The sequence below is a fragment of the Vicia villosa genome, linkage group LG1, assembly GCF_029867415.1.
Source record: "Vicia villosa cultivar HV-30 ecotype Madison, WI linkage group LG1, Vvil1.0, whole genome shotgun sequence".
Lineage (NCBI taxonomy): Eukaryota > Viridiplantae > Streptophyta > Magnoliopsida > Fabales > Fabaceae > Vicia > Vicia villosa.
This window is the reverse complement of record NC_081180.1, coordinates 117,611,257-117,682,034: the sequence shown is the minus strand read 5'-3', so window position 1 is coordinate 117,682,034 and position 70,778 is coordinate 117,611,257. Positions and strand designations below refer to the sequence as shown.

The 70,778-nt window shown below is 34.7% G+C and overlaps 1 protein-coding gene and 4 non-coding genes across 5 annotated transcripts; all 5 read left to right on the top strand.

The window, feature by feature from the left end:
* Positions 1-21,389: 21,389 nt before the first annotated feature.
* On the top strand, positions 21,390-21,483 carry LOC131645479 (small nucleolar RNA Z43). Its single transcript, XR_009297098.1, has one exon. It is a non-coding gene; the product is annotated as a small nucleolar RNA Z43 (small nucleolar RNA).
* Positions 21,484-24,841: 3,358 nt separating this feature from the next.
* On the top strand, positions 24,842-24,935 carry LOC131645478 (small nucleolar RNA Z43). The gene has a single exon (XR_009297097.1). It is a non-coding gene; the product is annotated as a small nucleolar RNA Z43 (small nucleolar RNA).
* Positions 24,936-25,217: 282 nt separating this feature from the next.
* On the top strand, positions 25,218-25,340 carry LOC131645291 (small nucleolar RNA SNORD14). Its single transcript, XR_009296923.1, has one exon. It is a non-coding gene; the product is annotated as a small nucleolar RNA SNORD14 (small nucleolar RNA).
* Positions 25,341-25,398: 58 nt separating this feature from the next.
* On the top strand, positions 25,399-25,521 carry LOC131645290 (small nucleolar RNA SNORD14). Its single transcript, XR_009296922.1, has one exon. It is a non-coding gene; the product is annotated as a small nucleolar RNA SNORD14 (small nucleolar RNA).
* Positions 25,522-38,262: 12,741 nt separating this feature from the next.
* On the top strand, positions 38,263-42,556 carry LOC131643960 (ATP-dependent Clp protease proteolytic subunit 5, chloroplastic-like). Its single transcript, XM_058914335.1, has 9 exons — positions 38,263-38,444; positions 38,646-38,765; positions 38,854-38,968; positions 39,068-39,160; positions 39,401-39,446; positions 39,550-39,622; positions 41,721-41,755; positions 41,882-41,970; positions 42,052-42,556. Exons 1-9 carry the CDS (start codon positions 38,350-38,352, stop codon positions 42,271-42,273), a joined length of 888 nt encoding a protein of 295 aa, XP_058770318.1. The 5' UTR covers positions 38,263-38,349; the 3' UTR covers positions 42,274-42,556.
* The last annotated feature ends 28,222 nt before the right edge of the window (positions 42,557-70,778 follow it).

Genomic DNA, 70,778 nt, shown 5'->3' with positions numbered 1-70,778 from the left:
GCAATGCATGAAGTGAAATGTGTGTGCAATATTTCAAGGATCTTAGAGTTTAGATTTGTTAAAGAAGAAACAAACGTTAGTGAATCAATTTATTTCTCTTTTTTTTTTGCTTCTTTTGTTCTTTGCCTCATTTGGGCTTACAAGACAGAAATAAATGATCCTTTAGGTCTCCCGTGGACGCTTTCTCTTTGCCCCCAGGAATGTGTTGATCTGCTGTTCTTCTTGAAGCTGTCCGGTGAGCTCCAATATCCTTCTCTCATAGTCTTGACAGTATGATTTGAAGGTGTCTCTTTCCTCTTTGAGTTGAACCCAAGATTTTTGCAACTCTTCCAGGTCAGTTGGCATGTCCGGGTGTAGAATAACTTGAGGTTCATATCCTTCGACCTCTGGTTCAATAGTCACAGGTAGAACAGCAGGATATGGCATAAGGAGTTTCTGAGCATGAGTGCGGACCCATCTGAGGTAGGGTTCCATAGGAATAGAATTCCATTGCCCCAGAGTTTTGCTTTCTATTCTATAGACACTGCCCCATGCACGTATGAACCTTCATCGGTGTCTATGAGAATCATTCTCGTAATCAAACACAATGCCATGGATAATCATGTTATGAGGACCGTTGCTCCTTGCATATCTGAATTGGCGTAGAGCTAAAGTGGGATTGTAAGTGATGCCTCCTTTGATGCCAAGGAGTGGCACATTAGGGTACTCTCCACAATGATCAATGATAGTAATGTCTCTTTGAAAGAAGTTGTTCCACCGGATATCTGAATGAGACAAAGACATAATCCTGCGAGACCATTGCATTCTTTGTTCATTTCTCAATACTGATCGGGGAAGATGAAATGTAAACCACCTAGCCAGTAGTGGTATACAGCACATGAAAGTTCCTCGTTTCTTCATGGTACGAGTGTGTAGAGAATGTAGAATGTCTCCCAGCAATGTTGGTACCGGGTTACGGATTAGGAAAAGGTTGATGATGTGTACACTTATGAACTGGTCGGGATTTGGGAATAAAACCAACCCATAGATCAAAAGGGCCATAACCTCCTCAAAAGCTGGATAACTTTTGTTTTCTAGCAGTAGTCGAGCCTTTTCCAACAAGAACTTGGCAAGCAAACCCTTAACTCCACTCTTTGTTTCCCAATTGGACTCGATTTCTGATTTCCGCAGATGTAAAGCAGCAGCAATGACCTCAGGTTTTGGAATCCTTTCTAAACCAGTGAAAGGTAATTGATTTCGAACAGGCAATCCCATTAGTTCAGAGAATTCTTCCAAAGTGGGTACCAACTGGTAATCAGGAAAGGTAAAGCAATGATGTTCAGGGTCAAAGAACTGGAACAGGACCCGTATCATGTCTTCTTCAAATTTTGAGGTAACCAAATGGAGTAGGTGACCATGCCTTTCAGTGAATTGAACATTCCTGGGGAATTCTGACACTAAGTCTTTTAGTTCAGACGGTACCGTTGAGATGTTGATTCGGATGTAATCTTTGGTGGCGGGAGCCATTACCTGCAAAAACAAAGGTAAACTCTTTGATCCTTGAAGTGTTTTGTGCAAAAATGATATGCTTATGATGCAAACATGTGGCACACAAAGACAAATCAAACAATAGCCTTAGGTTTAAAGGCTTGCATGGAGCTGATAGGTGATACCCTCCCCACTGAAGTTGAGTTGGTTAAAACCTGTCCTAGAATAGTATTCGGGTTCTATGATCCTTGGAAGTAACATCTCAATACGGCGCTCGAGCGGCCGATCAAAATATTCCTCGAGGATAACTAACTTCGATCAATTTCAAAGCTAGCCACTTAATAGGCCACAAGTCAAGTTCAACTAAAAAGGTTCTAAGACAAATTAGTGTTTAATGACATTTCGGAAGCCTAATATACTCCTTGATCGTTTTCAAGGGACATCAGTATAAACCAAAGTATCGCACTAACGATGACTACCAGATCAACCGTATCGGTACATGCCGTACAGTTTCCTTGGTCTATTGTCATATACTTAAGGTATCTCGAGATTCGGGTTAGAATCTTTCACACAAGCAAAATACCCAAACAAACCTTTGAAAAATAGAGCAATCAAGTCAATCAATTGAAAACATCGAAGTGATCTATTCTCTTAAGGTAACCCCTTTTGAAAACATTTTGTTTTTGAAAGTATCTCCCCAGCAGAGTCGCCAGTTCTGTGGACCTCCGTTTTTTAATCCCGGGCCATACCTCTGTTTGGGAGAGATACGTGAACTGACTCTTTTTTATCGCTTAATGCTTTCGCATTTTGAAAATTCACAGAGTCGCCACCGACCTTTTATTTTATCCAATTAAGGAAAGGTTTATAAAAGAAACAGAAAAAAGACCTTTAAGAAATTCTGGGTAAGGGGGTAGGTTATACAAAGGGAAGGTGTTAGCACCCTTTGTATCCATGGTTATCCATGGGCTCTTAAGTTTGCTTAGCTCACTTGTTTTTCGATCACTTTTCAATTGCTCTGAAATTGCTCATATGTGGTTTCAAATACTTTTGTAAATTGAATTTTGTAATGATCCGTGTGTGGATGTATACAAAATGTTTGTTTATCTTTCGAAAGATGTTTTGAAAAGAACGTTAACTTTGTAATGATCCGTGTTTGGATGTATACAAAGTATTGTCTTTTTTGGAAAGTTTTGTTTTGAAAAACAACAGTGTATGAGGATTTTGTTTGTTTTGATTTGAGCAAGCAAACTAGGAGGTCTACCTTGAGTTGTAAGGTCTTTATCCTATTTCCTTTAAAAATCTATCCTTTCACCGGATATAAACGCAAGGTTCGATTTTGTACTCAAAATAGTAGAATTTTGTCTTTGATTTTGAAAAGAATGAGATGGGATTTACCTTAAGAGGTGCAAGTGTGATCGTGATTGTATTCAGATATTTTATCTTTGAAGTTAGTGATCTAACGGTTCAATTTTATCTTTGACATACACGCAGTTTATATTTGCTGGAAATTAAAATGCGGAAATGTAAAGTGTGGAAAGTAAATCTACGCTATTACATCGATTGTGCAGGAAATGTAAACTAGCCTATTTACATGAATTTGACATCCTATACATTTATCTAGGAATTTAAATTGCAAGAAAAATAAAAGGCATGTTTTTGGATTTTTTATGATTGATTTTAATTATGATTAATGCATGATTAATTAAATTAAAATGAAGAAAAAAAAATGAAAATAGATTTAAACCTAGAAATTAAGTTTAAAATATGTACAAAATATTTGTTAATTAATTTTAAAACAAAACTAATTTTTTTGGAATTTTTGGAATTGATTTGAAATTGATTTAAGTTAATTAAAACATAATTATGCAAATAATTATACAAATAATTAAAACTTAAAGATAAAATTATTCAAAATATGTACAAAATTAGTTTATAATATATAAACAATATTTAACATAAAGAACAATTTTTTTTATGATTTTTTGATTGGTTAGAATAATTAAAAAGCAAATATATAAATATATACTAATTAATTATGCAAAATATTGAAATTTTGAAGGAAAATAAAATATTTTTATTTCAGAAAATAATATATTATTTTAGAAGTCTAAAAATATTTTTTGTGTATTTTTTGGATTTTTAAAACTATTTTTAATTAATTTTGCAAAGAAATTGAAATAAAAATAGAAAATAAAAGGATACTGATCAGGTGTGGTTAATCTGAGAGTCCATGGTATAGGGCTGCTTGTCTGATGCGTTGGATTGATTTTTAGTGGAGATCAAGGGCTGAGATTTTGAGTCACATGGCACACGTGATTAGAGGTGTAGCATGAGATCATGCTGACTTTGAGAGTCCAGCGTGGGACCCACGTTCAGTTGACTGGCGAATAGAAAGATGAGGACAGGCCACGCGTGCAGTCAAAGGGTCCTCATCACTATTCATCATCTTCTTCAATTTACCTATGGAATTTACTGCGGATTTTCCTACAACTTTACCTGCGGATTTTGCTTCAGATTTTCATGCTTTCAAAAACCTACAAAAATAGTCATTAACAAAAACAAGGGGCACCCAGGTCGACTTAAAATGACCTCCTGAACACGATGGTGGCATTAGTTTTGGCTAAAAACGCCTGCATCATGGGATTCGAAAGTTCACATATTTGGAACCTCAAGAATGGCACATGTGTATTCTCACGTTAAGACTTGCATGTAAGGGTTCAAATCTTCCCTAAACCATCTTAGCAACTTGTTAGAAGCGTTAGTTGGCATTAAAACATGCTTAGTTATGAGATTCGAAAGTTAGAAAAATACATGAATATGTAACTTTTTAAAGCATGAGTTTTATGTACATGTAACCATGAATTATGATCTTAACTTACTATATTAGATCCCAGGAGATGATTGGAATGATTGGTTTGTATTGATATTGATTGGAATATTGAATTTGAAAATTACAAAGTGTATGGAAATTTTGAGAAATTTGATGAGTTTTCTTGCTATACTCTTGCTATATTTCGTGGGTCTGTTTGTTGTTGATGTATTCCACTTCTTTTATAGGCCAAGGGCTGCTTGGAAGTGAAGCTAAGAGCATTGATTGCTTGGTTGAAAGTTTGATTTTTAAATATTAAAAATCCTTGAATATTTGACCAAGTCTTCTTCTCCTTTACTTCTCTTGCCTTGCTCTTCAATTCTCTGCAGAAAAATGAAGATTCCTTGATGAGTCATGCTTAAGATTTAAGCCATCCATTATCCTTCCATTTTTACTTTTAATTTAATCTTAAAATAAGATAAAATCAAGCAAAAAATGGATAAAAAAAGGTATGGGCTTAGTCTTGGTCGTGGGAGGCCCATAATATTATGGAAATAATGTTTGAACCATGAAAACTTGGCGGCCCCATTTGGAAAAAAATACATTTTTGAGCAATGTTGGTTTCATGCATTTTCCAAAATTTAGCCAACTTCAACAAGGTGTAAATCCTTCAATTTTTGTCATATGAAGGAGATCTTGCACTTTTTGGAAACCTCAAAGAGTCCTCTAACCAATGTCTTTGGTCTCATGTCAAAATGATTTTTGAAGCTCCTTGTGTGTCCTTTTGAAAAAAGTGTCTTTTTGTTGACTTTGAAAATGACCTGTAATGTCTTTGATCATATTTTTCAAATGGTGAATCCAATGACCATGGGATCAATGGAATTTTAAAGATAATTGAATTTCCTTCAAAATAAGCTTTGGTTTGAATTTTTTGGATGAAGGATGAGAGAGTTATGATCAGTCAAAGTTGAGTTGACTTTTCAGGCAAAAACCCTAATTTTGAATCTTAGGGTTTTGTTGATTTTTGATCTTTCCTTGATGAATTATGATCATCCAATGATCAAATGATGAATCCTTTGACAAAATATGGACTTTGACAAAAAATTTCATTTTTGACTGTCTGTTGACTTTTTTGGTCAAACGGGTCGTCTGTTGACTGTTTGAGCTGCTGACGGTGCGTCTGAGTGAATTGAAGTTTGAAAATTTGTATGATGGTACTTTGAGATATATGGATGTGTATGAAATCCATTTGAGCTCTCAAAAACTTGTTTCTCCTGTAAAAACAAGAAAACCCTAGTCAGGGACTGTTTGTGTAGGAGACAGTTAAGCGTACCTGATTTTTGTGCAGTGTTGAGTCTCTGCTAATCGCGTGATATTCAGAAGACTTCTAGAACAAAAATCTTGGAATTTTGAATTGTGAAATATTGATTTGATTGATGGTACAAAACACTGAGAATTGTACTGCCAGCAGTTTGGCTGTCGACTGACTGTCCAGGTATTGACGTAGCAGTTAGAGTGAAAAATCAACAGTCAAAGTTAATTTTCTTTTTTTGTTGTTTTTGTTTTTTTTTTATGTAAAAGATGAAAGTTATTTACATGACTTGTTAGAAACATAGACATAATAAATAACTAATGTTTACTGTTACCAGTACAGTCTGAGTTTCCTAATTCTGCGCCTGCAAAAAGATTTAACTCTGTACCAATTGTGTCAGTACTATTTATCTGTAAATAAATAAATAGCATGTGTGAAGTAATAAACAGTATTTGGCGCTTGCGTAAGAATAAATTCAACTGCAAACCAAATTACTGTATAAGAAAAATTCTAAAAACTAAGTGTTTCATATGTCAGGATATTTGTTGAAATAATCCATAATTATATGAGACTCTTAATTTTCAGATTGGAGTTTTCTTGAAAAAAGATGCGGGCAAATTTTGGGGTATAACACCCATCCTTTAAAAGGCCAAGGTTTGACAATGGTATGCAACTCACTGGCTGGAACATGTTGAATACCTGAAAACTTCTGGCATTCTTGGCACCCTCTTGCGTATTCAATACAATCTTTTAACATTGTCGGCCAATATAAACCTTGTCTAAACAACAACCACTTCATTTTATGGCCTGACTGATGAGCTCCACAAACACCACTATGCACTTCCGACACGGCCAAATATGCTTCGGCTTCACTTAAGCACTTCAATAATACACCTTCAGCCGTTTTCTTGTATAATTCATTTCCCAATATCACATAGTTTAAAGCTCTGTATTTGATCTTTTGATCAGTTCCTCCGACTGGATTGTTTAGGTATTGGACTAATGGGTTTCTCCAATCAGAAACTGTCATATTGTCGATGGCAAAAATTTCCAAGGCATACAAATCTTTACTTTTAATTTTGTTTTCTACCCCCCCAAGTTTTGGCGTCGACAATTGTCCTAACTTGTCCAACACTGCATGAGTTTCCTTCTCTTTGATATCGACCATATCTTCTAACTTACTTTTGGAAACTCTATACCCAGAAGCAATCTGTGCCAATTCATTGGCAATATAATTATCAGATCTCGGTACATACAAAATCTCAACATATTCAAATTTCTCTAACAAGCGTACCACTATTGCATAGTACACTATTAGATTTTCTTTGATGCATTTATACTCTTTCTTGATTTGTCGAATTACTAGCTCAGAATCACCTCAAATTTCAACTCGCTTTGCCCCCAAGTCTATTAGGGCTTTCAACCCAGTTATCAAAGCTTCGTATTCGACTTCGTTATTAGAACATACATCCTTCATTCTATAGTGGAACTTGGTTGGAAGTCCTTCAGGATAAATAATCAGGACTCCAATGCCTGATCCATTTTTATGACTAGAACCATCAAAAAACAACTTCCAGTTAGATTGATCGACCAGATTTGCTGATAGTTCAACTAACCCATGTTCGACTATAAAATCGACCACGATTTGTCCTTTCATAGCTTTTAAAGGAACATATGTTAAGGAGAATTCAGTTAGTGCCAAGGCCCATTTACCAATTCGACTATGCAAAATTGGTTTAGACAACATATGTTTAATAACATCAAAATGAGAGGACACATACACATCAACAGGCTTTATATATTGCTTAAGTTTATTACATGAGAAGTACAAGCATAAACATAATTTTTCAATATCATTATACCTAGTTTCAGCATCCACTAAGGTTCGACTTAGATAATATATAGCTCTTTCGACGCCATTATCATCCTCTTGGGCTAACATACTCCCAATTGTCGAACCTGATGCAGCTATGTACAACTTCATACTTTTTGTCCTATTGGGGGGTAACAAAATAGGAGGCTTAGTTAAATAAGCTTTTATTTGGTCGAATGCCTGTTGATGTTCTTGCTCCCATTTGAATTGATCTTGATTCTTGAGCTTCACAAGTGGTGAAAAGATCTTCGTTTAACCACTTAAATTTGAGATAAATCTCCTCAAGAAATTAATCTTCCCCAACAATGACTGGAGTTGTTTCTTTGTTTCTAGCGCCTTCAGCTCCAAGATTGCTTTCGTCTTGTTCTGGTTTATCTCAATACCTTTCTTGTGAACCACGAAACCCAGGAAATCCCCTGCATGTACACCAAAAGCACATTTTAAAGGATTCATTTTGAGTCCATATTTCCTCATTCTTTCAAAAGACTGTCGAAGATGGTCTAAGTGACCATTCTCAGAATTAGATTTTATTACAATATCATCAATATAAACCTGCATAAATTTGTCGATAAAATCATGAAACATGGAATTCATAGCTCGTTGGTACGTAGCTCCAGCATTTTTTAAACCAAAAGGCATTACTACCCATTCATAAGTACCTAAAGCACATGGGCATCGAAACGCCGTCTTAGGTACATCTTCGTCAGCTATAAAAATTTGGTTATAACCTGAATATCCATCTAATAAGCTGAGATATTCAAATTCGGCTGCGGAATCGACTAACATCTCAGCAATAGGCATGGGATATTCATCTTTAGGGGTAGCACTATTTAAATCTCTGAAATCTATGCATATACGAAGGCTACCATTTTTCTTTATGACAGGCACTATATTAGCTAACCATTCGACATACCTCGCAGTTCGAATAAACTTGCTTCTCAGCAATCTTTCAATTTCTACTTTGATTTTTTCCATAATCTCCGACGCAAATCTTCTAGGAAGTTGCTTGATAGGTTTCTTTCTTGGGTTTAAAGGTAATTGATGTTCTACCACACTTCGACTTAAACCAGGCATTTCATTATAATCCCATGCAAAACAATCTTTATATTCTTTCAAAAGTCGAATCAACTTGGTTTTGAGATCACTTGTAATTTTTGTACTTACATACGTAGGTCTTTTAGTGACTCCATCACCCAAGTCAATTTCTTCAAGAGGATCTTGAGCCTGCATTCTTTTTACTGATCCCAACGGATCCATCTCGAAGCCTAAAGGTTCGTCATCGTATATCCCATCAAATATTTCGACCTAGTGATCGACTTCTTGATTGTTTTCACTTTTTACTATCATGGCCTCAAAAGCCATGTTTTTCTCCAATTCGGCTTCTAAAGCCGTTTTTCTCTTGTTTTCAGCCAAATAAGCCGTTATTCGAGCCAGGTATTCTGACTCAGTGGTCATCATCTTTGACTGTTGTCCTCTGCTCTAGAGGACTTTCATGATTCAATGGTTCATTGGGATCTTCCTTATTCCAAATGAAACCATAATTTGGGTCCAAGTTCAGATACTTAGACACACTTTCATCAGAAGAATAAACCTCTTCTGCTTTGTAGCAAGGGGCTACATTTGCTACACGCTGGTCGAAATTCCAGCGACCACTCTCAGTTTTATAATAGTTTTGGTCAGCCTCAACATTTTCAACTATACCATCTGGCCTCCAAATAGCCACACGCTGATGCAAAGTAGAAGGAACTGCCCCTATGCCATGGATCCATTCTTGACCCAGGAGTAATTTAAAATTTGCTTGGGATGCAATCACCATAAAGATGGTTGACCTGACAGTCGAACCAACAGCAAATTTTACCTGAATCACTTCAAGTATTCCACTTGTCTTGCCCTCATAATTAGACAACACCATATTATGGGGCCTTAAATCTTTGTCAGATTTACCCACTTTCTGAAGTGAAGAATAGGGCATTAAGTTCACAGCAGCTCCACCATCAACAAACACTTTGTTTATTGGAACACCATCTACCTTTGCCCTTATGAATAAAGGCTTCAAATGATACATCATTCCTCGACCTGGCTTCTCAAACACAGCCTTTTGTTCTTCCACTACTCCTTTTCCCATTACATAATAACAAACAGGTGTTTCTTCCACATTTTCGTCTGGAAGAAAGTCATCTTCATTCTCAGACACCTCAGATATTCTATCGAACTCTACTGGAAGTACAGATACAATTCCACAGTCAATTAACAACTCATCTGGTTCTATGTCAAAGTTGTCGTCGACCTCTTCGTCCGACAATGGAGAATACTCAGCCTCTTTTCCTGTATTGAGAGTCGGAGTATCATCGTCGACTAATTCTTTGATGAGCTTCTTTCCCAGAATCATTCCTGCAGCTAGTCTCTCATTTGCCACTTTGGCTTGTTCTTCAGTCAGCTTCCTCTAAAAAGGTTTTGGCTGATAATGAGAAAAACCTGCTTGCATCATCTTCGAACTTTCCTGCCCGCTTGTCTGATAACGCCTCCACTGCGTTCGAGTCATATGATTCTTTCCTTTGTAGTTTGGAGATATGTAATCTTTCCTCTTAGATCCACTATCAGTCCAAGAGCCTTCAGCATTTGCTCCAACACCTTGGATCTGCCATTCTGAACGTTTGCCTCCTCTGAAGTTAATGGGTTTTACCCACTTATCCTCAGGGACATCCGTCTTGGGGCGAAAAGTCTTTGGCTTTTCAAATAGCTTCCTGTATTCTCCAGCCCTTCGACCGCTGCTTTCTCCTGTATACATGAACTGACGATTCTTGCCTCGACGAGGGTCGAACCTCATTCTGTTTGCAGCATCAACGTTAAAAACAGCGTCACACCTTGGACATAACCCAACTTGAGAGTTGTTGTTGTGATATCTCTCAAGGAATTTCAGAAGACTCTCTTTTGGTTCAGGATACACCATGCTCAAGACTTTGCCATCAGTAGCACCGTCTTTCTTTTCGCCGAAACCATCAGTAGTCTCGACCATCATCACATCAGCAAGCTCAGTATAGTGAGCTTCTTCGACTTGCAAGGGATCAGTATCAACTTGCATTGATGACTTTGATTTTTCTCCAAACTGTAGCCTTCCTTCTTTCAAAGCCTTTTGCACCAAATCCCTGAAAAGGACACATTGAGAAGTCTTATGACCCAAGAAATTATGAAATTTACAAAATCCTCTTTTTTTCTTTTGTTCAAGGGGAGGATTTTAAGTCATAGGGGTACTATGATTTGCCCATCAATTACCAACAAATCAAATATCTCATCACATTTTGTTATATCAAACAAATACGTTTTATTAGAAAATTTCTCATTTTTACTCTCGATCGGATTTTTATCTTTTGAAGGCTTAAGTAATTTACAGATATAAGGTGGTCCTGGCTTCAATTCAACCACATTAACCTCTCCTTCCTCGTATTCACTATCACTATCAGAGTCGAACTCATTGGTAGTAACATAAGCTATCTTTTCTTTTTTATGATATTTGCTAACTCTGGCTTTTTCAGCTTTTAGCCTTTCGACTTGGCGTACCCTGTCTGCCAGTTGTGCCATATCCCTTAGATGTTGGGTATCTAATTTCTTCCTTATGGAATAATCTAACCCACCTGCAGCCATTTCGACTAACTCATACTCAGGGATTTGGGTGAAACATCTGGCTTTCAATAACCTAAAACGGTTTAGATAATCATCGACCGCTTCTGTACCCTTTCGCCTGACTCCGACTAATTCTTTCAAACTAATTTTCGACTGTCCCATATAAAACTGTTCATGGAACAATCGTTCTAACTGGTTCCATGAAAACAAAGATTGTGGAGGTAAGGTCGTAAACCAAGTAAAGGCATTTTTTGTTAAAGAACTTGGGAAATATTTCATCTTTAAATTTTCATTGTTTGCTAATTCTCCAGCTTCTGTCTAGAACTTAGCAATATGTTCGACTGTCGACTCGCCAGTCTCACCAGCAAATTTGGTAAATTTTGGGATTTTCCAACCCCTAGGCAATTCTGTTTGCCTTACATACTCTGACAATGGGGAAAGAAAATTAGGTCTATGCAAACCTACATTTATTCCATTCTAAACTAAAATTTGTTCGACTACATTAGAGATATTATTGTGTCCAACATTGACATCTTGCTGGATATTTCTAAGAACCTGATCAGCATCTTGATGCCTTTGTACTACTCTAGGGATCTCTTGCTCAATTTGGTCTCCATGTCTCGTAGTTTCGACTACTCTTACATTCGACCCTTGTGGAGTCGAAAGGTTTGGTTGTGGGGGCGCTCCAAAGAAATCTGCTATTCTGGCCATTTGTCCAGCCAATATTTCATAACTTTAGTTCGTATTGTTTTTCATGGGAGTAAAAACAGTTCCCATTTGTTGAGTAAGGGCATTCACCATTTCATGGTTGCTTTCGTCTATTTGTTGTCGGATTGACAACATTGACGTAGTACTTAGAGATGGCAAAGCCTGATTAATGTAACCTATGCCCATAGGTCGACCCCCTGGATTTGATGTGCTTGTTGCCATCATATTGTCGGAATATAATGAAGGATTCGTGTGCAAACCTTGCATCATAGAAGTGGGCATTCCAAACTGAGGGTTAAAACCTGGTGGAGGTATCATTCCTTGAAACGGCGGTCGTAATGGGTTAAACGGTGACCGTACATTCATTGGTGATGATACCAATGTTGCTGCCATCGATCCACCAGTACTTGTTGTTCTAACTGGGGATGAATTTGCAGCATTTTGTGATGTTGTTCCGGTTAGAACAACTCCTTGATTTCCAGAAAGGTCGGAATCATTTATATTAACTTCAGACATGTTAGTTAATTTTCGACCACTTCTTAGTATCATACATAACTTTTACACTAAACAAATATGAAACAAACAGCAATTGACGTGTCCCACTGGGCGTGCCAATTTGTTTACCCAGAAATATGGTAAACAATCGCTAGTTTCCTTTTTAAAGGTTGCTTTTGCGGAATCAACTAGAATATTCCAGGACTAATTGCTTTGATTTGTCTATTATGTGTATCTGGTCTGTATTAAATGCAGTAATAACCTTAAAGTAAAAGTACACACTGAAGTTTAAGACTTTAAAGTAAATGAAAACGATAAAATGCAGTAAATGTGCACTGAAAGTAATGCGTAATGTAAAATGATTGCATAAATTAAATTGGTATGCATACATACATTCCAAAGTTGCACTCGTCACTCATTTTTGCATAGAGATTTGAGTTTACTTGTGTTTTTGTAGAAAATGCGGACCCTAAACTGTTCATCTGGAACTTGCTTAAATAGTAAAAATACAATAACTACTACTAACGATCGACTGATCACTAGCCAACACGTGTCCTCGACATGCAGCGTCTCCGTCTGTGAGACTTCCACGCGTCCTTTAGAAACTGCTGAAAACTGTTTGAAACTGCTTCCTTTGACTTCTTATGTCTTCCGACTTCAAAACTATATTTGGCAAAATGCCTAAGTTTTCTGCATACATTAGTCGACCATGCATGGCAAATTTACCAATTTTAGTCGAACCACCCTTGGCAATGATGGCATTTTTAGTCGAACAGTAGTCTTGACTAAGAAAGCCTCTTAATCAGACTGCTTTGCCTTAGACTATTTAATAATCTCATATATCTTAGAGACTATTTACCATTATTAGCAAGTCGAAATCTTAGGGTAACAGCACCAAGCAGACCTTAAAGGTTTGGGAGAAGTTTTTCTAGAGAGAGGAGAAAGCAAAAATATGTTACAATTTAGAAGATTTTCTAGAGAGAAAAGAGAGCAAAATAGGTTACAATTTGATCAAATCATTTGTGTGAAATTATTTATAAAGAAAAAATAGGTTATTTTTATAACCATAGATGAGAAGGTTCATAAAACTACATCAAAAAGCATGTTATTTAATCGAAAAGATGAAAAAAAGTGTAAATACTTTGTTTGATAAAGAAATGTACCTATGCATTGTCATATTTGGAACCTTCATTACTTTTGCTACAAAGAAATAATTTGGAACCTTCATACAATAAAGGTTCCAAATATGACAATGTATAGGTACATTTCTTTATCCAACAAAGTATTTACACTTTTTTTAATAAATAAAATAATTTATTATTAAATATTATATATATATATATATATATATATATATATATATATATATATATATATATATATTATATATAATAAAAAAATGAATAGTTTAAAATGTTATATTAAAAAATATATAAAAAAATAAAAAAATTTACATAAATAAATACAAAATAAAATTAGAATAAAAAACAAAAAATTGCAATGATCATAATTTTTATTAAATAAAAAAATAAAAATAATAATTTGAAGGTGAAAAATAATTATAATAATTTGATGAAAATAATAGGAAAAAATCACAAAAAGAAAAGCAAGAACACGAAAGAAAATCATAATTTTTAAATAATAAAATAAAACTGAGAATATTTTAGGAAATATATTAATTTATTAAATATCAAAACTCACATTCCCCCATCCCCTTGGAATCCCCTCGTTTGGAGAGTGTGATTTAGAGAGATTTTGTTCCCTCCCTTCCTCTCTCCTTCTAAAATTTGAACCAAACACATTTTATTATAAATATTTTCTCCATTCCCATCCATCTACTTCGAACCAAACACACCTTTAAAGTCTCGCCCGAATGACTCATTAAAATCTTGCCTCAGGGACTCGACTTAAAGTTTCATGAGGAATATAAGTGAAATTACTTCATCTTTTACAAGACCTTGTGTTTGAGGAACTCTATTGGGATTCCAAAAAGGCAAATAAAAGTATGGCAAGGTTATTTGGGGGGAGTGCGTAGTTTACCTCATTCACCACCCATAGTTGAGGGTGTAGTTGTCCATTTATCACAGTGTACACACATTGATTATAACACACACCTAATGTTGGGTTTGGGTCAAACCACTCATAGTTGATGGGAGCAACATGGGGGCTAAATGTGTCTTTGAGGTATCAATGGTATATGAGTTTAGTGAATAGGAAATAACCACGTTCCCTATAAAAATAAGGGTACTTGCAGTTCATGCTTCTAAGAGGGGGGTAGTACAATCGCTCCTAAGAGGGGGTAGTACAATTGCTCCTTAAACATAGGGATCCATGCATAATAAACCTCTACAAATACCTCAACCACAAGGTTGATAGGAATTTAATTCACTCAAAAATCACATAAATACAAAGCTTCTCACCATCCCCTCGTGATCCTTGTTCTAACATCAACATGAACAATCCTAAAACCGTCGGACAACCATAAACCATTAGGAGTTGTCACTCATAGTATTTTTATAAAGTACAAAATCATAGAAACTCTTGAACGACTTTTGAAATTACATTAGTCTCTGTGGAGACTATAATCCTAAATACTTACTTTTATTGCTACGACAACACCTCAATGAGCAGAAGTCACATGATCTCGTTGAATTTATCATCTAACGATCTAATAGAGACCTTAACAAGCCTATTGAATCATTGCAAGGGATAATAAAATTGTAAGACCAAGCATAAAATACAAGAATCATGTTATACTATTGATTTGTAAATAGATTAATTAATTTAATATAAGGTTTTTGAATGGTTAGTTTATCAAAATTTATAATATTATAAATGAGTAAGAGATGAATTTAACTTGATTTCAACCTTAAAATACTTATTTGAAAATAGCTATTGAATTTCTTTATTAAGTTGTTACAAATAAAATCTTTTCTAGTATTCAAGTTTGAATTCATTGGTGAGAAAATGTTTAACCTGACAAGGACTCATTCAATTCTCTTTTATAAGCAAGTTTTAAAATATATATATATATATATATATATATATATATATATATATATATATATATATATATATATATATATATATATATATATATATATATATATATATTTCAAATACATCATTTATTCAATTAACTTAAAAAATCAAATTTTATTTATAAAAGAGAATGGAGAGGGTATTTTATTAGCCTCCATAGGCTTACAAACTATATATTCTTAGCCTTAGCAGACGTACACAATCCATATGCTATATATTCTTAGTTTAAAAGCATATACTTGAGGAAGTTACGTAGTAGGATATTGTTTCGGTTTTGAAAAGATTGTCACAGAGTAAGTTATCGGTTGAGTCGCAAAACAATACGCTTTTTTTAAGACATTTCGCGGTACTGTCAAAATTATGCAAAGCAGTTCTTAATAACCACGACGCCTCCAAGATAAAACAACACGTTCAAAAGTTACGATTATCACTTGCACTGTGATGAACAATTCAAAAAGATACACCTTCAAATGGTATAACAACCATCATAGTATCTGGAATTAATCCAGTCGAAAACAGAAAAGAAAATGTTTAGATGAAGCAGAGTAGGGAGAGAGCAGAGAGAATTTGAATGTGAATGCTGGAGTAAGTTGCGAATGAACTAAAGAACTTTATTTAAAGGCAAAGGATCCAACTGGGTGGATTAAAAACGTGGGAGAAAATCGTGGGAGAGTGAAACCAGCCCAGTCAAAACTAACCGTTTTTCACCTGGTCGGCAAGTCACACGTAGGACTCTTGGTGGGCAAGTAAACTAGTCAAAATTAGGTTAAGACTTGGTCTGAGTAGGACAGGTCACCATTTCGTAATTAATTTATATTAAATATTAATTTATTTTCTACTATTAAATAATAATAATTAATTTCCAACGAATTAATTAATCAATGATAATTAATTTCCACTAATTCGGGTATCAAAAAATTAATTCATCTAGATTGGACCGGATAGAACCGAGTCGGCCGACCAGACATACGGCGGCGGAGTCGGTCGGCCAACTCCAAGTTAACATCATACCCAGATTTCCAACAATCCCCCACTTGAATTTAAAATGTGATTTTAGAAGTACGTCACTTTTCCAAAACTGTGTATAAACAAAGGTGTCTACGACTTGAACCTTTGCGTAGCAAGTAGGATTCCAATTCAACAAGAGTGACACTATTGTCTTGAACTCTATCTCAGACATCAGACTCCCGCACAACCTTTTCTTAAGGTGTATTCTTAATAACCCGTGCTTTTAATGACCCTTCAAGATGGAGCTATGCGCCTTCAACAAGTAGAGAACAACTCCCTCATGAATGAGCGTTTGACCACAATGTCTAACCAGATTATGGAGCAAAGTGCTCAATTCTCATCCTACTCGACTCTTCAAGATGAACGCTACAACACTCTGTATGGGATGATGGAGTCTCAGGCTACAAACTTCACAAACTTCGCCAACAACTTCAACTCCTTCACCACAAGCTACATGAACCAGTTCAATCCACCTCCAAATTCCTCAACTCAAGATGGGAATGACAATGAACAAGTTTAATGTTGTGTCTTTTGTTATTTTTTTGCATAATGTGTGAACCTTACTTTGTTTTGTTGCGTTGTGTTTTCTGCATCCGTATTCTATTATGGCATACTATGTGTTTGCTTTGTTGTAAGTGTGAGTGTGTTTTATGCTCACGAACTTGGATGTGTTATTTATGTTATTTCCCGTTATTTCATTCTCTAACTTCTGTTTATGTGATTGATAGTTAGACAATGATTATTAAATGCAATATTGGTACTGACATAAACTAAAATGAATTATATTTCTCTAATTTCTCGATTGCCACATCTTCTTTTTGATGTTGTCAAAGGGGGGAGAGAGAGAAAGAGAGAGCAAGTCAAGAAGTTAAAGCAAATAGAAAAAGGAAGTACACCAAGATAGGGGGAGATTCTATCAAAATCACCATACGGGCGCCTAATGTTTGTGAAAGAGTATGCATCAAGAAAGAAGGTGAAATCCTTGACTTCTAAAGAAACAAGTTTTGTCATCATCAAAAAGGGGGAGTATGTTAGTGCAAGGTGTGTTTTAAGTGATGTCGAAACTTGCTACTAAAGATTGGATGTGTCTCAAGTTAACCATACAAAATAGGAAGCTTCAATATACTAAAAGCCAGTAAATTTGAAAGTTCCAAGCTCACAGGTCGACCTACACAGGGTGTGAGTCGACTCACACAATGAAAGACTCACTCTACTGGGTTTTGAGGTCTTCAGGTCGACCTATAAGAACCTCAGGTCGACGCATGGAACTTTGGGTAAATCTCGGGTTTAATCAGGTCGACTCATTCTGGAATGCTTGTTGGGTCAGCATGCATCGACGCATGGCCCTGTTTAGGTCGACGCATGGATAATTGAGGAAATCTTGGGTTTGAACAGGTCGACCCTCAGGTCAACTCATGCAAGTAATAGGTCGACGCACATGTTGCTTCGAATCTCATAATTTCTGCTGTTTGTTTTGCTGCTGTTGTTCTTTGAATAAAAGGAAATCATTGTAGTTGGTCACAATAACAAGAAAAGTGAAAGATATACACGAGGCTCTTATCATCTTCAACCTCTTACTCATCCATTGACAACTACACATAACAATTCTTGTCAATCATGATGAGAAGCGTGTGTTGATAACGTTCGACGGTAGATTCAGTTCTTGTTCAGGTTAAGAGATTGTGGGTTTTTCTTGAATAAAACCTTAGGGTTTTGTCCTCCAAGATCAAGTGTGATTTGGGGGTTTTTGACGATCGCTTCGTTTCACAAGTATCTGACTGTGCTTAAGGGTTTGAGGGATATGTGATTCGCTCAACAAGCTAGCAGCAACTGGAGAATAGGAAAGGAAGGATCGGCACTACAACGCGCAAGGCTTTTAAAAGCGCTTTTTTTGGCCTTTAACAGCGCTTTAAAGCGCTGCCAAAGCCAGCGCTGGCATAGGCTACGAAAGCGCTTTTAAAAGCGCTCTGGTAGGCCCCCCTATAAGAGTGCTTTTCTGGAAAAAGCGCTCTTGTAGGCCCCCCTTTAAGAGCGCTTTTCAAGAAAAAGCGCTCTGGTAGGCACCCCTATAAGAGCGCTTTTTTCAAAAGCGCTTTCGTATGTTGCGTTTTTTTTTTTATGCTTTTTATTATTTCTAAACCTGCACTTTTGGCAGCAATATTTTAGAACCTGTAATTTACTATTTTTTGGCAGTATTTTTTCATGAACCTATAATTTATCATTTCAAATCGATAAATACCATTATAATCGATATCGATTATATACAAAAAAGTATTATATTATATACCATTAATGTAAATCAAAATACATATATACATATTTATAAACCAAAACAACTAAACCAATTCACATATTTCTAAACCAAAACAACTAAATGGGAAACAACTTCCGAGTTCTTATGCAACCAATGTACGCTTCCTGTATTATCTGGAGCTATGTTGTATTGATGCTTTAGTGGAGAACCAGTAGTCACCTGAGCTATGTTGTATTGTGTCACAGAATATGAATCAAATAACTGTACCCCGAACGATCCTGCCACAGAAGACTTAGCTTCGGGGTACATTACTTGATTCTTATTCTGTGGAACATAATCGGCAGGGGCACATTGTGTTCTATCCTTTACCAGTCCATCCACTGTTTGAAGCTCAACCTACAATAGAAAAACGTGATTATTTACACAACATTCACATTCTCAATATTTTCTCTATCAACCAAAAATTTCCTCATCTCCGAACAAAAGACAAAATAGTTAATAAAAATAGTGCTATACCAGAACAGAAACCAATTTATAAGAAATCAATTAACAACCACATGCACATAAAAATAGTTTTTGATAAAAGAACAAGTCAATTGAGCCAACAACCAAAAACCCTAAAAAAAATCAGCCGTAGAGCCGTAGAGCCAACAACCAAAAACCCTAAAAAAAATTCTGTTCATCATCTTCGAAAAACCTCTCCAGAAACTGTAAATACATTGTTCATATTCATCCAACAACAATCACAATACACAGCCGCAAACACTAACCAAAACCCTAATTGTTCATCTTTCTCATACACGCAAACCATTCATCAGAAACAAAACCATTCACAAATCATCATCAAACATAACCAGACAAACATTCATCAAACCCAAACATTTGTTCATCACTTTCCTAATCAAACAAACCCTTCAGAAATTTGAGAGAGGAAGAGAGAATAAGAAATAAACTCAGAAAGGTCTCACCCGGTTTTGGTTTGTAGATTCAGAATCGAAACCGAACTCAGCAACAACACGAACCTCAACTCACCATAAACTCGTGTGTTTTGGATCTGAAAGGAAGAAGAACGACGGAGGTTGCTCGTGGTGGCTGGCGACGGAGGGACGAACGGTGGTGGCTGGCGACGGAGGGACGAACGGTGGTGGCTGGCGACGGAGGGACGAACGGTGGTGGCTGTGGCTGGCGACGACGGAGGGTTTTTCGGTTGCAGAGAAAGTGAGAAACAGTAATAAAAAGAAAACGAAAGAGAGAAAGTGAGAAAGTGAAAGCGTGTTTTTGTTTTTAACTTTTACTAATAAAGGCTACTAAAGCGCTTCTGAAAAGCGCTCTCATAGCCTGGTCTATACCAGCGGTTTTTAGCAAAAAGCGCTCTCATTAAACCCCCCTATAGCAGCACTTTGAAAAGCGCTCTCATACCCCCCCCCCTTACCAAAGCGCTTTTCAAAAGCGCTCTCATACCCCCCCCCCCTTACCAAAGCGCTTTTCAAAAGCGCTCTCATACACCCCCCCTACCACAGCGCTTTTCAGAAGCGCTCTCATACCCCCCCCCCCCTTTAAGAGCGCTTTTTTAGCGTGTTTTTTTATTTTGTTTTTAGTGCAACCTATAAGAGCGCTTTTTACTAGAAGCGCTTTAGTAGGGGTGCTGTTAAAGATTAAATTTGGCGTAGTGCGGGGTCGAGATTCATCGGAATCGTCGACAATCACTTGGTTCTACTTGAATCAAGGGAAAAGAAGTGTTTAGATTCAATTTTATTGCACTATTGTAATTGGTAATCGGTAAACTCTTCTCTTGTTAATACAATTTGCATTTAATACATACTATCCTAATTCCATTTGGAGTTAGGGGCAGACATACCCTACGCGAGGACGACAAGGGGAACTGCCTACACAAATATTGTGTTCTTTACTGTTTTTCGATTTATCTTTTCGTATTTGTTTGTGGCAAAATTCATATTTGAGCAAAAGTTGAAACTTGGTGAAAAGCGTTCACCAAGTGTTCGATAAAATTCCAAACGTAACTTTTGCCAAGTTTTTTGTTAAACAGTTAATTGTGAGTAATTACATATTGTGTGTAGATTAACAAATTGGTAATTCCGTCGAAGTGCATAATTTGTTTCATTAATTTTTTCATCTGGTTTTGCTCACGCATATCGGGCATCCAATAGCTTGGTCGTTTTAGACGATTTGTTTATTTCCGGGACAACAAAGTTGATTTCTCTACAAAATTAGAGACATATATATTAGTAAGTAAGATTTTGTAACGTAATGCAGTTTGGTTTAGTTTAGTTCGGATTGCAAAATACAAACCGCAAGCCGAACTGAACCGTGCGGTTCAGTTAGAAAATGACCCAAACACATAAATGTAGTTTTTTATCGTTTCAATTTGGTTCAGTTTAATTTTACAGTTTTCTATTAGGTCAGTTCGGTTATTAACATCCCTATTTATAATTATGAGTAAATGGAAAGAAGGTTTTGTGTATCATTTAAATTTTATATATATATAACATATTTTTAGTATTGAAGTTCTAAAATTGGAAACCACATGCATCTAAGCACAAGCAAAGTGTTTTTCTAGCAAAATTTAACGAAAAGCCCAATCAAACTTAGCGGGGTCTAAAAGAAAAGCCCAACCGAACTCTTTAAAACCCTAACCCTCACTTTTATATTGGCGTAACAGCTAGCCGCAAGAGTTCATCCTCTCTAGTCTAAACCTAGATCATTCTATCCCTCTTGAATTTCTGCGTTATTTTCATTTATTCTAAACATGTTTTGATTTTTGTTATCTGAAACAGAAATTGGACGGTGACGATTGTGATAGGTCTCGTTCGTCGTAACTGGTCTAATCGACCTTGCCGACCATCCTGTAATATCACCACCCATATTCTGAGTCCATCTTTTCAATCGCAGAAACTACTTTCAATTGAATATTTTTCTATTTTATTTTTTAGCCTCTAATTATATGTTGCTTGTTAGGTTTGATTTAAATTCGTTTATTTGGCCAATGATTAAACTATTTTTAATAGACAAGCATATGTCTGAAGTTTTCTGTGTAGACTATCTAATCTTCTCAATGAGGCCAATTATCAATGAATCAATTTTTTCAATTATGGCATGATCGCCTCATATTACTCAAAACTTGTTATTACCCATTGAACCTATTTCATGGGATCTCCAGTCTTTTAGGTCGGTTTACCATCATGATCAACTCATATTCCTATAGGCATTAGTCTCATCTTATATGATGTATTATAGACTTTCTCTCTAGCTAATCCTTTCGTCAAAGGATCCGCTAAATTTTCATCAGTGCGTACATGATCCACTCTTACAACTCCTTCAGAGATACAGTCTCTAACAGTGTTGTGCTTTCTTCTAATTTGACGTCTTTTACCATTATAAAAACGGTTCTCAATTTTTGCAATAGTTGCGGTACTATCGCAGTGGATCAACACAACTGGCATAGGTTTTTCCCATAAGGGAATCTCAGCTAGCAAACATCTTAACCAACTTACTTCTTCACTAGCATTTGCTAATGCTATCATTTCAAACTCCATCGTGGACTGAGCCAGGATAGTCTGTTTCTTTGATTTCCAAGATACAGCTCCTCCAGCTATATTGAATACATAACCACTAGTAGCTTTGGTATCATTTGATAAGGTATTCCAATCTGCATCACTATATCCTTTAAGTACAGTAGGAAATCTCTAATAATGCAAACCTAGGTTTATTTTCTTTTTAAGGTATCACATGACTCGTTCAATAGCTTGCCAATGCTCTTTACTCGGTCTAATCGTAAACCTGCACAACAATCCTACGATATATGAAATGTCCGGTCTAGTACAATCAGTGGCATACCTAAGACTGCCAATGATGCTTGCATATTCTGTCTGTCTAACACTTTCACCAATGTTCTTAAATAGTTTTATGCTTGGATCATATGGTGTGGTTGTTGGTTTACAGTCAAAGTAGTTATATTTCTTTAAGATTTTTTCCACATAATGTGATTGATCCGCAAAGAGAAGAAAATGTGTGGTTCAGTGTGGTTCGGTTGGTTTTCAAAAATAAAATCGAACCAAACCAAATCAAACTAATGCGATTTGGGTTGGTTTGGTTGGTTCGATTTTTTACAAAAATTTATCGAACCATACATACACATATAGAGAAAAATATAATGTTGTGTTTAATAGTTCATACATTACCATAAAAAAAGTTTATAATTGTCAAAATAAGTTTATAATTTGATACATAAAATGCGTCTTACAATTTTATCTTGATTTTAAAGAATGATTACACGAAATTGCATTCGTAAATAAATTATATAAATAATACGATAAAATATATTTTGTCAAATTAGTATTTATAAATGAATAAAATTTTGCTTTTTGATGTTATATAATTTAAAATAAATATCATACAAAGAATATGATAAAATATACACATAATATACATAATACTAGTTGATTTCTCTACAAAATTAGAGACATATATATTAGTTAGTAAGATTTTGTAACGTAATGCGGTTTGGTTTAATTTAGTTTGGTTTACAAAATACAAACCGCAAATCGAACTGAACCGTGCGGTTCTGTTAGAAAATGACCAAACACATAAATGCGGTTTTTTACAGTTTTAATTTGATTCTATTCGATTTTACGATTTTCTATTAGGTCGGTTTGGTTTTTAACATCCCTATTTATAAAATTGGAAACCACATGCATATAAGCACAAGCAAAGTGTTTTTCTAGCAAAATTTAACGAAAAGCCCAATCAAACTCTGCGGGGAAAATTATACCCCGTACCCCTACATTTATCCCAATACCCCTACAATTTTAAAAAAATCCCAATTTTATCCTTTTTAAATTTTTAACTTTTTTTTTAATTTTTTTTTTCAATTTTACTGAACCGGATATCCCACGGGTGGGTGTTCCGGTTCCTTTTTTTCAATTTTTCAAACTGAAAACAACCCGACTCCCAGACTTTTTCATTTACTCTGTGAACGCAATAACGACAACAAACAAACCTCTCCATTTTCGTTCATCCCTCTCAGTTCTGAATCTTCTCAGTTCAATCTCTTTCACTCGACTTCTATTCTTCTGCGTCCTCAACCTCTCAATCTCTCGGTTCAATTCGCAGCCATAACAAAGCAACAATGAAGATCCCAAAATTTCAAAGCAAGCCTTCACAGTGAAAACATCAAAACTTAATTCGGGCAGAAATTGAAGGAAAACATGGTATAATCGGCAACCACAACAGTACGAATATAACAACAAAGCATGTTCAATCAACAATCTCAGGTGAGAAAGAGATTACACGAAATGGAGGATGGCGATTTAAGATGTGTTGTCGTTACCTCGCGAATGTTGTTGTGTCATGTTCGCTGAATTGTGTTGTTGAAATCGTTGAGCGATTTATGCTGCTGAATTGTTGTCATTCGCGGTGGATGCAATCGGAGGTTGTTCGGTGTTGAAGATTGTTGAGTTGTGAAGTGTGTCGAAGACTCGGTTTTGCTGTTGATGTTGTATCCCTGCGGTGGTATGTGTTGTTGGATATCCGCTTGATCTGGGTCGGAGTTCTGGATCTGATATTATTTTCTTCTCTTGTGCTTTATTCTTTATGATATAATTGCTGTAAAAGTAGGAAAAAAACAGACAAAAATGTTGTTACTATTATCAATAGAATATGTTGGTCGTTGTTAGAATTTGAAAGTGAAAAGATTAATGGTGATTTGAATTTGTGAAAGTTGCAAGTTTATGACAGTAGTTAATTTGAAGGTTAACATGATGTTAGAAAAAAACTATGGCATGAAATTAAAAACAAAATTTTGAAAGTTAACATGATGTTGATATATACATGGAACCAGAACACCCAATTCTGGGATATCCGGTTCAGTAAAATTGAAGAAAAAAAAGGAACCGGAACACCCACCCGTGGGATATCCGATTCAATAAAATTGAAAAAAAAAATAAAAAAAATTAAAAATTTAATAAGGAGAAAATTGGAATTTTTTTAAAATTGTAGGGGTATTGGGATAAATGTAGGGGTACGGGGTATAATTTTCCTCTGCGGGGTCTAAAAGAAAAGCCCAACCAAACTCTTTAAAACCCTAACCCTCACTTTTATATTTGCTTAACAGTTAGCCGCAAAATTTCATCCTCTCTAGTTTAAACCTAGATCATTCTATCCCTCTTGAATGTCTGCATTTTTTTTTTATTTATTCTAAACATGTTTTGATTTTTGTTATCTGAAACAGAAATTGGACGGTGACGATTGTGATAGGTCTCGTTCGTCGTAACTGGTCTAATCGACCTTGCCGACCATCCTGTAATATCACCACCCATATTCTGAGTCCATCTTTTCAATCGCAGAAACTACTTTCAATTGAATATTTTTCTATTTTATTTTTTAGCCTTTATTTATATGTTGCTTGTTAGGTTTGATTTAGATTCGTTTATTCGGCCAATGATTAAACTATTTTTAATAGACAAGCATATGTCTGAAGTTTTCTGTGTAGACTATCTAATCTTCTCAATGAGGCCAAGTATCAATGAATTAAGTTTTTTTTTCATTCAATTTTGGTATCGATTCTATTTTGTGTAGAGTATTTTTTTGTTTAGATGTAGTGTATGAATATTGTCTATGATGATATCTTGAAGGCTTGTTTCTCAATACATTCGCAGTGGCCGACCAAGAGCTTTCGCCTTCGCCAGGCTTGAGAGCTAGTGCTGTTTTTATCCTTCCTTGGATGTCTGAGACAATGTTCAATGTTTATATCAATATTTATCTTTTTCATGTTTTTTTATTTGATTTTAAGTGAGCTGTGATGATATCTTGAAGGCTTGTTTCTCAATACATTCGCAGTGGCCGCCTAAGAACTTTCGCCTTTCGCCAGGCTTGAGAGTTAATGCTGCTTTTTCCTTCCTTGGATGTCTGAGCTCTAATGTTTTATTATGTTCATTCACAAAAATTCTATTGTACAGTTAATTGTGATTCACTTATGATTAATTCATTTTATTTCTTTTACTGAAATTTACCAACCATGATTTGTATTTGTCTATGATAAATAGTAATTTCTTGAGCCAATCATAATATTTTGCAAAGTTTTCATCAAAATCTCTATGGTAAAATGTGCGTGGAGAATCATATCTCACTAAATGGGCATGTCTTATGGTGATTGTTGTATTGTAGTAGTAAATATCATTTGTGGTCAAATTAATTTTGAAATTGTTCATTAGTTTGATCCCCTTTATGCTGGATGAAAGAGTTAAACATCGTTTGAGCTTATTACTTGATCATTAGGCCATTTAACCAAGTTAGACAGAAGACTTAAAAAACAACAACTCTAAGTTATTCCTCAATAAACAATGTATTTGTGAATGTTTTAGAGTGGCTCTGGATGGGCTTATATCATGATGATTGTTGTATGGTGTAAATATCATACGTTGTAGTCAAGTTAATCTTAAAATTGTTCACAGACGTTAACGCAAAGTAATAATTAAGTTAATAAAGCAAATCTGAACAAAGAGAAAGAAAATCTCTATAACATTCACAAACGCAAAGTAATAATCTGTCCCTGTATTCACCCCCTTAGATTGTTTTTTAACACCATATTCTCACCTAACAAATGCTACAACACCACCTTGGCCAAGAAAGTGAAAGATTAAAACATGTGAAAAACATAGGAAGAAGTCAAACTTCTTCACAAAAATATGAATGGACTAAAAGATGTTGTAGCTCTCATTTAACATACAAACGTGGAACATGGAAGTTCCCTTGTAAATTAGGTTTCTTACTTATTTTAATTAGGGGTGTTCGCGGTGCGGTTTGAGTGGATTTGACGAAAAAAATTATCCGAACTGCAAGAGAAAAAATTGTGTGGTTTGGTTTGTTTCGGTTGACTTTTAGAAAAAAACCAAACCAAATCAAACCAAAGAAATACGGTTTGATTAGGTTCGGTTGGTTCGGTTTTTTTTACAAATATATTATTGAGTCATACATACACATATAAATGACAACATAATTTTGTATTTAGACATTTATACACTATTAAATAACAACAAAACTCGTCATATTTTGACAACAACTTTTCATTTATTATGTAAACATTAAATTAGACAAAGTGGAATAATAAACATAAAATAATAGCATAAAACAATATAAAAAGTAGGCTTAAATAGTCCATTGGTCCCTGTAAGTTAGCGTGTTTTTGAATTTAGTCCCTGTATCTTTTTTTTTTTGGTTTGAATCCTTGTATCTCATTTTCACGCTGACGTTAGTCCCTAGGATTAGAATTCTGTTAAAAAAAAGCTGACTGGGCTAACGTTGCTGATGTGGAAATGATTTACATTTATTTTTTGCTTAATATGTTGCACACGTGGAAACCTATTAGTTTCCCACCAAAAATGTCAAATATTCAGAAATGTACATTTGCTTTTAGTCCCTGTAAATTAGGGTTAAGTATATTGGATGAAATTAGAATCTTTGTTTCTGGGTTGGAGGAGACGAAGGGATGAAGATGGAGAAATGCTCAACTTCATGATCAAGTAACGCATTCGCCTTAGTTCTTTGTTCTTCGTTATTTGTTCTTCGTTCTATAGGTGAGTTACTTCTACTTCTGCTCATTATCTGTTAAACCTGTAAGTCATGGAGTTCACTGTGATTGTTCATTACGGGGGTAGGTTTTTTAGGGACTGTATTGTATATTATAGTGGGGGAATGAGCATGCATTAGAAATCGATCCAGATAGATGGAGCTTATTTGAAGCAACAGGGATTGTGAAAGAGATAACTGGTCTTGAGCAGTCAAAATATTGGTTATGGTGGTATAACAATGATGCTGATAGGTATAGTAGAATGGTCAGTGATGTGGATGCTCATAATGTATATCAATATGCTTTATAAATGAAATTTGTAGTCAACTTATATGTCGAGCTTAAAGGCAATGCAGTAGAAGTAGGAAATGATATAGGTGGAGGTGAGATGTACAAGTATGCAATGATGTTGGAGTTGAAGATGATCAAGTAGGAAATGATGTTGGTGGAGGTGATGATGTGCAGGTAGCCAATAATGCTGGTGGAGTTGAAGATGTTCAAGTAGGAAATGATGTTGGTGGAGGTGATGATGTACAAGTAGGAAATGATAATGGTGGAGGTGATGATGTACAAGTATGTGATGAAACTGAGGATACTGAGGATAGAGAGGACAGTCGGGATAGTGACTATGAAGCTGATGGTTTATCATTTGATGACAGTGATAATGAAAGGGCTCTTGGGTTGGATGACTGCTTTGATGAAGACTCAACAAATAGCAAAAAAGGTAGGGTGAAAGTTCCAGCAAATAAGCACAAGCTTACTCCAAAGAAAGTTCAAATTAGTGTTGACAATGCAGGATCAACAAGTGGTGTGGATAAGGAGATGGAGACAAACTATGCTAGTGATGAGCTTGATAGCAGTGACCCTGATGCATCTGATGGAGAGAAGGACCAAAAATATCCAAGGTTTAAGAAGGAGGATATGAGCAAGAATTACAAATTCAAAGTGGGGTTGGAGTTTGTATCACTAAATGAGTTTAAAGAAGCAATTACTGAATGGTATGTATTGAATGGGAGGGAGATCAAGTTTGTGAAAAATGACAAAGTCAGAGTAAGGGTAATTTGCAAGGGCAAATGTGGATTTTTAGAACTAGTAAGTAAAGTTGGGAATAAGCACACGTATAAAATGAAGAAGTGGGTTGGAAGTCACACGTGTGGTAGGGTATTGAATAATAGTTCTGCTAGTTCCAAATGGGTTGCTAAAACAGTGGCGGCTAGAATGGCATCTTCTGATGGTGTGAAGATTCGTGATATTGTCTCTGAAATAAGGAGTAACTTTGCTGTTGGTATAACTATGAGCAGGGCATGGAAGGCCAAACAAATTGCAAAGGCATTGATTGAAGGTGATGCAGTGAAACAATACAACCTTTTATGGAGATACTCTGCAGAATTAAGGAGAGTTAACATGGGGAACACTTGTAAAATTGATATGGTTAGGATTGCACCTACACTCCAACCAAGATTTGGCAGTTTCTATTTTTGCTTTGATGGGCTTAAGAAGGGCTTCACAACATCTTGTAAGCCATTCATTGGTGTTGATGGATGTCATCTCAAGACCAAGTATGGAGGGACTCTTCTTATAGCAGTTGGTAGAGATCCAAATGACCAATACTATCCCATAGTATTTGGTGTATGTGAAATTGAGACAAAGGAGTCATGGAGATGGTTTCTTACACTGCTTTTGGAGGATATTGGTCAAGATAAGAGATGTGTTTTCATCTCAGACCAACAAAAGGTAATGTAAATTTTTTTAGATCTCATCCCTAAATATGTTTTTCTTTTTGGATATCATCCTTGAATGTAGATTTTATTTTGTATGACATCCCTTTCTTTTTGCAGGGTCTGATACCTGTCTTTGAAGAACTGTTTGAAAGGGTTGGACACAGACTTTGTCTTAGGCATTTATATGCCAATTTCAAAAAGAAGTTTGGGGGAGGGACACAGATCAGAGACCTAATGATGGCAGCTGCAAAAGCCACATATATCCAAGCTTGGGAGGTGAAGATGAAAGAATTGAAGGAGCTGAATGCTAAGGCTTGGGAGTGGTTGTCAGCCATACCTACTAAATCATGGTGTAAGCATGCATTTTCTTTTTATCCTAGATGTGATGTTCTTATGAATAATATGTCTGAGGCATTTAATAGCACTATATTAGTGGCTAGAGATAAACCAATATTAACCATGTGTGAATGGATAAGAAATTACCTCATGAATAGGAATGCAAGCTTAAGAGAAAGGGTTGATAGATGGAAACATAGGATAATGCCTAGGCCTAGAATAAGGTTGGATAAAGAGGTGGAACATGCAGGGAATTGGATACCAAATTGGTCTGGTGACACTTTCTGGCAAGTTGAACATATCCATACCAGGAATAGTTTTATTGTGGATACATCTAAAAATACTTGTACTTGTAACTTTTGGGAATTAGTGGGCATCCCTTATAGACATGCAGTAGCTGCACTAGGGTTTAAGAACCAAAGGCCTAAGGATTTTGTGGATGATTATTTTTCCAAAGCTGCTTATGCTAAATGTTATAGCTATAGTGTAAGTCCAATTAATGGCCAAGACATGTGGCCAGAGGTTGACATGGAAGAGATGTTGCCTCCATCTTATAAGAGAGGACCTGGAAGGCCAAAGAAGCTAAGGAGGAGGGAACCTGATGAGGACCCTAATAAGGTGAGGACACAAACAACCTACTGCTGCACAAGGTGTGGTGTACATGGCCATAATGCAAGAAGTTGTACAAGTAAAGAAGTTGATCCTGAGGCTCAAAAAAGAAAGGTACTGATGTTGTCTATTATTGGCATATGCTATTATTGATGTGTAATGTTTTTTAACTGAATTTTTTATACAGAGAAAGCCAAAGAAGACTGATGTTCAAACTCATCCAAGTAATTCTCAAAATGCCACAAATGACCAAACTCAGGCTACCAATGCTGAAACTGCAGGAAATGACCAGAGTCAGGCTACCAATGCTGAAGCTTCAACACAAGACCAAACTCAGGCCACCAATACTAAAACTGCAGGAGTTGAACCTCAATATAATGTAACACAAACTGATGTTGACCCTGAGTTTGAAATGCTTGCTGCAGATCTTGCAGCAGCCTTTGAGGCAAGTCAATCTCAACCAAAACTATTTGAAACTGGCCCTGATACACATGCACAGACTGCAGCAACATCATCACTTACATTTGCACCTGTTGAAGATGTACAAGTTTCTGCCCCAGACTATATTTTGACTGCACCTGCTGATGATGTGCCACCTGCAACTGTTTCTACTACTCCAACAGTTCTTAAACCAGTTGAGTTTATTATAGATGCTAATATTTTAACTGCATTACTGATGATGTGGTTGTATATCTAATGTTTTATAATTTGCAGAAAAAGAAGACACCAAAACCAAAAGTTGCAAGAAAGTTGGAGTTGAGAAGAAGTGATAGGACAAGGGTGCTTAAAACCAAGAAACTCAAAGGAGCAGGAAGTGATCCATCACAGCCTATGGAACTGTCTTGATTAAGAAGCTTTTTATGGAACTGTCTTATTGCCTTTTGACTTTGTTGGCCAATATATGGCTTTGTTTACTTTATGTAATTCTGAGATATGTACCATGAAACTGGTTTATGCATGGTGTATCTTGTTGTATTTTAAGACATAATTATATGCCATTTTTTGGCTTTATGTAAGTTTGAGATATCAAACATCATTATGGTTAAGTATGCTTTAAGTATTGTGAGACATAATTATGTGCCATTGTTGTCTTGTTAGCCTTTATGTTCTACTACAAACAAACCATTTACAAACAGATATGTACTTAAAACAAATCATTAGTAAATAGGGATGAAATAGAACAACACTATTTCAAGTACTGATTGAGTCAATAATTGATTCTAACAGGGACGAAATACACACATTTAATTTTCCTCTAGGGACCAAAACAGAAAAACATTACAGACAACAAACAACTTGAATCTCACTACCATTTCTGGTAAACAAAGAACAAACACCATGAAAGAGTCAACAAAAGCTTGAGCAGTTTGGCCTTCTTCCTTTCATTTTTCAACTTCAATTTCATCCTCTCTTTTTTCTTGGCTTCAATTTCTTTAATGATGCAACCTAGTTCCTGAACTACCTCTGAGCAATTGCATCCAACTAATTTTCTAGGTTCAGTTGATGTGCTGCGTTCAAGTTCATCATCCCATATGAATAGCTTGCAACCTAATCCCAAATTTGAACATTGCCAGAATCTTCTTTTAGGGTTTTCAGTTGAATTTGAGATGAACATCCTCATTGATTTATTGCAACCACAAATTGGGATTTGAGACTCAGTGCAATCACCTATGCTCGATGTTGCCATTGAAAATTTAGAGAAGATGAAGAAATCTGAGATTTGAGGAAGAAGATAGAAGGAGTGTGGGAAAATGACCCCTTTTTGATTTCGTCCTCCTTATAATGGCCACATCACTAGGTTTCCACGTATTAAGCAAAAATTAAATGTAAATCATTTCCACATCAGCAACGTTAGCCCAGTCAGCTTTTTTTTAACAGAATTCTAACCCCAGGGACTGACGCCAACGTGAAAATGAGATACAAGGATTCAGACCAAAAAAAAAGATACATGGACTAAATTCAAAAACACGCTAACTTACAGGGACCAAGGAACTATTTAAGCCTAAAAAGTATTATAATAAAACAAAAAAAATAGAAGAGAAGGAGAGATTAGTGAAGATGAAAAAGAAAAACAAAAGAGTTGAGAGATTAAAGAAGAAAATGTGCGATAAAAACAAAACTGAAATAAGAAACATTTGCATAATAATGAGAAGGTGAAAAAGAAAGAATATAAGAGAGTAGAGATTAGAGAAGAAGATGAAAGATGTATGTGGTAAAGAAGACGCGATAATGCTATTTGAGATTTGAGAAGATTGGGACTGAAATCATGTGTAAGGATGAGAAGTTTGTAATCATAAGGCTCGAGTATAATAGGTTTAAGTTTGGGTTGGATGTGAGTTAAGTAGAAGTTAGGTTGTAACATAATGCGGTTTGATTTGGTTTGGTTCGGTTTACAAAATACAAACCGCAAACCGAACCGTGCAATTTTATTAAAAGATGACCCAAACAAATCTGAACCAAATGCATTTTTTTGCGGTTTCGATTTGGTTTGGTTTGCGGTTTTCTATTGGATTGGTTTTGATCACCCCTAATTTTAATTGTTGTACTCCACGACATTTGTATAACTTTGTTGCAAGAGAATTGAAAACATCACTCAAGCAACGAGATCAAGGAAAATAATGTGTTTAGGTATCAAGATTATAAAGATTTTATTGATTTTTTTTATTGTTGTTTTGGGATGGCCGTGAGGCTCAAGGAGCATAAGTCCGTTAGCGAAGTAAGTAGCTACCACATGCGCTACTACAAAAAATACATACTATTACGGTTGCGAAACACATATAATGACGGTAGCACGTCTGTTTTTAGGTAGCATGTTATTATATGTATGTTGGTTACCACTTACCACAACTACTAGATTTAAATTAGATAACGCACTACCATCCGACTTATGATACTTATAACTACGATTTATATATAGCGCGCTACCAATTTACTACTAGGTATAAATTAGATAACTTGCTACTTGTAATTATGGTTTATAGAAGCAACCATTGTGAAATAATTGAAAGATCGTGGGTTCAAATCTATGAAGCATGGACTCCGAAACGGACACCGAGACACGACACGACACGGACACTTTGACACCGATAATATCAAAAGTATAGGATATCGGCACCGCTATAATATTTAAGTTTCAATTATCTATCTATTATTAAAAGTGTTAAAAATTTTTTAATTAAAACTAATGTCTTTAATTTTTCGTCGATAATGTTGTTTCAATACATGTCCAAAAGACGTGTAAGGTATGTTGAAAACAAATATTTTTGAAAAACTTTGTCTAAATTATTCGACACGTGTTGTGCGAGTGTCATACGAATGTCCGACACCGATTTAAAGAGTGTTAAAATAGTAAAAAAAACCTATTTTTTGGGAGACACTTGTCTGACTTTTTCGACACTTGTTTGACTTTTCCGACACGTGTCGTACGGGTGTCATACAAGTGTCGGACACCGCGACACGACTACTCTTAGAGGTGTCCGTGCTTCATAGGTTTGAATTCCACAATACGCCATTTTTTATTTTTATTATTCTAGATAGCGCTCTACTTATAACAACGCTAGAATAACAATCGTTGTGATATTATTTGTGCCTTTTTAAAATATATTTTTCAATTTTATAGAATTCTTAATTTTGCAACCTGAATATTCGTCATACACATCATACCAGAAACAACAATACACCCATTTGTGAATTGAATTAGACCAAAAATTGTATTACATCAATGACACAATTCCATTAGGAACCAAACCTTGTATATTACATATAAACCAAAATTGAGACAAAACAACTTACAATGTACACATCATTACATCAAATTATATTATCTTGTTGTGTTGGTCTCTAGCCTCATGGTGTCTTCATTTTAAACACCTATAATTTCAAATAATAGTAGTTATTAGAAACTAGATAACATCATTGAAAATTACAACAGAGAATAAATTATCAATGAAGAATATAAAATACTTTATTGTTAATTTTCTCATATTCCTTCTTGATGATCGTTATGGATAACATGCACATCATCTCTATCAACTTTTTCATATGAATTAGGCACTTGTGTTACGTAAGAAGGAGTGGCAGCAATATCAAAACTTTCATCATCACTTTGAGGAATGTGTTTTTCTTTGAGAACAGTTGACATTCCTCAATAAAGGCACTTGTGTTGCCAAAATATGATTCTTATCTTTCAAACTAGAGAAATACATGGATTCGGCCTCAACCATAACCCCGATATTTTGCATTGTACTACGATCATCTTTTGCTTTTATATAAAAGGAATAATTAGAAATGTCGAATGTCGTCCAAGTTATCACAGTGAATTTTGGCGTGTACGACAACCAATTAATTGTCTCAGATGCACCACCATCATTAGAAACCCTCTTATTAAACCAACTTATGGACTTCTTATTTTGTTGTATCAACAACCAATTGTCATCCATTGGGGGATATTTTTTATTTATAAGTATTTTGTGTTCTTCTATGTAAGGTTCAATTACGTTAAGATTATTCAATATATAGAAATGTGCTTCAAGAACTACATCCTGACTCACTTAACATTTAAACCTTGAGTACTTGTACCATCAAATTTTTCAGCATGACGAGACTTTAGAATTCCAATAGACTCTGTTTCCGACAAATAATTTAAACAAAACTCAACAACTTCTTATATGATGTACCTTTCAACGAACGAAGCTTCTGGTCGGTGATGATTCTTCGTATATCCTTTAAATATCTTCATGTATTTCTCTATAGGATACATCCACCTTAAATGAACTGGACCATAAAACCCGATTTCTCTAACTAGATGAATAAGTGAATCATAATGTCAAAAAATTATGGATACAATATCTTCTTGGACTCATAACAATGATCCAACACATTGTTATCTTCTGGTAGCATTTGTTTATACAAAACAAGCAATTATGTGAAACTTTTATCCGACCACCTACTTTTTGCCTTCAGATTAAACAATTTTAATAAAACAGACAATCGTATAAAATTGGTGCACCCCTTATATAAAGGCACATCTTTGACACGGCATAAATTATCATCCATTTATGACGTCTAATTTCGATTATTATCCACTTCTCAATGCCACGTCCATGTTGTATAATTTTGACATATTCGATCATAACATAAGTGATATAATATTTCTTTTTTCGACAATTTGTTGATATTCTCGCAAACAACACAGGGACAATAAATAACACCATTATTACCAGGAACATTTTTTTCGGTGAACTCAAGTAATTCAAGAACTCCTTTCTCATATACCGGACTTAATCTATCAACTTTCATCCAACTACGGTCCATAACAAATTCTGAAATTTATATCAAAAGACTAATATGATTATATGTATATGCATATCCAACACCAAAATCAAAAACATATTCACAAAACCTGTATAAAACATGAACAATACACATGTCAATTTCGAAGACCATAAACAGACGCCATTGATTCATGATATATCATGTAAACAAAAGCATCATTTACACATTTAAAAAGAGAAACAAGTAACCCTAGTGAAGAACTTAAAAATTCAAAAGAGTATGGTAACATACGAGAAATGATATTCGAAGAGGATGATGAAGATGGTGAAGATTTTGCTTCCAGAAATGAATGAAGACAGTGAAGATTTTGCTATCGCTGACATCTCGTTCGCTAACATACCAAAAATGATATTTAAAGAGGACAGTGAAGATTTTGCTTCCAAAAATGAATGAAGATGGTGAAGATTTCGCTTGTAGAAATGATATTAGCTGTCGTCTTATTTGCTAGAGCACCCCTGTGTGTTATGAAAGGAATAAAGTACATGTCATGTTTTAATTTTGTGGGAAACAATTTCACAACGGTTGCATGATTCAACCATTGTGAAATATGGAACATATAAACACGATTTGTTGAAAAAACTGTAGTTGTTATACTTTCAATTTTAAAATAAAAATAATTGTTATAGGATGCACGCTTATTTTTACTAAAAAAATGGGAAAATGTTGATGTTGGGATTCGAAGTTTGTCACCTAAATTAAATGACACCAGTTATTTAAAGGAACTATGAAGAAAAGTTTCTTAATAAAATTAAAAAAAACACGCGCGTAAAAAATGAGACATGACTACGATGGATAAATTGCCGTGGCAATATTGTGTTACCGAAGGTGTTTTTCGTAGTAGTGATGATAAGTAGGAAGGTTATTACCCATCACGAGGATTCCATGCCAATCTTTCAGATCAATCTAGCGGTTGGCCGTATCCCAAACTTATGCGGTTACCAACCACCTCCATTATTTAAAGAGGAAAACGCGTCAATATCCAAGTATTCAAATCATTCCCATTCAAATTTTTCTTTTTACCATCTTACTGACTTGAGAATTGAAGTGCTAATCTTGCAGGTCAGTCCTCTCCACTGCATCAAAAACCTCAAACCACTTTTATAAACTGCAAATTGGTCTTTTTCAATCATTGCCTAATTCCAGAGAAGAACATTGACGTTGTCTATGGGAACCTACTTTTGTTTCATGTGATCTCCATGATCTAGTGTTTCTTAATTCAACCAAATCATCCACTACAGAAATTCAAATCTCCTTCAACTGAAGAAGAGATCTTTGTTCCTCAATCAATTCTGTCAAGTTTAGATTCAAACTCTCCACCATAAGATTCGGCAAATGGCGGCCTCCAAAATCACTCAATCCGCGTCCAAGGGCAAGTCGCTGCAATCGTGAGAGCTGCTATGAATCTTCCACCTCCTCCTTAAGGGTCGTGTATCAACTTAGGGGGTGCATCAACTTCCTTCATTCCTCGGATCTACTCTAAAATTCCACCTAGATGGACCTTCTTTCAGACATACTCTACCGCCTATTAAGACCGGACTCAAACCACTCCCCAATTTCAACTCTTTCAAACTAATCTGGGCTTGCAAAAGAGTTAATGAATTGTTGAAAAATGTGTATTAGATGGTTCAACAACAAAACTCCCAGGCCTTGGCAAATTGGCCAATTCGGATCGAAGAAAGCCTTTACAATGCCAATTCGAATAACAATATTGTGCAAGAGGAGGCTTTACACAAAATCGTTGCCCCTGAGCTAAAAAGAGATCTATAAGAGGTCAAAAAATTTGAAGTTCGCTGAAAGACAAGCGTTATACTCCTTCCCCTGATCCCGAAGGAGGAAAAGGGTAACCATAGTCCTCCAAAAGATCGCCACTTAAGGAAGAAAGAAAGATATGTAGAAAATACTCATGCCCAGTCGCGGAAAAACGAACCCCTTGTCCATTCGTATCCTGGATAGTAGGATCCTGAAGTTTCTAGAGAAGCCTCATAAGCTCTAGAATTATAATGGAAGTGGTGATCCAGATGATCATGTCAAAAATATGGATGACTGACTGGACTACTACCGTGCCGACGAAGACGTAAAATGCAAACTCTTTGCACTAACCTTGATTGAGTCGACCCTATCTTGATACAAGTCCCTCCCAAATAGTATGATTTGTGCGAAGCTTTTACCACTCATTTCACCGCCAGGAAGAAGCAGTCAACCACCATGGTCATGCTTAGCAGAGTCACTCAGGGTAAGAATGAGACCATACATGGCAATGTTAATCGTTTTACTAAAGTGGCAGTGGTTGCTAGAGACTCAAATGAGAGCCTAAAATGCTGGATTTTTGAGAAGAGTCTTAGATCGAACCATGCATTATGGGAGAATTTAGGGTGTAAGTAGGCTCCAACTTGAAGGATTTGTCGACTAGGGTAAAATCCTACATCAAATAAGAAGAAATGTTGTTGGCTAACGGTGATCGAGTACTAAGGAATGCAAAGTCTAATTGACCATTAAATAAAGATTTTGGGTGATTAAAAAAAAACACAAACACATACCCAACCCTAGAATGTAACTGAGTCATACTCTACAACCATGATTGACTTAATTGTTCAAGAACTTCTTCTCACCCTCCTTATACTCCTCTTATTATAAAGATTTAAACATTTAAAATTTGTATTGAAGAATTTCTTTTGATCATATCTTAGAGAAGATATAATATCACTTAAAATTATTTGATGATGACCTTCCTTTACGAGCTCTTATTTTTCTCCAAAAAATAATGCATATTTGAACATAAAAATAATTTTGTTGAATACAATTTAGATTTGTGAGTTGTTGTATTGTTGTTTGTCATGAATGATTAAAAATTTGGAATATGTTTTTTTTTTTTTTTTTCAATCACATCTTATTATATTTATTAACCATATAATTAACCATATAATATACACAATTAACTAAATGTTTAAATAATTAAAAATATCTACATTTTTTGTGTAAAATAAACATTTCAATTTTATTACTACTACTAATTTTCAAGGTTAGAATAGGCTTTTCCAAGATATTCCGAAATGAAATTTGTTGGTTTGTAATATTTTCCTTTCAACAAGTTTCGCATTAACACTTCACTCCTTTTCAATATTATAGATAGATAACTTCTACTTCTTCTTCCTCTTTCATTCATCCCACACATAACAATGTCTCATTCTTCTTCTCTTACCTTCAATTCCCCTCTTCTTTCCCCTATCCCATCTTCTTCTTCTCACTCTCACACTTCTTCTCTTCTCTCCGGGTATGTAACTTTCTCTTTCTTTCTTAATTCTTTATTCAATTTCAATTTGTATTACTATAACCTAATTTTAATTCCTGCTAAAGTTCATATTTTTATTTCTATCAAGGGGATAAAACCCTACTCTAGTTTGCAGGAAAAAACCCTACTGTGATATTTATTTCTAACAAGAGGATAAACTAAAACCCTAGTATGATTTTGCAGGAAATTGAGGAAATCTGTAGGATTTAGAAAGACTACTCTAAAATCTTCTGTGAAAGCTGCGTATGATGATGAATTTTGGGGACCTCAGAGGAGTTTGCATCAGGGTATTTGGTCTATAAGGTGCTAAAATTTTCCTTATTGATGATATGTTATGTTATGTCTTTTTATCTTAGTCTTATTTATTGACTTGAATTGAGTGTTTTTGAAGGGAGGATTTGGGAGTCCCGTCTTCACCTTATTTGCCTGTCTATGCTCAAGGACAAGGGCCGCCTCCGATGGTGCAGGAACGTTTCCAGAGTGTTATAAGCCAGCTTTTCCAATATGTATGCGTTTCTTACTCTTGATGTTACTTAAGGTTAAGGTTGAGTATTTGGTTTTTGTTTAGTTTATCGAGTATTAATAAAATCTGTTTTCGTATTTAGAGAATAATCCGTTGTGGTGGAGCAGTTGATGATGATATGGCAAATATCATAGTTTCTCAGCTCCTTTATCTTGATGCTGTTAACCCAAATAAGGTTTGTGCTTATTTTTTAGTTATTCAAAACTCTTGGTTACTTTTCTTATGTCTTTATCTATATAAAAGCGATCTGTAAATTTCTGGAGTTGTCATCAAACTCTTATATTTTGATATTCCTTCATTTCGATATGAGTATGAGCTTGAGTTTATTTTTTTAATCTTATCTACTATGTGTAACTCAAACAAATTGTTGGTCACACACTTAGTCACCTGCCATTTTTTTGATTATGTTGAACAGGATATCGTCATGTATATAAACTCTCCGGGAGGATCGGTTACAGCTGGTAATAACTGTTTTATGTAATACTACTATCTTGCATTTTTTATTATGTACAATTTTAACACAGGCTTAAAAAGTTATACACTTTCTTTGTTTTTTGTTCTTAGGAATGGCAATATTTGATACAATGAGGCATATCAGACCTGATGTGTCCACTGTTTGTGTTGGATTGGCGGCTAGGTAATATTTCATTCTTCTTCTGGGTAATGTTACGTAATTGCTGACAAGTTACCAATCACCATCAGTAAAAGGCTAAAAGTTTATCCAAACTTTGGTGTATGCACACACAACATGTTCATTTTTTGTTTTGCTGAATTCTAGGGGTATTTAAGATGACGAATAATCCGAAGACCCTCCCTTCCACATTGTATAAAATCTTTTTTTAAATGGTTATTCTTTTTTATTTGCATGGTCAGTTTGTTGACTTCATACCTCTTTTATCATTATGTTTTCGATATCACCAGTAGATTATGAAGTCCGGATATAGATAGGGTTACAAGGCAAGAGATTGACACATACATATCAAAATGAGCAGTGTCTAAAATACAAGACGCCGGTATTTGTTGAGAATAGAGATCCTTAGAGGAGTTAATCTCTACCAACCATGTGTGGTTTATATGATTATATATCCTTTTTGCATGATCATGCTATGCACTTCCTAAATACATACATGTATGAGGAGAAAGCTGTTATTCGAAATAAGGTGTTACCGCTAGAGACCTTTCTTAACGTATAAAAAGTTTTAACCTTTTTTTTTGTAAGAGTGTTCTGATCTTCAGATGTCGAACCATAATTAAGAGTCAGCTAAGGGTCTGATTGATGTGCATATAAGATAAGTCCAGATGGTAATAGTATAAAGCCTGATAATATTTTAATATCAAGTAGTGTTTGATATGACATCATACAAAGTACCATAATTTATTTTCGGTCATGAGGTAGTAGACAATACTATCTTACATTTTATAATCACTCATGCTTATATAACAGGTTAAAAGAAAATATTTTTTTACCAAACACCATTTACTAGTACTTAGCATGCATTATAGTTACATAGATTTAAATGCTATTTCTTTTTAGAGAAAAAAAGTCAATAAATAATAAAGATAAATATTGGGTCTCATATGGAAAATACTTTTTTTGATAAAAATCTAGATCCAATAGTTACTGACCAATTTTAACAGGGTTCTCCAAGAGCATTGCATTGAAAAGAAACTTGTCTATATATGTGGAATGAGTTACTTTTCAATAGTCTTGTTTTATCTATGCATTATTGTATAATTAAACATTAAATTAAAATTTTATGTTTATATTTTTTTTTATCTGCAAGACTAATGACCTTTTAAGAAATGTTATTTTATTAAGGCTATTTGGACTGAATCACTGTCTCGTGTTTTCTTTAATTATTTACAGAATTAGATATTTCTTTACCTAAGAACTTTTGAACTAATTACCTAACAGCTTTTTAGGCTATGAAAGGTCCACCTTTTGCAGTTAGAAACTCAGAGTGCACTATATTTTGAATAAATGTCCTACGTTGTTGTTCTATATTCTGGATTTGTGGTCTACCTTTAGCCTAGTTGCTCCTCTCAGAGGTTAAGACTTAAGATACAGTCTATTTTAAGTGACACCATTGAAATAAAGCCTCAATTACACTCTGTTGGTTGCCTTTTAGTTCAGTGTTTGCACAAACTTTAGTCATTCTCTTTTTTTGCTTGATTTTGGTCTTATTTTTATTTTTACGAAACGTGGTTCATTCAACCCAGTTCATTTGACTGGTTCCTTCAACTTTATATTCTGTGATCTAATAGTTTACGGATGTTGTGCTAACATGGCTTGCAATACATGGAGCTGTGTGCCATCTTGGTTATGTACCTTCTCGATTACGAGCTGTGTTTGACATTTCTCATGTGCTCACAGATGGGCTTGCAATACTGGTCCCTAATCCCCAAAGCATCCATCAGATAATGGTCCTCTAGTTAAAAATTGACTAGGCTTGTTCTATTTTAGGAATAAGCGGACTTAAGCTGATTAAATAAAACTATAGAGACAAATTGTATACAAACAACTTAGAGGGATCAAAAGTTCAGTTAGTTATGAGTTTCATACTCATGAATGTGCACGCACGAGTAGCTCTAAGAATTGGAAATGTTTATTAATATGAATAATTTCACACGATCACGCTAAAAACTGATTTATAGGTGATAGTATGTTTGTTAATTTTTAATTTGTTAAAGAAAATTTATTTCCCGTACTTACATATTGCCCTGTTCATGAACAGTATGGGAGCTTTTCTGCTTAGTGCTGGGACCAAAGGTAATAGTTCCTTTAACTTGCAATAACTGTTCACATATTTTTTTGGCTGAATATTGTTTCCACTTCTGCAAAAACGAAAGTCACCTCTTTCTAACTTTACATCCCCCTCCATCGTCACTTCTGAAGGAAAAAGATTCAGCTTGCCAAATTCAAGGATAATGATTCATCAACCGCTTGGTGGTATTCAAGGAGGGGTATCTGAAATAGAGATTCAGGTATAGGTGACGTTTTCTTTCTCTTTAACTGATTTTTTGCACAAGCATAATTAATTCATAATCATGATTCATAATCCTCAGACAAATGAAATGCTGCATCACAAGGCAAACCTGAGTGGATATCTGGCCTATCAAACTGGTCAAACTTTAGACAGAATTAACCAGGATACTGACCGGGATTATTTCATGAGCGCAAAAGAAGCTAAAGATTATGGACTCATTGATGGTGTCATTATGAATCCTCTCAAAGCTCTTCAGCCTTTGACAGCTGCAGAAGAGGGTAATGATCAGGCTATTGTTTGACCTCGATCCAAGGTATAAAAAACAAGAATGTTGTTTTTGGTTGTCTGTGCTTAGTATAGCTGAATTTTTCACAGATGTTGATATCTGTATAATGGTGTACTGAGAAATGAGGGCAGAATGATACTTAGTAATGTATTGCCTCAGAGTTTATACTGTTAAAATCTTCTTTAAGAGATCCTGGATTCACATATTTCCTTCACAAGCATTCTATTTTTCCTGTGATAACGGATGTATGATGATATGTTGTTATAATTTATCTCCCTTTGACTTGTGATTGACTTCATATTCGACTGATGGCATCATGATATAATTTATCTCCCTTTGACTTGTGATTGACTTCATATTCGACTGATGGCATCCCAAATATATACCAAAACATAAGGAGTGTCTGATGGCATCCCAAATTGTTGTATACCAAAACATGAGTGACTGATGGCATCCCAAATTGTTACATATATTTATGTAAATTATAATCAATTTGGTACACATATTAACCAATTTTATTTAATGTTAATTGATTTTATATAGTTATTCATGATTTTTCAATGCGTTTGTTAATAGATGGTCAAACATTCTTTATTATAAATTTGGTTAATAGTTGTAATAAAAATAAATAAATAAATTTGGTTAATGGTGTAAAATAAGTTGGTGAATACACTTCAAAATATAGTTAATGAGAACAATCATGAATAAATATATGAAATGAAATCAATTAATAGTAAGAGTGAAGGTCTATTTTAGTTCCTCACAAAAATTGTAGAGGTCAGATTAGTCCTTGAGAAAAAAAGTCTCTATTAAATCTCTTACAAAATTTAACTGAGTCATGTTAGTCTCTCTACTAATATTTTTTTCAAATTCGTTTTTTTTTTTTTACTTTTGAACCGTGACTGGATTGTCAATGAAGACTCATTTTAATCCCTCACAAAAAAGAGTTCAAATTAGTCTCTAAGAAAAAAAGTCTATTTAATTGCTTACAAAATTTAACTGAGTCATTTTAGTCTCTCAATATTTTTTTCAAACGATTTTTTTCTATTTTAAACCGTGACTGGACTTGACAAGATAGATCTGCTTTTAGAAATTGAGTACGGGTAAGAGGTTAAATTCTTTTGCACATGGTCTTCAGAGTATAAGTTTTCATCAGAAGTTGGGTTACCTAGTTGTGAGACATCAAAATCTTATCATTCAGAATTTGAGTCATCAGATTCTGATCTTTCATGATCTGAGTCTCAAACTTCTCTTCATATGTTACAATCAGAGTCAAAGTCCGATAAATTCTTTCACTAATGATCCTGCACACTTGAACATACGTTAGTATATCTAATTGTTTATTAAATAATTTGTTATCATCAAAAACCTAAGGAATATGGTATAAACTAATTTTCTTCCAACATATCATCTGTATTATTTTTCCCACAAGTATAATTTACAAAAGTATTAAAATAACCTAAATTACCCCAGTAACAAAACTAAACCTTCCTAAAATATCATCAACAACTGAAACAATAACAAAACCTAATACACAAGAATAGATAACAAGAAAAATCGTAGTCACCCACCAATAAGCCTGATAATAAACCCCATAAAAAAACATCGTGGTATCGCGATGATTTATCTACAAATAGTTTCAAATCAACAGTCGTAAAATAGGAGTCCAGTCACGATTTAAAAATAGGAAAAAATCGTTTGAAAAAATGTTAAAAGAGGGATTAACCTGGCTCAATTAAATTTTTAAGGGATTAAATAGAGACTTTTTTTTTTCATGAACTAATTTGGGATTTTTTTTTTCAATAACCATATCTTTCAAAAAAAAACTGAAATAACCAACTTTTCTAAATAATTACACAAATGGCCAAAATTTGCTAGAAATAACACGTTGTCGCCAAGGGGTGGCGACAACACTACCTCCTAAATGTATTCGCCATTAGGCCTGGCGAAGACGTTCCTTTTGAAGCCCAAGTTGCCACTGGGCCTGACGACAACATCCTATTTTATTATTATTTTTTGTTTTTTAGTTAAATTATTTTAACTATTAAGTTAATCACTAGCATAATTTTTTTCATTTTTATTAAGTTAAATTAATTTAAGTATCAAGTTTAATTATTTTGGCCATTATTTTTCCTTACTTAAAATTTTTATGTTGCCAAATAATATAACTAAAAGAAACTCTAATTTTATAGTAATAAAAAAACTAAAATTACACTAATCATAAAAGGGACTACAATTAAATTGTGGAGGACCTAGTACGGATGTCCCTGGTACGATCCGTACGGCGGAGGTCTAATAACTTGTTTAGATGGCTCACGAGTTGGTAGTGCTCCCGTATTCCTACGACGTCCCCTCTATCTGGTTCCTATTGTGTTTGGGTCGACGACCCTTCAATGCAATCCAGGTCTAAAAAATCTGTTAGTCGACCTTGACCTCTAGAATTTCTGCTATAGGAAAGGTGGGTGCCCGTGGCGCCTTCAAAGCTTTGTCTTGGTGGGACAAAATGACTCCTGGTGGGTGCGACCTCAAAGTTTAGTCTCTGGTAGTTGGTGGTTGAATCAGGTTGGTTAAAATTCAATGGTTGTGGTGGTGTGTTAAAGTCCAATGGTTGGTTGGAGTATTATAATGTTTGTTGGTTGAATGAGTTATATGGCTGGTATTCTTCATGTATGCCTGTGTCGGGGGTACGTGGTGGTGATCTGGAGGAGCCCGCCACATTGGTGTCTTGGAAGCGTTGGTGGTGGGGTTGAGTTTGTGGTTGGGAATGAGTTTGTGGTTGAGTTTGGAATTGTTGCTGTTGTTGTTGGTAGTGTTGGAATTGTTGTTGTTGTTGTTGGTAAATTGGTTGATGTTGTTGGTAATATTGTTGTTGGTGTTGTTGTTGGAAATATTGTGGTTGTTGTTCAAAATTTTGTGGTTGTTGTTGGAAAATTTGGGGTTGTTGTTGAAAATACGGTTGATGTGCTCGCGGGTGTTCCAAATAGAAAGGGTCAGACACAAACATTTCAGGATTTGTAACCGATTTGTACCAGTTGACATATTCAGATGTTGGTTTCATTTCGGTCGGCGCCACAGGGAAATGCAGGACAATGTTGGAACGACGGGCCCATATTTATGTACCACTGTTGGCTGACCTTTTGCAGATGTCAAGGTTCCAAACACTCAGGGGGATCGGGGATATTTTGGTGCATGCCGAATTGGAGTTTCACACGGTCACTGTGGTGCATCTCCACAGTGGTGAACTGTATGATAGGCGATTTTGCAGTCCAAATAGCTGTCTCTTCTTTCTCGGGTTCATGGGCCAATTCCAAGTATGGTCTCCAAATATACTGCAAAGTAAAAAAAAATATTACAAATTAGAGAAGATGATTTATTTTACAAATATAGTTAGATAATGAAAAGTTTAGTGGTAATACATCTTGTGGTCGAAGTCGATCCAAGAGTTGGCGATAAAAAAATATTTTGTTTTTGGGCGTTTTGCTGTAATCCAATCCTGTTGCATTAAAGCTAAAGAGATCAAAAAATAGAAATCAAATTATTCTCAATTAATAATAGAAAAAATATATTAAATGAAATAATGTCATTAACTTACCTTGACGCATACGGGAAGATGAATATGTGCGGATTTTCAGGGGCTAGTCTTGAGATTCTCCACCATCCCCATGCTTGTAGTAAGAATGCACATCCATAAATGTAGAACTTTTTTTTTTCATTTTTACACAAGGAGCTGTAGAGGTAAGTCAATACCGCAGAACCCCAACTATACGTCTTGATGGTATCAATGTCCTCAAGCAAAGACAAGTACATAACATTTATACTGTTCCCCGTGCCACCGATAAATAAAAAGTTACCAAATAATAACATAATATAAAATATAATTTTCATTGTTTTTTGCTCTTCGGTCGAAAACTAATTCAATATCAAGCGGTCATAATGTTCTTCGAGGGCCGATAGTTTTTAGGTTCAATGCTATTTGTAATTTATTTTACCAATGAAATGGACTTTTTTTATTACTTAGATGAGTTACAACATACATGGTAAACAACATAAACAATAACACGAAAAAAAATTTCAACTAAAAGCAACAATTAAAAAAACAACACAATGACTAAAACAACAACACACCAAACGATTAAAGTCTGAGAAATTACAACGGTTAAAAAAACAACACAAAGACGGAAACAACAACACAACAAACGATTAAAATCTAAGAGATTACAACGGTTAAAACAATGTCATCTAATCCATGCATCATTAGAGTGCACTCCATGTCCCATTTCAGTTCATCCCACCAACGTTCCTTTTCTCCGGTCCTAGGAGAGGTCCTTGTTCTAAGTCTCTGGATCTTTCTGATTTGTTCCCCGGGTTTGTACTCCCCCTCTAAAAAAGACATGATAGTCCTCTTGAGTTGGTTGATGGAATGGATATTCCAAAACTTAACCGGAATGGGGGGTTTGACGGGAGAGAAAATGACATGTCCATCCCTTATATGGTATTCCAGTTCAGGATTGAGGCGCTTCATTGATGATCGGTGACATCCATCTGGCCTAATACGAGACATGAACAATAATGTGCAGAGAAAATGAGAAAATTGGTGGAGAATTGATTGCATTTTCATGGAAGAATGAGCTGCTATTTAAAGGTAATTTTTTTTCTCAAATAAGTGTTGTCGCCACCCAAGGTGGCGACTTGGGCCCACACATGAAGATAATTCGCCAGGCCCATTGGCGACATGCTGCAGAGACAAATGGGCCGACACATGAAGAAAATAGTAGTTTCTTTTAAATTTAATAGTTAAAAGAATTAAACAAAAAAAAGAAAAAAAAGAACATAAGTGTTGTCGCCACCCTCCCTGGCGACTTGGGCCCAACCAGGAAGTATCTTCGCCAGGCCCACCGGCGACTTCATCATAAAAGAGGTGTTGTCGCCACCCCCTGGCGACAATGTGTATTTTATGGCAATTTTTGGTCATTTGTGTAATTAATTTGAAAAGTTGATTATTTCAGAATTTTTTTTTTAAAAAATTGGTTATTCAAAAAAAAATTCTTATCATGATGTTACAACGTCCACGTCTACATTGATTTGTAATATTTGATTTATTTTAAAATCTTTAATGTATTTTCTATGTTTATATTATGAATTGTATTTTGAGTTTGTGATATTGGTGTTACTCAATGAAGTATTTATGGTTTCTGTATAGTACAAAATCGGAATTACTTCTCCTGATCAAAACAAAAAATTAAATTTCGATTCAAATATATGATTTATCAAATTTTGATACGTACCAAAAATATATTTACAATTTTGAGGGACATTTAAAATTTCGCGTGGTACTTAAGAAAATTAGGAGTAAAACCGTAAAACCCCTAAAGTTTAAACAATTTGATCCATTCCAAAATACAAGGACTTTCCACCATTGCTTCTTTCTCACTATTAAAGTCATCCTAAGTCTAAATTAATACTCATTGGTAGTTAAAATTCAAGTATCACTAAGAGTGACTAATTATTGTCAATCATCATTCGTTACAATTGCATCTATGAAACATTAGGTAAGAAGAAGATTATTTAAAAGTTAGATTATGAATCCACTTCTGAGTTAGATTATTTGGCACTATGCCGATGTTAACGTTGAAAAGCACAGCATTTCTCTTTTAATACGGAGATTTAGGGAGTTGGAGTTTCACCCAAAAGCATAGAACTTCTTTTTATTTGTTTTGTTATTCAAGGAAAATTATTTTGCATATAAATTTTAAACTCTTATTAACGATTGAGTTTGAGATAACGATTAGAGCAGCAGCCATATACTTCTATTTTTTGTTGCTAAGAATATACTTTTGTTATTAGCTGAAAAAAATTATTATATCTTCTTTAACGTCGGTTATTTTCATCGAATATTATTGGTTAATTTTTATTTTAGTTTCGACTTACTTTAACTGAAATATATTGCTATCATTAGATTAAGGGTCTGCTTAAAAAAATAACGGTTGACCGATAAACTAGCTGATGACTTATAATTTATGGCTAATGACTGATAGTTTATAGTTGATGGTTGAGACTGATAACTTATAACTTATAGATAATGGTTGAGACTGATAGTTGATAAGCGGATTGGAGTGTTTGGTAAAATTAGCGGTTCAACTTGTTAGAATTTTGGGTCATACATGTAATAAATTAATTAATGTGTTAGGACCATTATTTAATTAGCCAAGTTGATGACTTATAATTTATGGCTAATGACTGATAGTTTATAGCTGATGGTTGAGACTGATAGCTTATAACTTGTAGCTAATGGTTGAGACTGATAGTTGATAAGCGGATTGGAGTGTTTGGTAAAATTAGCGGTTCAACTTGTTAAAATATTATTTTGGGTCATACATGTAATAAATTAATTAATGTGTTAGGACCATTATTTAATTAGCCAAGTTAAAGTGATCTATTAATATAATGTTTATGGCTAAGGATATAATCATCATGAAAAATATTGTGTAGGTACCAAAAGTCTTATTTTATTTTGTGATGGGTAAAATTAGAATAAGAAAGCTTGAATTGTCATGACCCTTTATGAAAGGGCATGGAAGTTTAAACATGAATAAACACGACCCATCATGAAAGGACATAAGATTCATATAAATAAGAGGTTATGGTCCCCAATTGTAGATACTAGAAAGTATCATAGAATATTTATTCTCTTTATCCCATTGTAAGAGAAACTAAGAAATTAAGAAATCTACAATTGGAAGGTCATTTACTCTATCAAGATCATCATCTTCTCATTGAAACTCTATGGATCCTAAAGACACGCTTCCACTTTATTTTTCATCTTGAATTGAGTATGGATTAATAAAGTTTTGATTAATTAGAAAAATTCCAACAAATGGTATCAGAGCCACTCATACTTGATTCATATGTGAATTTTGATAATTTTTATTTTAGCATTCCAAAATTGAATTATTGAAGATATAATTCTTTGCTTTTTTTTTTATGAGATAATTGTTTTTTTTTTACAAATGATTATTATTATATATGATATATACCATAATGGTGTATACAAGGATAACACAGGCAACATATAAGGCAACGTTCTTATTTTTCTTTCTTTTTTTTCAATTGGTTTGAATTGCTATTGTACTGTTCCATGGCAACGTTCTATTTGTTGAAGGCAGCGTTAACTATTATGATTTTGTTTTTTAATTACCTTTTCAAAACAGTAACTACTTCAGTATGTATAGACATGTTCTCTTTTTAAAATTTTTTTAATTAAAGTATATATATATATATATATATATATATATATATATATATATATATATATATATATATATATATATATATATATATATATATATATATATATATATATATATATATATATATATATATATATATATATATATATATATATATATATATATATATATATATATAGCTAATGGAAATTAAAGTCAATTTGTCATATTTAAATTAAAGTCATTTAACATTTTAAATGATTCTATTGAGACTAGAAATCACCAAAGTGACATTTCTTTTATGGATTTGATCATGAGAAATGTTTGATGTTAGTGTGTATGTGAGTATTAATTTTTCCAAAGAAAATATTAATATTTGACAAAATTTATATATACATGATGATAAACATGTGATGATTATAAAGGTTTTAGATGTGAATAATAAATCAATTCAAAGATAGTTTTATTATTTGACATACATTATTGTCAATATTTGATCATTGAAACAAGAGTATCACTAGCAATTAATACTATTGTCCAAAGACATTTATATTAATGTTGCACTAGATATCTTGAAATTAATTATGACATTATCTGAACATATATTATTTGAGGTTGTTTATGATTGATTATGTGAACATATTTATATTATTTTATTTTGTTTTCTTTACAGTTAATATTGCTACTATATCTGCTAACATGAATTCAGTTCCGGTTCTTAATGGTGCAAACTTTAAGGATTGGAAGGAGAACATCTTAATTGTTCTTGGCTGCATGGATCTTGACCTTGCATTAAGGATGGAGCAGCCCCCTTCTCCTACAGACTCCACTACCCCTGAGGAAAAAAAATTATGAGAAGTGGGATCGTTTAAATCGCATGAGTCTTATGATCATAAAGTGCAGCATTCCATAGGCATTTAGGGGTACTATTTCTGAAGAAATAACAAGTGCCAAAGACTTCCTTGCTGAAATTGAAAAGCGCTTTGCTAAAAGTGATAAGGCGGAAACAAGCGCACTCCTTCAAAGCTTGATTTCTATAAAGTATAAAGGCAAAGGAAACATAAGAGAGTATATTATGGAAATGTCTAACATTGCTTCCAAACATTAAGGCACTAAAACTTGATTTGTCGGACGACTTACTAGTGCATTTGGTGTTAATATCTCTTCTTGCACAATTTGGTCAATTTAAGATAAGCTATAATTGCCAAAAAGAGAAGTGGTCTCTTAACGAGCTTATTTCATATTGTGTGCAAGAAGAAGAAAGGATGAAGCAAGATAAGACATAAAGTGCTCACTTGGCAAGTACCTCTAAAAGCAAGGGCAAAAGGAAGAAATATAAGGATATACAGAATGAAGCTGATGAGGGTCCGATACAAAAGAAGCAAAATAAGGGTAATGGTTGTTTCTTTTGTAAAATGACTGGACATGCAAAGAAGGAATGTGCCAAGTATCATGCATGGCGTGTAAAGAAATGTATGTTTCATACTTTGGTCTGTTCTGAGGTAAATTTAGCTTCAGTACCAAAAAACACATGGTGGTTAGACTTCGGTGCTACTACTAACATTAGTGTTTCAATGCAGGGTTGCCTGAGTTACCGAAAGTCAAATGATGCTGAAAGATGCATTTATGTGGGAGATGGAAAGTTGGTAGAAGTAGAGGCAATAGGGCATTTTAGGTTGTTATTAAGTTCTGGTTATTATTTGGATTTAATGGATACTTTTGTTGTACCGTCTTTTAGACGAAATTTAGTTTCTGTTTCTTCATTGGACAAATTTGGTTATCATTGTTCATTTGGAAATAATAAATTTAATTTATCTATTATTCAAATATTGTTGGATCTGGTACTCTTATGGCATATGATAATCTATATTTACTTGATACTTATGCTTCTTATAATGAAACCTTGAATGTGGAATCGCGTGGTACTAAGCGTAAAATTAAAAACCCAAATTCAGGAGCATTGTGGCACAAGCGTCTAGGTCACATTTCTAAAAATAGAATTGAACGACTTGTGTCTAATGGGATCCTAGATTCCATTGACTTCTCAAACCTTAATGTTTGTGTTGAGTGCATTAAAGAAAAGCAGACCAAAATCAAGAAATTAGGCGCATATAGAGCTACATATAGACATTTGTGGGCCATTTCCGACACCGTCATGGAATGGCCAACAATACTTTATATCATTCATAGACGATTACTCAAGATATGCATACTTATTTCTTATACATGAAAAGTCTCAATCATTGGACGTTTTTAAATCATTTAAGGCTGAAGTTGAGAATCAACTCAACAAAAGAATCAAGTGTGTCAGATCTGACTGTGGTGGTGAATACTATGGTAGATATGACGGTTCGGGTGAACAACGTCCTGGTCTATTTGCCAAGTACCTAGAGGAGTGTGGGATCGTTCCACAGTACACCATGCTTGGTTCACCTAGCATGAATGGTGTATCGGAAAGGCGAAACCGAACTCTTAAGGATATGGTAAGAAGCATGATATGTCATTCTACTTTACCATAGTCACTTTGGGGAGAGGCACTAAAGACTGCAGCTTACATTCTGAACAGAGTACCAACTAAAGCAGCTGCCAAACCACCTTATGAACTTTGGACAGGAAAAAGGCCTAGTCTAAATCACTTTCATATATGGGGATGTCCAGCCAAGGCAAGACCTTATAGGCCAAATGAAAAGAAACTAGATCCCCGAATAATGAGCAGCTACTTCATTGGTTATTCTGAACGATCCAGGGGCTATAACTTTTATGATCCAAAATTAAAGACAATCTTTGAGACATGAACTACAACATTTTTTTGAGGATATTGAGTTTGGGGGGAGAAATAAGGTTAAAGACTTTGATTTTGAGGAGGAATCAATTTCAATTCCATTATCGATTGATTCATTTGCTTTTAACGAGGCAAATTCAGAAGATCCTCAAGACATTGTCATTCAAGCTCCCATTCAAGATGTATCAAATGATAATGAAGAACAAACTCAAGATCCTCATGAACCAGAGCCTCAAGAACCAATGCTTCAAGAACCAATCCCATTATGACGATCCACAAGAGAAAGAAGAAATGCTATTCCAAATGACTATGTTGTATTTCTAAGAGAACATGAGGAAAATGTTGGCATGATGGAAAATGATCCAATCAATTTTCGCCAAGCCCTAGGAAATCCTAATTCAGAAAAGTGGATTGAAGCAATGAATGAAGAGTATAAGTCTATGCAAGATAATAAAGTTTGGGAACTTGTCCCATTACCTGAAGGTGTGAAACCTATTGGTTGCAAGTGGATTTTCAAAACCAAAAGGGATTCCAAAGGTAATGTGGAAAGGTATAAGGCTCGTCTTGTAGCCAAGGGTTATACTCAAAAGGAAGGAATTGACTTTAAAGAGACTTTCTCCCCAGTTTCATCGAAAGACTCTTTTAGGATAATCATGGATCTTGTTTCACATTATGACTTGGAGCTTCATCAAATGGATGTCAAAACAACTTTTCTTAATGGAAACATTGATGAAACAATTTATATGGTGCAACCGGAAAACTTTGTGGCAGGAGATCCAAAGAAGATAGTTTGCAAATTGACGAAATCCATTTATGGGCTAAAGCAAGCATCTCTTCAATGGTATTACAAATTTCATCATGTAATTCTCTCATTTGGTTTTGAGAAGAACATGATTAATGAATGTGTGTATCATAAATTCAGTGGGAGCAAATATATTTTTCTGGTATTGTATGTTGATGACTTACTGCTTGCCACCAATGATATAGGTATGTTGCATGAAACTAAGAGATTTCTATCCAGAAATTTCGAGATGAAAGATCTTGGTGATGCCTCCTTTGTGTTAGGGATCCAGATACATTGGGATCACTCTCGAGGTACTTTAGATTTATCACAAACTGGCTATATCGATAAGGTTCTTAAAAGGTTTGGCATGCAGGACTGCAAACCAGGTGATACCCCGGTAGCTAAGGGAGACAAATTTAGTCTAAGTCAGTGCCCAAAAGAAAATTTAGAAATTCAAAAAATGCAAAAGATTCCTTATGCATCAGCTGTAGGAAGTCTAATGTATGCTCAAGTTTGTACACGTCTAGACATAGCATACATTGTTGGAGTGTTAGGTAGATATTTAAGCAATCCAGGAATGGATCATTGGAAAGAAGCTATAAGAGTTATGGGATATTTAAAGAGAACAAAACATTATATGCTCACGTATAGGAGGTCAGATTCTCTTGAGATCATTGGGTATTCTGACTCCGATTTTGCTGGATGCCAAGATAGTAGAAGATCCACTTCGGGCTATATATATATGTTGGCTGGTGGTGCAGTTTCTTGGCGCAGTGCCAAGCAAACTCTAGTAGCTTCGTCCACCATGGCAGTAGAGTTTGTAGCGTGTTATGAGGCATCAAACCATGGAATTTGGCTGAAGAACTTTGTCACAGGGCTGCGAATTATAGAAGGAATTGAAAGACCACTCAAGTTATTTTGTGACAACAAATCAGCCGTTTTATACTCCAATAACAATAGGAGCTCGACAAAGTCGAAACACATTGACATCAAGTTCTTAGTTGTGAAGGAGAGAGTACAAAGTGGACAGATTTCCATAGAACATTTAGGGACGAACTCCATGATAGCGGACCCTATGACGAAGGGGCTCCCACCCAAGGTCTTTCATGAGCACACTGCTCACATGGGTGTTATACAATTAGAGGATTCTTTGGTTTAGTGGGAGTTAGTCATTATTGTTAGTTATGTTCTATGTTTGATATTATATATACATACTCATATATTTGTATTATGTTCTGATCAGAAATAAAGTTTGGTTATTCAATTCATTGCACTTTGTATGATAATATTGATCTCATTAAAGTAAGGAGGACCAGTTGAAAATTGACATGTATTGATCACCTTCATGTGATTTTCATGCTGCACATTTCATGATTAATCTATGTCATTTAGTTGCATTTATAATTGTGATCATTGATGGGTTTAATTATGATTGATATAATGAAAACCGCTTTGGTCCTATATATTGATGTAACTAATGGACGAGATAAGGCTATGTCCAAGATTTATAATGGAAATTTTTGAGCTCATAAAGTCTAACACATTTATAAGAATACATATATGACCGGTGGGAGATTGTTAGAATATTATTTTGGGTCATACATGTAATAAATTAATTAATGTGTTAGGACCATTATTTAATTAGCCAAGTTAAAGTGATATATTAATATAATGTTTATGGCTAAGGATATAATCATCATGAAAAATATTGTGTAGATACCAAAAGTCTTATTTTATCTTGTGATGGGTAAAATTAGAATGAGAAAGCTTGAATAGTCACGACCCTTTATGAAAGGGCATGGAAGTTTAAACATGAATAAACACGACCCTTCATGAAAGGGCATAAGATTCATATAAATAAGAGATTATGGTCCCCAGTTGTAGACACTAGAAAATATCATAGAATATTTATTCTCTTTATCCCATTATAAGAGAAACTAAGAAATTAAGGAATCTACAATTGGAAGGTCATTTACTCTATCAAGATCATCATCTTCTCATTGAAACTCCATGGATCCTAAAGGCACGCTTCCGCTTTATTTTTCATCTTGAATTGAGTATGAATTTATAAATGTCCTGTAAAAAAAAAACTAACTTATAAATGTAAAATGAAATAAAATATATTTTAATAATTATTTTATTTTAAATTAAATTAAATTATAAAAGATAAAAGTGGATATTTGTTAAAATAATAAAGATAAAAAAGAAAGAAAAAACAATAAGCTATAACCTAAAACGCTATTTAAAATAGCGCCTGAAAAAAAGCTATAATCTTGCAAAATAAGCTATTAGCCCGTGATGAAAAGACCGTTATCAAACAAGTCTAAATTATCATATGAACTTATAAGCTATAAGTTTAAAATTATGTCTTGTCAAACAGAGCCTAAATATATATAATTTTGTTTAAACAAATTTTTTTACAGTTACATATGAAATTCTTTTATACATTATTATTATTATTTTATCTATGTCAAAAATAAATTTTGTTTTAATAAATACCCAATTTAAGCGCATTCTAACGGAGTTGAATGGTATAAAAATAATAGTATGTAAATTTTATGATTCAAATAATTAATTTATTATAAAATCAAAATAAAATTAAAGATTAATAAAAAAATATCAAAGCTTAAATGATTAAATTGTTAGAATTTGGAAACACGTTAGTGAAAATAAAGGGTCTGAATATGGAGAATGGAGAGATAGAGAGAATGAAAGATAGATTGAAAGTGAGAATATTTTCATTCACGTTGATAATCATACCTCAAGATATTTAAATATTTACAAGTGGATTCTGATACAAGCTATATAAGTCAAATAACAGAAAATTGAAATTTTCGGATATGTAGCCGGTTACACAAAATTTATAATTGGTTGTAGCTGCTAAAATACTGAAAAATACAAACAGTTGTATCCGGTTACTACGAACGTGTAATTGGTTATACCAATTCTAGAATCACTTTTTCTTCAGCTTATTCGATTTATTGACATGCATGTAAGTTGTAACCGATTACACACCCGTGATAATCGATTACAACACTTGAATTACTAAAATTTTGTTAACTCACCATCTTAAATCAAGTGCTCAAAGTCTTTCATGTCCATGTTCATCTTCAACCTCTTGAACACTTCAATTGTGACTCTCTTGGTCAACAAATCAGCAACTTGTTTTTCGCTTCGACAATATCACAATCTCAACAATATCTGTAATCGATTACAACTACTAAAATACTGAAAAATACAAAAGAACAGTAACCGGTTACTGTAAATACGTGACCAGTCACACCAACTCGAAAATCACTTTTTCTTCAGCTTATTTGATTTATTGACATGTTTGTAATCAGTTACACATCTATGATAACCGGTTACCACACTTAAATAATAAATTATATGTTTGAACTAAAATTTTAATCAACATTTTCCAAATTTTGGCTTATAATCTCAAAAATTTTAAAATAGTGAGAGAAGCAATTTAATAACAACACTAATTTTTAATTAATAATTTAATTATAATTTTTCATTTGATTTAATGGTTGTTAATTCTTCCTCTTATTTTTCTTTTTGAGGAGGGATATTCTTACTCCAAGAGTAAGTTATCAAGACTTACTTCTCATCATGACCATTGATTCTTTTAAATATAAAGTTTAAAATTAATAAATAATTAAATATGGAGAGAGAAAATAAATACTCATTAATTTTAACTATTAGATTGAGAAGAATCAATGGTCATAATGAGGAGTAAGTCTTGATAACTTACTCTTGGAGTAAGAATATCCCTTATGGGGACGACTCAGGTGAGAACACTTGGTTATTATGAGAAATGAGAACAATGAATCACAACCATTAAATTTTGATTTTATTGATTTTAATGGACTGAATTGGTTTCTCTTTCTAGGTTGATTTAAAATAAATATTAAGGATCATAGAAAGAAAAACCAATCCAGTCCATTAAAATCAACAAAATCAAAATTTAATGGTCGTGATTCATGATGAAGCCCATCTGTGTTTCAAGATCATTATTTCAAGATCTCCCTCTGTGTTTACTCCTCCGACAGCCCACCTTAAAGATCTTGATGCCGTTTTTCATGATGAAGCTTTCACGTCATAAAAAAATGAGGTTTTATTCCAAGCCGCGCCATATATATATATATATATATATATATATATATATATATATATATATATATATATATATATATATATATATATATGAACAACTTGTTTCCTCGGTTTTTATAAAAATCGAGATGATATACCATTTAGGACATGCTTCGAATCCAAACTAATGCACTTTATGTTTTTATTTGTTAACAATTGTAAAATAAATGATTTAATCTTTTGGTTTCTTTGGTAACCCGAGGGATAAAATAATCAGATTCAACTATAAAACACTCGCTGAATAGATTTTACCCTAATGCTATCTTATTTGTAGCCGTCCACCGTCGATTGCATCATTTTTTAGGATGGGTTACAAAACTGGAAAAAAAATTCTTCTACCTTGAACACAATAGTTTTCCAGCTTTTGCAATCCATCTCAAACAATGATGTTAATGTTTTAGTTGTTGTTGTTGTTGAAGGTTTTGAACAACTATGATTTATTCCTAAGAGTTTTACTGATGGATTGCAAGTACTGAAAAACATTTTCCAATTTTTAGAAAAAACACCTAATTAGAAGTTGGATGCATTCAAAGCATTCAAATGTTATACGCTCGTGAAAGCAGTGATAATGATAGCATCAACAATCAATCTTGGTGAATACAGGTTTGACATTCAAGTGCAGATCTCTAGCGTCTTGTATGGGACTTGGACATGCTGTATTTTTATATTTTGGGAAAACAATCTTGATATTCTGCGAAGATTTGTTGCATACAATGTATTTTTGATATTATGGATAAACATTGTTACCATTAAAAAAACTCTAACTCCTCGGTTTTGTTTTAAAATAGAAGGGTTAGAGTAAATTTTTTTTTTTTTACAAAAATGATTGCATTGTTTACGCAGAATATTAAAAATATATTGTATGCAACAAATATTATATGAGAAATGCTCATGTTGTAATTTTAATATTCTGAGTAAACAATATGATATTCTGCTAAGATTTGTTTCATACAATGTATTTTTAATATTTTGAGTAAACAATATGATATTCTACGAAGATTTGTTTCATACAATATTTTTAATATTCTGAGTAAAGAATGTAATAATTTTTTGTAAAAAGAAAATTATTTTACTCTAGCCCCTCGGTTGTTTTAAAAATCGAGATGATAGTTAAGTGTTTTTTTCCACTATTTTCAATCAACGACCTTAAACAAATATTTGTCGTCCATTTAAAGGTTATTAACGCTCAAGAATCCACTTTTAATGATCCACGTGAAACCTAAGAGACGTCCATTATATAAGTTCTCTTATGATATTGAAAATTTAAATGAAACATATGAAACTTGGAAAAGTTCTCTACGATGGATTGCAAGAGCAGAAAATCATCTGGGTTCAAAGTTTGTTCTATTAAATTTTTATTTGTACCGAAAATATTTTTGATTCTAGATTTTTATTATCTTACCCTTATTTTTCACCACAAACAAATACATGCAAGATCCGTACGTGAAAGAGTTTCCCAGAATATCAAAAAACTAAAGATCCAACATATGATCTTCATTGACCATTAATGTAATATTCTTTGTAAACATTGTAAAGGGTTTTATTAAAAAAATGTAATATTATGGTAAACATTGTAACGAGATTCATTATAAAAAAACTAATGACCCATCGGTTTTTATGATAAACCGAGATAAGAAAGACGTTAGTTTTTGTAAATAATAAAAGTGCAGAAACTGGGTTTCGAAACCATGCCATAATAAATCTTTACCTTAGTGTTTTAAAAACCGAGGTGATAAGTCATTACTTTTCATGACGCCTTCAGTTACCTCGATACTTTTGTCGAGATGAAATGCATTTCGCATCCGCCATCCGACGTTAGAAGCGTTTTTTGTAGTAGTGATATCCTGATCCACGGTCCTATGCACATGGATACATCTAATGGTTTTAAGTGTCACATCCTTACATGATATCAGAAGCCGCAAAAGCACCACCTAGAGGCTAGACAAGCTCATGAGGAGATATGATCAAACGACACCAAGATGTCAAAGTTTAATTTGACACAAAATCACTGTCATTTGATGGAGTATATATAAAATGCATAATCACTGTGTGAAATTGTACAAGTTCAACTTTAAATTCAATGATTTTTAATTAATGGTTTAAGGAGAATTCACCTATCAACCTGTCTGAAAAAAAGTTTAGTTGTGTGTAGAGCTGACAAATAGGTCGGCCCGGCCTAGCCCGCTTCGCCACGGTGGGCCAACATTTTTAATTGTGTTAGTCTGGCTCGACCCGATTGCTTAATGAACTACATAAAATGAGTCCAACCTATTTTTCAATGGCCTGTGCAGCATGTATTTCAATATTATAGTTTTAATTTTATAAAAAGGATGTAACGGATAAATACAATATAACATAAGTAGAGAGTCATCATAAACGTATATAAGTGATGTTTAAAATATTTATCCATAAATATATATATATATATATATATATATATATATATATATATATATATATATATATATATATATATACCACAAAAACATCCATGTAAAAGTACAAAGTAACTTAATATTATCAAATTTTCTCTTCATCTCACAACCATTTCCTTTATCACATCATCTTGAAAATATATCTTCATCCTTTTTAATTTTTCTTTATCACTTGAAAATACATTTATGCAATCATATTTTATCTAAGTTTTTTCCCCAAAATTTACCAATTTTTTTAATGGGTCAACCCAGAGCCTGTTTGGCCCGACCCGACCCGACCCAGTCCCTAAAAAACATAGGGCTGATGGATTGACTCAAAAAGACAAAATTGTGTTTTTTAAAAATACTTTGCGGCCTAACCCATGCTAAATTGTTGAGCTTATGTGCCGGACCTATTTTGATTGTGTGAAGATACCTTTGTTTCAGTGTCTTATTTTAAGAAATTAGTACATCTCATTTATCAAATTAGAGTAAAAAAGAGGAAGTAGAAGAATATAAAATTATATTTGTCTCACTATTCACTTTCTTAAAACCTCGAATTTATTCTGTACCGAACGGCCTAAATGCTGGTGTAGATCCACGCTCTATTTACTTCCAGCTAAACATTTAAATGAATGCTCTTCCATATCCAATTCCATATCCAATTAGAGTAAATGAATGCTCTTCCATATCCAGTTAGAGTTAGCTACTTAAACCACACTTAATCTAAGGAAAAAGGCTGCTTAATTAAAATAGGTAGCTTAGGGCTCAACTACAATTTAATACTAACTCATACATCTTTTTCATATATATATATATATATATATATATATATATATATATATATATATATATATATATATATATATATATATATATATATATATATATATATATATATATATATATATATATAGGGGACGACTCAAGTGAGAACACTTGGTTATTATGAGAAATGAGAACAATGAATCACGACCATTAAATTTTAATTTTGTTGATTTTAATGGACTGGATTGGTTTATCTTTCTATATTGATTTAAAATAAATACTAAGGATCATAGAAAGAGAAACCAATCCAGTCCATTAAAATCAACAAAATTAAAATTTAATGGTCGTGATTCATTGTTTTCATTTCTCATAATAACCAAGTGTTCTCACTTGAGTCGTCCCCTATATATATATATATATATATATATATATATATATATATATATATATATATATATATATATATATATATATATATATATATATATATATATATATATATATATATATATATATATATATATATATAGGGGACGACTCAAGTGAGAACACTTGGTTATTATGAGAAATGAGAACAATGAATCACGACCATTAAATTTTGATTTTGTTGATTTTAATGGACTGTATTGGTTTCCCTTTCTACGTTGATTTAAAATAAATACTAAAGATCATAAAAAGAGAAACCAATCCAGTCCATTAAAATCAACAAAATCAAAATTTAATGGTCGTAATTCATTATTCTCATTTCTCATAATAACCAAGTGTTCTCACTTGAGTCGTCCCCATATATATATATATATATATATATATATATATATCAACACTCCTCTAACTTGAGTATATAAGTCAAAAGTATCAAACTTGTCACATATAATTAGTTTTGGAACTTCGCATGGATTTTATAAACATGTTTTTTAATTGATCATTAGAGTTGATAAAACTCGTGACGATGTCGCCTGATTCAATCTTCTTTCCGACAAAGTGATAGTCTATCTCAATATGTTTGTTCCTCTAATGAGAGACTTGATTTAAAGCAATGTGCAATACAACTTGATTATCACAAACAATTGTCATTGGTCTTGCTTCTTCAATTTGAAGTTTCTTGAGCAACTACTTTAACCAAATGAGTTCACATGTTGGTATTGCCATGACCTTATACTTTGCCTCGACGCTTGATCTTGCAATTACATTTTGTTTATTACTTTTTCAGGATGTAAGGTTTCCTCCAACAAGTACACAATACGTACCAAGAGGTGGATCGTCTATCAATGGGTGACCCTGCCCAGTCAACATCAGAGTATCCATCTATTTGATTATGTCCTTTATCTTCATACACGAGACCTTTTCATATAACACATCTGGTGTATCTCATAATCCCAACAATAACATCCCTGTGTTCCTGGCAAGGAGAATTTAAGAATTGGCTTACTACAATAACTACAAAATAAATTTCCGTACGAGTGACTGTGAGATAATTCAACTTTCCAACCAATATCATATACCTTCCTGAGTCAGATAGATGCCCTCTAATTGGGTAGGACTTTGAAACTTGGATCCATATGAGTATCATCTTATTTAGCGTTTAACAAACATGTTTCTTCCAAAATATTCATCGCATATTCCTGCTGAGAAATCACCAAACTATCTTTAGATTGAGCTATCTCAGTACTAAAAAAAGAGCGGAGTTTACCAAGGTCTTTTATCTGAACTTGATTTGAGAGATGTTGTTTCAACTAGAGTATTTCCTACTATTTATGACAATATCATCTACATACACAATAAGAAAATACGCCCTTAGGCTGAGTGACGATAAAATAAATAATGGTCATCTTCACTACGAACCATACCAAATTGTTGTATTAAAGTGCTGAATTTTCCAAACCAAGATCTCACAGATTGCTTAAGACCATAAAGAGACATGTGTAGCCTACAAACCATAGTCGATGACTCCCCCGAGCAACAAACCCACGTGGTTGTTCCATATATACTTCCTCTTCAAGATCATCGTGTAAAAATGCATTTTTGGTGTCAAGTTGATGAAGAGGCTAATGTTGAATGGCTGCAATGGCGAGAAGAAGTCTAATTGATGCCATCTTTGCTACAAGCGATAAAGTATCATTATAATCCAACCCAGAAAACTGAGTGTATCCTTTGGCTACTATGTGAGGTTTAAATCGATCAATCTTACCATCTGGACCAACCTTCATTGTATAAAGCTAGCAGTAACCTACCAAAGATTTCCCTTGGGGAAGAGGAACTAGATCCCAAGTACCACTACTCTAAGAGCACACATATCATCAATCATTTCTTGCCTTACTCAAGGTGAGATAATGCTTCACCCGTAGTTTTAGGAATAGAAACAAAAGGCAAAAAATATGAGCATGTATAATGCAAAGGGAAAAGACTGTGATAACATAAATCAATATAATGTGAAAAAGGATTTCGTGTTTGGCCTATACCTTTTCGAAGGGAAATCATTAGATTAGACTCAGGTTACAGGATTAGATGCAATGATGACGGGAGCGTCGGAGGAGAGTCTATAATTACCTCAAGGACGGGTACAACCTTAAGGACATGTACGAAAAACATTGGGTGAGGACGATGATATGTTTGAAGTGGTTGAGAAGTGGGGGGGGGGGGGGGTCAACCGTAGGAATATCTATTGGGTCAGGATCCATAGATTGATGGGGAACAATGGTATACGGGACATTAGTAACTTCTGGAAGGGGTGTGGGAGTACATTCCTGAATGGGTTCTAGAGTTACGTGGTTGGACTCGAAATATGGAATATACTCGAAAAAGGTAACATCAGCTGATATGAGGTATCATTCTAGGGTAGGCTTTTGCGGATCGATGATAACTAAGGAAGACACACTTTAGTGATCGAGCTGATAGTTTATCAATCAAGTCCTGGAGAGAGATTGTGTATTAAACATGAAGACTTGAAGACTCGGGGAGAACTTAGGTGAAGGAGGAATGGGGAAAAATGATTGAATGAGAGATTTTATTATTAAGGACAGATGATGGCATGTGATTTATAAGGTAACATGTCGTTAGCAAATCATCCCCCCAAAATGGAAGTGGAACATTACCATGGAGAAGTAGGGTTCGAGTGATTTCTACAAGATATTAATTTTTGCATTCGACTATCGTGTCTTGTTGAAGTGTATGAGAGCAAAATGTTTGGTGGAGAATAACATTGCATGACATAAAATTTTGAAATTTTTGGAATAAGTATTCATGAGCATAGTCTTAATGAAATTTTTGGGATAAGTATTCGTGAAAATTTTGAAAATTTGGGGATAAGTATTCACTTCTTAAGTTAAGAATAGACACAGTAATCTGAGTTTTTATTTCTTTATAAAATTGTTCAAAAATAGAAAATAATTCAAATATATTTTTCATTAAAAATAACCACGTGTAACGTGAAAAATTATCAATGAAGGTGACAAAATACTTAGACTCAAAAGTAGAGACAGTTTACAAGGGATCCCAAACATTAGAGTGAACTAAATCAAATGAGGAGGAAGCTCGTTTATTGACTTGATTGGGAAATTGACTACGAGTGTGTTTCCTGTTAGGAGTGAATTAATGGTATTTTCATGTGTTACATTAACTACCTTTTGAGCTAAAAGTGAATAGATCATATGATTTTTAATGGTTTTATAGTTAGAATTGAACTTTCGAGGTTCGATGCTAATCTTAGAACAACTTGCATCACTTTGGGAGTTATTTGTGCAGATATTGAAGCTAAGAGGCAAAGACTAGGAAACACGCAGGCGTAGAGCTCTTGAGAGGAAGAATCACAAAGAAGAAAGAAGAATTAAAAGGCGAGCCGCGCCAATAAAGGGGCGAGACGCGCCAAACTCTCTGCCTTGAGTTTGCGCCGCGCCATTGCGTGCCGAGGCGCGGTGGCTGCGTTACAAAGTTAAAACATTATAAATAGAAGCCCTAGGCCTCATAAGAGAGAGATCTTTTGTGAGCGAAATTAGGAGAGCATTCTGAGTTTGCAGTCAAGAACAACAATTGAAGGCCAAATCTTTACCAATCGAAGATATTCCATTGATGAAGATGAATCCGTCTATTAATTCTTGTGTGTTCTTCATGCCTATGGAGAGCTAAATTCCTCTTGTTGAGTTTAAGGTAGTAATTAACCTATGAATATACAATATCATTGATTCTTTCCTATGAACAATTGTTTGAATTTATTATCAATAAGAAACCTTGTTTTTATATTAAATTATCGTGGAGTCTTTGATCGAAAGAAAAGATTCTAACTTTTGCCCTAGGTTACTATATTGATTCAATTTCAATTTGCAGAGATGGAATTGTGATTGAGTTTTCATAATTATCGTTCCTTATTACTATTATCGATATTGATATTTGGAGAGATCGAATCTCATACCGGTAAAAGTCTATCTAATTTGATTTGCAGACATGGAATCATATTTGAGGATAAGTGAAGATAGTAATTCAAAAGATTGTTCAATTGTGAATTGATTGATAAATTGTATAGGAATAGGTTGATGAACCCTAAGGCTCAACATATTTCCTTAATCGTTAACAAACGTTCATTATTTGCATTTACATTATTGTTTACATTTGATAGTACTATAATCATAAAACAAATCCAATTAACTTTTCTCACTCAAAATAATCAACTATAGAACGGAAGTGATATTAAACCAATCCCTGTGGATATGATATATTACCGAAAATATTTACCCACAAATACTTTCAACAAATTGGCGCCGTTGCCGGAGATTGGTGTCAATATTGCACGCATTGCAATAGTTTTTATTTTGAGTTTTTGTTACTATTTCATTGATTTGGTTGTTTCACTCGTTTGTTAGTTTGTGCAGAAATTCGTGTATGCGCAGTAAAGTCACCAGTGATAAACTTCTTTTTGATCCCGAGATCGAAAGGACCGCTAGGAGATTAAACAGCAAAGCACGAAGAAGAGCAAACATAGCAAGAACAAGAGACAACGCAATCGCGACATCGTCACTACAACTTGAAGCTATTGACGAGTCGCAAGAAGGACTCTTCTTTCACGAACTATTCACGGAAGAAGAACCGGAAGTTATTATACAACCTACTGTTGTCAACATGGCTGCTACTGGTCCATGTGCTAATAGCACAAGGCTCAACCCACAGTTCGCTAGAACTGCCGCCAACGGGCGGATTTCAGAATTGAAGACCGGTATCATACAGTTGGTTTGTGCAAGCCCTTTCGCCGCATTGGATCACGAAGATCCGTATACACATCTTACTAGATTCTATGAGTTAGCAGGTACAACTGGTGTAGCTCAAGCTGATGAAGAAGCACTGTTCAAGAGGTTGTTCCCACACTCTTTGTTATCTAAGGCAAAATATTGGTATCTGGATCAACCCGAAACAGTGATGACTGATTGGAATACCTTAGAAGAAAAATTTCTGGAAAGGTTTTACTCTCAAAATCGATTCTTTGAAGCAAAAACAGCGATAGCAGTATTCTCTCAAGGCAGTAATGAATCATTGAATGAATCATGGGAAAGGTATAAAGCTATGTTGCGAAAGTGCAAAGGACACGGTTTTGCGGAAGTTGATCAAATCCACATGTTCCGTAACGGGCTCACAGCTACGAACAAGACACTCTTGGATGCCACAGCTGGTGGTTCACTTATGTCCAAAACACCTGCTGAAGCTACTCAGATAATAGAGCGAATGGCTCTAAATGATCGTCAGGGCAACCATGATCGAACGGTCAGAGATAGGAAACCCGGAGTATTGGAGTTGAACAATAGTGATGCTCTGCTGGCCCAGAATAAGCTACTAACATCACAAGTGGAACTTTTGACACAACAAATGTCTAAATTACCACAACAAATCAAGGAGCTAAATGGGGTATCTAATTCTTATCAAGTTGCTAAGTGCGAGTTATGCAAGGGAGATCATCAAACATGATTCTGTCCACCAGTTCTGGAAGAGGAAGTGAATTACATGAACAATAACCAAGGACAAAGGCAGAATCAATATCAGAATCCTCCGTATCAACAAGGGTATCCACCAAGGAATAACAATCAAGGTTATCAACAAAGGGCACAGAATCAGGGATACCAACAACAAGCCTTTCAACCTTACACTCAACCGTCGCCACAACAACAAGGATGACAATCTAAGTTGGAAGAGACCATGAATCAGTTCATACAAGTGGCAATGACAAATCACAAGAATCAAGAGGCAGCTATAAAAAGTTTGGAAACTCAAGTGGGCCAACTGGCTAAACAACTTGCAGCTAATCAATCAAATGCAACATTCTCAGCCAACACACAAGATAATCCAAAAGAGCATTGCAAAGCGGTGGTGACAAGGTCTGGGAAAAAAGGAAGTAATAATGACGTTGAAAGGAATGTAGTTGAAGATAACACGGAAGAGGAAACAAAAAAACATGATTAAAAAGATGAAGAATATGAGATTATGGATACTAATGATGAAGAAGAGAATGTGAATAAAGAAGTCAAAAAGAAAGATAAGCTGAAAAGAAAGAGCAATAAAGAAAAGATGGCAAGCAACGTAATACCAAGTCAACATCTGCCATATCCCCATGCTCCATCAAAGAAAGACCATGCCAGGCAATATACCAGGTTTATGAGCATTTTCAAACCACTTCACATAAACATACCATTTGCCGAAGCACTAGAGCAAATGCCCAAATATGCTAAATTCATGAAGAACATGCTCACAAAGAAAAAGGGATGCAAGGATGAAGCAACTGTGATGCTTGATGCCCAATGCAGTGCTATAATCCAAAAAACTACTCCACGAAAGGAACCCGATCCAGGGCGAGTAACCTTGCCGTTAAAAATTGGAAGAAACTTCACTGGTGATGGGTTAATCGATCTGGGGTCGAGCATCAACTTGATCCCGTTAGCTATTGTCAAGAAGCTAGGGAACGTGGTAATGAAGCCCACCAGTATGACACTCCAATTAGCCGACAAATCTATCACTTACCCTTATGGAATGATTCAGGATCTGCTAGTTAAAGTAGACAAATTCTTTTTTCCGGTAGACTTTGTGGTATTCGACATGGAAGAAGATCATGAGGTACCAGTGATTCTCGGAAGACCATTCATGAAAACAGCCCGAATGATGATTGATCTGGATGGTGGAATCATGAAAGTCAGGGTGCAAAATGAAGAGATAAACTTTACTTTGTTCAAAGCCAAGGAGCCTTTTAAGAACAAGAGTGAGGTTTTCCAAATCAATGCAACTGCAGGAGCAACCAAAGAAAATAAAATCCAACCTCCTGGGCACTATCAAGTCGGACAAAAGGTGCTCCTATACAACTCGAAATCAAAATATCTCCTAGGTAAAGCAACACAAAAGTGGTCTGACCCACTTATAGTAAAAGAAATATGCAACCAAGGAATCATTATAGTAGAGAATCCACATACCACAGAAAGAAGAACTGTTGATGAGAAAAGGTTAAAAGCTTGCTTCGAGGAAGTGGAGCACAATACACCACACCTAAAGTCTTGAAAGCATGCATCGTCGAGCTTAAACGACGTTAAACAAAGCGCTTGTTGGAAGGCAATCCAACGTGGTAAGAGCATTTTAGTTTTTCAACAATTTTTACATTTGTATCATCAGATTATTATGGCAAAAAGGAGGGGGGACAAACAAAAATTTTCAAAAATTTGAAAATTGGCGCGCCTCGCTACTGATAGTGCACGGCGCGAACCCAAACAGAAGGGTCTCGCGCGTCTCGCCAATAAAGGTCGAGGCGTGACAGTATGCCTTTTGTTTTTTTTAAAACTCAGAAATAGGGTTTTAGAAACCCCCATTTCATTTGTTTGTCCCCACCGAGCAGCCACACTTCTCCAGCGAGCATCGAGCCAAAAATTTCAAAAATTTCATTCATTCCTATCACCTGCATCTCCTCCCTGTCACCAATCAAGATGCAACCAGCCAAGAGAGGTCGTACCAAATCCACAAGTGCCGGCCCTCGTGGTGCCCCTAATGCCCGCCGCTTCTTAGGACCTGCCCAGAAAGAGAGGTTTACTCAATTGGCCTCTCGCACCATTCTCCCAGAAAAGTTGATTATCCCGAAACCAGAAAGTGACTACACCACACTGTGGAGTTACTTTGAGCACAGGAATTGGGGCCGTGTGTTTGAACCTCATACAGAGATCAACATGGATATTGTGAGGGAATTTTATGCAAATTCTCTCAAACTTACTCCAGAAACCGTGGCTTACAACTACGAGACATTCGTTAGGGGTCACACCATCCGCTTTGACCGCCGAGCGATCAGTGAGTTTTTGGGTAATCCATTAGAGTTACCTGAAGGTGAAAAGTGCTATTACAGGAGTCACCTATATGAAGGATCTTACAGGTTGGATGGTGTGACTAGGAAGATCTGTACAAGGGGAAAAGGACCCGTACTCGGAAAGAATGGGGCACCAATCCACTACCACAGGAAAGATTTAAATGTCGATGCTCGGGCTGTGTTATCCATCATGAGTTACAACATCCGACCTCGGGCACATGTAACCACCATTCCTATGGATGCAGCCTTGCTAATGAGAGTCCTCATGTCTCGACACTCAGTGGATATAGCTACGATTATGGCACAAGAATTAAGGAGAGCAGCTCTGAGTGATACTGAGCATGGGATTAATGAGAAATGTGTCATACCATTTCTTGGTCTGATTATGGGTTTATGCCTTGCTGAAGGAGTGGATTGTTCCGATAAGGGACATCTATTGATCCACTCCACTATTGATGATGTTTACATTGACAGGTTTTGCAAGACTCCATTTGAGAAGGAACAGCAGGCGGCAGCAACAAACTCTCAGGCAGGACCATCTGCTGTACCTCCTCCCTCCTTTGATCCGCTATTAGCACATCACTACTATGCATCCATGTGGGAGGCAAGTCAGCGGTCTCATGTTTTCTTGCATGATGCGATGCAGCAGCAGTACAGGAACACCATTTGTGCCCCTGAGGAGCGTACCTTCCCCACTCGAGAGAGCTATTTCACATACTGTGGATGGCCGGAGTCCGATCCTTTTGCTGGAGGGGGTGGGACCACGAGTGGAGCTGATCAGCAAGGGCAACTTGAGCCAGAGCATGAGGAGGACAGCGTGTCAGATGATGAGGATCACATGTGGTGATCGTGAGGATTGAGAGATTGTGATGAATTGCTTTTGTTTTAGCTATGATTATCTGATGATATTTTTAAATTCCTGTCATTTAGTAATTGTTTTGATTTGTGAATTGAAGGTGGCATTCTTGTCACCATAACTCAGTTTAGTTAATATTTATGTTTGAATGTTTTATTTCATTTATGTTGTCCCCAATTTAGAGTGAGTATTCCTGAAAACGCAAAGATAATCTCAAGCAAAGTACCAACAATGGAGCAACATGTATGAAAGTGGTAGTGAGTGAATGTTCAAAATTTTAGTTCACGTTCTTTTTCAATAAGTAACAAGTCAGGTATGAAATTTCAAACTCAAACTTCTACTGTGTGCATGAAACGTAAGTTGTTAGTAAATACTTTGCAGAAGTTCTTTATGGTACACTATTCTGTTGGATCGGCTTAGCCTTAACCATTGTGAGGAAAGCTTTTCCATTGTTTACTATATGCAGGAGACCATCAATTATTTTGACTTGTTTGTATTATGCTAAACCGTTTGTCGCATCGCTTGTGGAAATCTGTGAAAGTGATTTAGGCATTTGTTTGAATCTGAGAGTTTTTCTGAGCCGATTCCATCTTAAAATTTTTTTTCTGTGAGAGTGTGATCCCTTGCTAGCCATTCTTTGAGCCTGAGATCAAGGTAAATTTCATCATATACACCAAGGAAAAACCTGGTGAGTTTTGATCTCAATAAAAATTTTGTTGTGGACCATCAACCACAAAATTTGGTGATGTGTTTTCTCTTTGACCTTCATAGAAAGTAGGGGAGCATTCATATAATCCAAATACAGGTTGATCTCCAAGTTGGGGAGAATCATAATCAAAAGAAGAGTAAGTATGTAAGTGGTGATTTACAAAGAACGAAAGAAATTCGTAGCTTACATCGAGCTACGAATGAAAAAGAAGAAGTGGTGAAAAAGTCAAAGGTATAAAGGAAAAGGAAAGGAGTTATGATTCAGATGCTTCCCTAGAATAGGAACAACCCTCGTTTGTCTTCTTTTCTTTGAATCTTAAACCACACTACAACCCTGGAAAGACCTTCTGATTCTCAGATTCCACATGACTTGATGCTAACAATATGGTGAACGTATGATATGGATTTTTGTTGATTTAATTGTTTGGATGAGTGTTTAACCCCTCTATTATTCATCATACTTTTTTGATGAGAGTGATTAGTGCTGATTCAATTGCAATAGTGTAGTGTTTTGAA

Bases quoted from the DNA above. Each gene is read 5' to 3' on its own strand.
- LOC131643960 (XM_058914335.1), top strand. From the start codon at position 38,350: ATGTCTCATTCTTCTTCTCTTACCTTCAATTCCCCTCTTCTTTCCCCT. The intron at 38,445-38,645 runs GTATGTAACTTT...ATGATTTTGCAG, and splicing joins ACTTCTTCTCTTCTCTCCGG to GAAATTGAGGAAATCTGTAG. The intron at 39,161-39,400 runs GTTTGTGCTTAT...TATGTTGAACAG, and splicing joins ATGCTGTTAACCCAAATAAG to GATATCGTCATGTATATAAA.